General features: G+C 36.6%; 1 protein-coding gene across 3 annotated transcripts; it reads right to left on the bottom strand.

Annotated features, from left to right (window-relative positions):
• Positions 1-35,524: 35,524 nt before the first annotated feature.
• Positions 35,525-47,570, bottom strand: Znf25 (zinc finger protein 25). Of its 3 annotated transcripts, none has more exons than XM_047552262.1 (7): positions 47,433-47,570; positions 45,609-45,711; positions 45,385-45,501; positions 43,537-43,663; positions 42,681-42,776; positions 39,726-39,789; positions 35,525-39,275 (listed from the first exon to the last, which is right to left on the bottom strand). In XM_047552262.1, exons 3-7 carry the CDS (start codon positions 45,397-45,399, stop codon positions 38,207-38,209), a joined length of 1,371 nt encoding a protein of 456 aa, XP_047408218.1. In that variant the 5' UTR covers positions 45,400-45,501; positions 45,609-45,711; positions 47,433-47,570; the 3' UTR covers positions 35,525-38,206. The 3 variants fall into 3 exon arrangements, with proteins under 3 accessions (XP_047408218.1, XP_047408219.1, XP_047408220.1); XM_047552263.1 differs by lacking the exon at positions 47,433-47,570 and adding an exon at positions 46,980-47,408; XM_047552264.1 differs by lacking the exon at positions 47,433-47,570 and adding an exon at positions 46,840-46,860.
• Positions 47,571-72,089: the final 24,519 nt, after the last annotated feature.

The following is a 72,089-nucleotide window of genomic DNA, read 5'->3' as shown; positions in this document are numbered from 1 at the left end:
TATGAATGACAGTACTACCAACCACGATGACATTCAAAGTACTAAAGGAAAAACATTTTTAAAGGAATACCGTGAACAAATGTATACAAATTATATGAACTAGATGAAATGGAGAAATTTCTAGAAACATCAATCATTTAATCAGACTCAAGAAGAAACAGTCAATGTAAATAAAATTTACACTGTAATTAGGGAGAGATTGAATTAGTAATTTTTAAAGCTACTCACAAAAGCCCAGGACCAGATACCCTCGCCACCAAATTTTACCAAAATATCAGGCACTAAATTTTACCAAAAATTCTAGGAGAGTTAATAACATTTCATCAAAAAACTTCCACTAAACAAGAGAAGGAACACTTTCCAAGTTATTTTATGTGGCCAGTATTAATTACCTTGATGCCAAAACTAAAGACATCACAAGAACAAAAATTATAGACCAGGGTCTATTATGAATACCCATGCAAAATCCTAAGACTAGCAAACCAAATCCAGCCACATATGTAAAGAACATACCCTGGCCATTCAGGGCCACCCCACCACACAGCACAGCTCCCCATCTCCTAACATGGTCGTGCACCATCACTGGGTAGCTCACCACTGCTGCCTCATCTCCTAACGTGGCCACCTCCTTTGGGACACTGGCCATGACTTTGAAGTCCAATATCAAGGTACCTGCAAGTTCCCTGCCACCGCCACCATCTTGGCATGCAGTTCCTTCCATCTAGGCACACCAGTCAGGGCCTGGAAGTCCATCATCAAGGTGCCCGCAGGTTTCGTTACACCTGAGGTCTTCCTACTAGGTGTGCTAATAGCCACCATCTTGCTGCAGAGGGAGGAGCTTGCCAGACTCTCCCCAGCTCCACCAGTCCTGAAGTGTATGGGGAATACAGGACTGCCTTCAGTGGGTTGGCAGGTTGCAAGAGGTGTGAGCTCTTCTTGCTCTTGTTTCACCCAGCCAACTGGTCTGGCACCCACTGTGTTACTGGGGTCCACTTGGGTCGGCACTCACTGGGACCCATCACCGGCCTGGTCCCCGACTCCCTTCCCAGTTCAGCATCCACTGATTCCCCCTGGCAATGTCAGTTCAGGAATCAACAGAGCCCTCCAGCTCTCCAATCCCCAATCTCCCAACCCCTCCCTAGTCAACAGCATAGCCCAGCAACCACAGCTTTGTGATCTTCCTGCAGATTTCATCACCTGGTCCTGATCCACCCAATACAGAACAGCACTCCACAACAGGTGCACAGGTCCCAGTGGTCAGTCTTCAGGACCACCAGGGAGAGAGGTGCCTGGCTGGGAATGTGAAAGGGCGAGGGCGGGAAAGATTGAATTTGGAGACTGAATCAGAGACCAGGAATTGTGGGGTCCCCAAGCCACATAAGGGGCTAAGATTAGGCTCCTACATCACATGAGTGGAATGCAAAGGAGACTCTTGGCATGCAGTGCTCCAACGTGGACCAGCAATTGCTATACCCCACCTCCAGGAGTTCTGCCTCCAGGACTAACCCTCCCACCATAGTAAACCTCACTATCCTGAGGGTGGAGTTACCAGCAAGCTCCAGACAACCCCACCTATCAACTGAGAAGGGAAGTTGAGAAGCTTTTGAACTCTACTGGAAACAATTGTTCAATTTTCCCTTGAGATTCTTTTTTTCTTTTCTTCTTTTCCCACTCTCACATCCCCACTATTTTTGAAACCAGGAATTTTTCAAGCATTATGTCATGGAGGACAGGGATGTCTGAATAGTATATTTCAGTATCGTTGTGTATTCTTTTATTACTACTTTTTTCTTTTACTTATTTTTAATTTCATTAAAATATTATTTTAATGTATTATAATATTTATTGATTTAATTAAAATTCTAATTTTTAGTGAAAAGTATATACATACATTTTCCTGTCATGTATCTGTTTCCCTGGATTCTCTTTCTCCCCTTTCTCCTGCTAACACCCAACTTCTATTGATTTCTCTCTCACTCTTCTTATAATCTTATACTTCCATCTTTGCTCCTCCTTCCTCATAAACATTTCATCCTACACAACTCCTGTTCTCTCAATGTCCACCATTAGAAATTGTAAACCCGTTTGCAAACCTACTGTTTTTATTGAGGACAATATTTGAACACATCTTTTCTGTTTATCACAACAGAAAACTGTAAACAACTTAATAGGAGCTATTTGGTTTAAGGTGTATATTGTTTGCATTGGGTGCTATTAATATTAATCTCCCCCTTAAAGACAAGGTACTGGAAATCTGTAAGCACACTATGTGACACAGGGTAGAAACTTTAATACCTCAAATCCACAGTTGTAGATGGGAAGACACATGAACAACATGAAAAAACAAGGGAACAAAGTACCTCAAACAAACCAAGATGCTCCAATAGTAGAATCCATTGATATCACAGTAGAAGAAATGTCAGAGAAGGAGTTCAGAAGGTGCATAGTTAATCTCATCTGTGACACAAGGGATGATGTAAGGAGTCAAACCAGAGAAAAATTTTCAGGAGTTAAAAGATCACTTCAATAAAAAGATAGAGATTATGAAAAAAATCAAACAGAAATCCTCAAAATAAAGGAATCAAAAAACCAAATTAAAAATATAATGGAAATTATTCATCAACACACTAGACCACTTGAAAGACAGAACCCTAGGCAACAAGACAAAATATATAATCTTGAAAATAGAGTTGACCACAGGAGATGTTGAGAAACCATGAACAGTACTTCCAAGAATTGTGGAGTAACATGAAAAAATGAATTTAATATTTATCTGCATAGAGGAAAGTGCAAAGATATAAACCAAGGAACGCACAATCTTTTCAATGAACATTCCCCAAATCTAAAGAATAAAATGGAAAATCAACTACAAGAGGCTTATAGGACATAAAATCTGCAAAATTAAAAAGAGACCCATATCAAGGCACATTATAATGAAAATGCCTAGCCTACAGAATAAGTATAGAATATTAAAGACTGTGAGAGAAATGTATCAGATTACATATAGGGGGAATCCAACACGGATCTCAACTGATTTCCCAACCCAGACCCTCAAAGGTAGGAGGTCCTGAAATAACATATCTCCAGCTCAGAAAGAAAATGGATGCCAACCAAGAATTTTATATCCAGCAAAATTAAGGTTCAGATTTGAAGATGAAATAAAAACCTTCCATAATAAACAAAAGTTAAAAGAATGTGCAACTAGAAAGCCTGCACTACAGAATATCCTGAGCAAAATAGCCCATGAGAAGGAAATGAAAAAAATCATAGTAAACACCAGCAAAAGGAGGAAAGACACTAAAGGAAAAGTCAATCAAAGGAGAAACTAAGTCACATTAAAAACCAGAAATTAATCAAACTGACTGGGATTACAAATTATATCTCAATAATAACCCAAAATGTTAATGCCCTAACTTCATCAATTAAAATACATCAGTCAAAAGACAAGACCCAACAATATGCTATCTCCGAGACTTACCTCATAGACAGACATTCACAGACTGAAGGGGAAAGGATGAGAAAACAACATATCACTCACATGGACTGTGTAAGCAAGCAGGGATTATTATCTTTATGGCAGATAAAGTGGACTTCAAATCAAAGTTATTCCTAAGGGATAAAGAAGGACATTTCATACTATTTAAGGAAATCACACATCAAGCAGATATAAACTTCATAAGTATTTATACCTCAGTCAATGGAACATCTACATACATCAGACTAACCCTTCTCAACTTCAAGAATTAAATACACCACAACACGATAATACTAAGTGATTTTACACATCTCTCTCACTAATGGGTAGATCTTCCAATCAAAAACTTAAGCAAAGTACAGAACTCAATAATACAATCGATAATTTATACTTATCAGACATATATATTTCATCCATCAATGAGTGAATTCAGTTTCTTCTCAGCAGCATATGGATCCTTCTAATGTAGACCATATGTTATGTCACAAAGCAACTCTCAAAAATACAAAAAAATAGAGCTACCACTGTACATTCTATCATATCATAATGGAATGAAATTAGGAATCAACAACAAAATAAAAAGTAGAAGCATCTCCTATACTTGGAGACTAAATAAGACACTATTGACTGACAAATGGATAGCAGAAGAAACCAAGGATGAAATAAAAAAAAATATTTAGAGGTAAAAGAGAACACTAAAGCAGCATATCAAAATCTCTGGTGTTTCATGATATATAAAGAACTCAAAAGCTTAACACCAAAAAAGCAACCCAATCAATACAAGGTTTAAGGACCTGAACAGACACTTCACAGAAATACAAGCAATCAACAAATATATGAAAATATTCAACATCTCTAGCAATTAGAGAAATGAAAATCAAAACTAAGATTTCATCTTACTGCAGACAGAATGACAATAATCAAGAATATAAGCAACAATAAATGTTGGCAAGGATGTGGGGAGAAAGACACACTCACATATTGCTGGTGGGACTGCAAATTGGTGCAACCACTCTGGAAAACAGTACAGAGATTCCTAAGAACACTTGGAATGGAACCACCCTTTGACCCAGATATCCCAACCCTCAGTTTGTACCCCAAGGTCTTAAAATCAGCATACTCCAGTGAAACAGCCACATCAATGTTTATAGCAGGTACATTCACAATAGCTTAACTTGGAACCAATTTAGATGCCCTTCAACAAGTGAATGGGTAAATAAAAGATACATAAACACAATGGAATATTACTCAGCCTTAAAGAAAAATGAAATTATGGTATTTGCAGGTAAATGAATGGAGATAGAGAATATCATGCTAAGCAAAATAAGCTAATCCCAAAGAATCAAAGGCTGAATGTTTTCTGATATTTGCAAGGTAATTCACTATAAGTGGGGGGTGACTTGTAAAGAATAGATGTGCTTTGGATTAGGCAGAGGAGAGTGAAGAGCAGGGAGGGGGCTTAGGGGTAGGAAGGATAGTAGATCGAACTGGTCATTATTACCCTATGTACTTATATGATTACATGACTGATGTGATTCTACACCATGTATGACCAGAAGAATGAGAAGTTATGTATGATGTGTCAAAATGCATTCTACTGTCATGTGTAACTAATAAGAACAAATTTAAAAATTTAAAAAAAGAAACAAGAAACAAAAGAACATACCCTAACCAGGTGAGATCCAAGCATGCAACACATTTTTAACACTTGAAAATTAATTAATGTAATCTATCAATAAAATAAAAACAAAAGTGTAATCTCAGTAGGTACACAAAGACCATTTTACAAAATCCCACACCTTATCCTGATAAAAATAGGAATAAAATAAAATATCCTCAACTCAATAAAGAGCATTTATTAAAACCCTACAGTAACATCATACTTAATGGCAAAAGACTGAATGCCAGAATCCTAAAATATCAGGAACAAAACAAAAATATTCAGTTCTCTTCACTTCTATATTTTATTGGAGGTACTAGCTAAGCAAGAAGGCAAGAGAAAAAAAAAGTACCTAGGTATAAAAGAAAAAAAATTATTTTTATTTCCAGTTAACATGATAGTCATAGAAAATCCTAAGTAATACATTAAAAAAATTAGAAGTAATAAATTTGATAAGTTTGTGGGATGCAATATCTACATATAAAATCATTTTCATTTTTATACATTTGCAATAAGCAATTGAAAAATGAAATTTAAAAGCATTCCATTTTAGTAACATAAAAAGGAATAAAGTAGTTATTAAGAATTAGTAAATAACTGCAAAACTTATACTCTGAAAACTATAAAGCCTTGTTGAACAAAATACAAAAAAACCTAAGTAACTGAGGGGGAAAAAAAAAAAAAAACTACCTTTGGGGTTGGGGTTGTAGCTCAGTAGTGGAACACTTGCCTAGAACATATAAGGCACTGGGTTTGATCCTTAGCACCACATAAAAATAAGTAAATAAAATAAAGGTATTGTGTTCATCTACAAGTAAAAAAAAAAAAAAAAAAAAAAGCAATAAGTAAGGCTATGGTGGCAGTAATCTCCAAAACAATCATCAGAATCAAATCAACTCCTATTAGAATCCCAGTTGCTCTTTTTCTGGCAATTGATAGTTGATTATAAAATTCATAGACTCATAAGGGACAAAAACTATCTTTAAGAAAAACTAGTGGAAGGACACATTTCTTCATTATTTCAAAATATCCTATAAAATAATGATAATCAAGACCAAAACATAATAAAGTGAAATCAGTGGAAGAGAATTGAGAGTCCAGAAATAAAATCATGTATCTTTGGCCAACTGATTTTTGACAAGGGTGTCAAGATCTTCTAATGTGGAATAGTCTTTTCAACAAGTGTTGTTGAGACAACTGGAAAGTCATATACAAAATTATAAAGTTCGTTCTTATAGGTGTAAATCTTGACCTTGCATGTGGCAAAAGATACTCATGTTTGATAACAGAAGTATGAGCAACAAAAGAAATAGACAAATTTGACTTCATCGGAATTGATAACTTCTGCTTCAAATGTCATCAATTAAGAAGGTGAAAGACAACCCTCAGATTGGGAGAAAATATTTACACATCATGTATCTGAGAAGAGAATTGTATCTAGAATATACAAAGAATGTTTACAGCCCAATAATTTTTAAAAAACAATTTAAAAGTGGGCAGAGATTTTAGATGTTAAATTATAAACCCCAAGGTAACCACTAAGAATTTTTTAGAATTTATATTTTTTCTTTTTAGTTATAAATGACAGTAGAATGCATTTTGACATTGTGTATTGAGAACCTGCATATCAGAGAGATTGTTTTCTTTGTGTGGAGGGATTCATTTAGTCTCCAGATCCACCCATTTACCTGCAAAAGTTTTAAAGTCATTCATTTTATGGCTGAGAAATATTCTATTGTGTATATATACCACATCTTCTTTATCCATTCATCTATTGAAGGGCACCTAGGTTGGTTCTGTAGCTTAGCTATTGTGAATTAAGCTGCTGTAAACATTGATGTGGCTGTGTCACTATAGTAGGCCAATTTAAAATCCTTTGGGTATTTAGTGAGGAGTGGGATGACTGATGGTCATTCAGTCACCAGTAGTTTCATTCCAAGTTTTCTGAGTAATCTCCATACTGCTTTCCAGAGTAGTTGCACCAATTTGCAGTTCCACCAGCAATGTTGAATGCACCTTTTCTCTGACATCCTCACCAACATTTATTGTAACTTATATTCTTGATAATTGCCATTCTGACTGGAGTGAGATGGAATCTTAGTACAGTTTTAATTTTTATTCCTATAATTGTTAATGTTGAACATTTTTTCATATATTTGTTGACCATTCATATTTCTTCTTTTGAGAATTGTTTATTTCCTTTGCCCATTTATTGATTAGGTAATTATTACTGTTATTATTATTTTGGTGTTGTTTTTTGAGTTCTTTGTATACCTTGAATATTAATGTCCTGTGGTGCAGGTGGTAAAGATTTTCTCCAATTCTGTAGGCTTACTCTTCATGCTTTTGTTTTCTTTGCTGTGAATAACCCTTTTAACTTGATGCCATTCTATCATTTCTTGATTTTTGATGTTTCTTCTTCTACTTTAGGAGTTTTGTTGAGGAAGTCAGTTTGTGAGCCCACATGTTGTAGTGTTGGGACTACATTTTGTTCTAGCAGGTGCAGGTCTTCTGGTGTAATTCCTAGGTCTTTGATCCACTTTGAGTTTAGTGCAGGGTGAGAGAGAGAGGGGTTAGATTTCATTCTACTACATATGTATTTCCAGTTCTCCCAGCACTATTTTTTGAAGAAGCTATCTTTTCTCCAATGTATGCTTTTTGTGCCTTTGTCATGGATAATACAACTGTATTTGTGTAGGTTTGTCTCTCTGTCTTCTGTACTATTGGTCTATGGGTCTGTTTTGGTGTGAATACCCTGTTGTTTTTGTTACTATAGCTCTTAGTGTAATTTGAGATCCAGTATTGTGATGCCTCCTGCTTTTCTTTTCTAAGGTTTGCTTTGGCTATTCTGGGTCTTTTGTTTTTCCAAATGAATTTCATGATTGGATTTTGTATTTCTATGAAGAACATCATTGGAATTTTGATGGGCATTGCATTGAATCTATATAGTGCTTTTGTAGTATGACCATTTTGACAATATGAATTCTGCTTATCCAAGAACATGGGAGGTCTTTCCATCTTCTAAGGTCTTTTTCAATTTCTTTTTTTGTATGTGTGCTTTATATAACACTATAGAAGTCCTTCACCTCTTTTGTTAGATTTATTCCAAAGTATTTTATACTCTTTTTTGAGGCTATTATGAATGGATAGTATTCCTAATTTCTTTTTCAGCAGATTCATCATTGGAGTATAGGCATGTGATTGATTTGTGTCAATTTTGTATCCTGATACTTTGCTGAATTCATTTATGAGTTCTAGAAGTCTTCTTGGGGAGTTTTTCTGGTCTTTTAAATATAGGATTACATCATCAGCAAGCAGAATAGTTTAAGCATTTCTTTTTCTATTTACATTCCTTTAATTTCCTTCCCTTGCTAATTACTCTGGTTAGAGTTTCAAGGATTATGTTAATAGAAGTGGTGAAAGTGGGCATCCAAGTCTGATTCCTTTTTTAAAAGAAAATGCTTTCAGTTTTTCTACATTAGAGTGCTGTTGGCCTTGGGTCCGTAGTATATACATTTTAGCAATGTTGAGGTATGTTCCTTATATTCTAATTTTTCTAGTGTTTTAAACATGAATAGATGCTGTACTTTGTCAATGGCTTCTTCTGCATCTGTTGAGATTCTCATGTGATTCTTGTTTTTATGTTCATTTATGTGGTGAATTACATTTATTGATTTCCGTATGTTGAAGCAACCTTGCATCACTGGGATGAAGTCCACTGGATCATGGTGCACAATCTTTTTAATATGCTTTTGTATGTGGTTTGCCAATATTTTATTAAGAATTTTTCTAACTATGTTAATCAAGGACATTATTCCTTGGTTTGTCTTTGGTTTGGGAACCAGAGTGACATTGGCTTCAAAGAATGAGTTTGGAAGACTTCCTTCCTTTTCTGTTTCATGGAATAATTTGAGGATGATTGGTATTAGTTCTTTCTTAAGGGTCTGATTGAATTTCACTGAAAATCCATCAGGTTCTGGGTCTTTCTTTGTTGGATGACTTTTGATGGCTGCTTCAATTTCATTACCTGAAATTGATCTGTTTAAATATTCTACATTCTCCTGTTTCAACTTGGGTAAGTCATATGTCTCTAGGAATTTGTTGATGTCTTCAGTTTTCAGTGTATTGGAGTATAAATTTTCAAAATAGTTTCCGATAATCCTGTGTATTTCAGTAGTATCTGTGGCAATATTTCCTTTTTAATCTTGGATTTTAATTGAGTTTTTCTCTCTTCTGATTAGCTTGGCTTAGGATTTAACAGTTTAGTTCATTCTTTCAAAAATCAACTTTTTGTTTTGTTGACCTTTTGAATTGTTTTTTTTCTTATTTTATTTTTATTTGCCATTAATATATTTTCTTTTTTTAAATTTTGATTCATTGTAGACAAATGGAGTACAACTATTGTTTCTATGGTTATACACGAAGTAGAGTCATACCATTTGTGTAATTATGCATGTACCTATTAGGGTAATGATGCTTGTCACATTCTATTATCTTTCCTTCCCCTGCCCCCTTCCCACCCCTCATTTCCATCTACAAGGTCCATTCTTCTTCTATTCTTCCCTTACCTCTCCACCCCATGTTATGTATCATCAACCACTTATCAGAGAAATCATTCGACTTTTGGGTTTTTGGGATTGGTTAATCTTATTTAGCATGATATTCTCCAACTCCATCCATTTACCTGCAAATGCCACAATTTTATTTGTCTTTAAGGCTGAGTAATATTCAATTGTGTATATATACCACAGTTAATTTATCCATTCATCAACTGAAGGACATCTAGGTTGGTTCCACAATCTAGCCATTGTGAATTGAGCTGCTATAAACATTGATGTAGCTGCATCACTGTAGTATGTTGATTTTAAGTCCTTTGGGTATAGGCCAAGGAGTGTGATAGCTGGGTCAAATGGTGGTTCCATTCCAAGTTTTCTAAGGAATCTCCATACTGCTTTCCAGAGAGGCTACACCAATTTGCAACCCCCCAGAAATGTATGGGTGTGTCTTTTTTCCCCACATCCTTGCCAACACATATTGTTGCTTATATTCTTGATAATAGAGATTCTAATTGGGGTTAGATGAAATCTTAGGGTAGTTTTGATTTGTATTTCTCTTATTACTAGAGATGTTGAACATTTTTTCATGTATCTGTTGATTGCTTATAGATCCTCTTCTGTGAAGTGTCTGCTCATTTCCTTAGTTCATTTATTGATTGGGTTATTTGTATTCTTGGTGTAAAGATTTTCAAGTTCTTATAGATTCTGGAGTTTAGTGCTGTATCTGAAGTGTGTGTGGCAAAGATTTTCTCCCACTCTGTAGACTCTCTCTTCACGTTGTTGATTATTTCCTTTGCTGAGAAAAGCTTTTTAGTTTGAATCTATCCCTATTATTGATTCCTGCTTTTATTTCTTGTGCCTTGGAGTCATGTTAAGGAAGTCTGGTCCTAAGCCAACACGATGAAGATTTGTACCTACTTTTTCTTCTATTAGGTGCAGGGTTTCTAGTTGCTAGGTCCTTGATCCATTTTGAGTTGAGTTTTGTGCAGGGTGAGAGATAGGGTTTTAGTTTCACTTTGCTGCATATGAATTTCTAGATTTCCCAGCACCATTTGTTGAAGAGACTGTATTTTCTCCATTGCATTTTTTGGCACCTTTGTCTAGTATGAGATAACTGTATTTATGTGGATTTGTTTCTGTGTCCTCTATTATGTACCATTGATCTACCTGTCTATTTTGGTGCCAATACCATGCCGTTTTTGTTACTGTTGCCCTGTAGTACAGTTGAAGTTCTGATATTGTGGTACCACCTGCTTCACTCTTCCCACTAAGGATTGCTTTAGCTATTCTGGGTCTCTTATTCTTACAAATGAATTTCATGTTTGCTTTCTCTATTTCTATGTGGTATGTCATTGGGATTTTAATTGGAATTGCATTGAATTTGTATAGCACTTTTGGTAGTATGACCATTTTGACAATATTAAATCTGCCTATCCAAGAATATGGGAGATCTTTCCATCTTCTAATATTTTCTTTAATGTCTTTTCTTTAGTGTTCTTAGTTCTCATTGTAGAGGTCTATCACCTCTTTTTTAAGATTGATTCCCAAGTATTTTTTTTTTTTGAGGCTACTGTGAATGGGGTAGTTTTCCTAATTTCTCTTTTTGAGCATTCATCACTTATGAATAAAAATGCATTAGATTTATGAGTGCTGATCTGGTATCCTGCTACTTTATTGAATTAGTTATGAGTTCTAGAAGTTTTCTGGTGGAATTTTTTGGATCCTCTAAATATAGAATCATGTCATCAGCAAATAGTGATAGTTTGAGTTCTTTTTTTCCTATTCATATCCTTTTAATTTCTTTGGTCTGTCTAATTGCTCTGGCTAGAGTTTTAAGGATTGATGTTGAATATAAATGGTGATAGAGGGCATCCCTGCTTTATTTCAGTTTTTAGAGGGAATGCTTTCAGTTTTTCTCCATTTAGAATGATGTTGGCTGTGGGCTTAGCATGGATAGCCTTTAAAATGTTGAGGTATGTTCTTACTATCCCTAGTGTTTCTAGTGTTTTGAGCATGAAGTGGTGCTGTATTTTATCAACTGCTTTTTCTGCATGTATTGAAATAATCATGTGATTTTTAATTTTAAGCCTGTTGATTTGGTGGATTACATTTATTGATTTCTGAATGTTGAATCAACCTTGCATCCCTGGGATGAAACCCACTTGATCATGGTGCACTATCTTTTTAATATGTTTTTGTATGTGATTTGCTAAAACTTGTTAAGAATTTTGCCTCTATGTTCATTAGGGATATTGGTCTGAAGTTTTCTTTCCTTGACGTGTCTTTGTCTGGTTTGGTATCAGGGTGATATTAGCTTCATAGAATGAGTTTGGAAGGGTTCCCTTCTCTTCTATTTCACGGAATACCTTGAGGAGTATTGGAATAAGTTCTTCTTTGAAGGTCTTGTAGAACTCAGCAGAGAATCCATCTGGCCCCAGACTTTTCTTTGTTGGTAGGCTTTTGATGACTTGTTCTATTTCATTGCTTGAAATTGATCTATTTAAATTGTATATATCCTCCTGATTCAGTTTCAGTGGATAATATGTCTCTAGAAACATGTTGATGTCTGAGATTTTTTTATTTTGTTGGAGTATAGATTTTCAAAGTAACGTCTAATTATGTTTTGTATTTTAATAGTATCTGTCATGATACTTCCTTTTTTCATCACAAATTTTAGTAATTTGAGTTTTCTCTCTCCTCTTTGTTAGTGTGGCGAAGAGTTTATCAGTTCTGCTTATTTTTTCAAAGAACCAACTTTTTGTTTTGTCAATATTTTGTATTGTTTCTTTTGTTTTAATTTTATTGATTTCAGCTCTGATTTTAATTATTTCCTGTCTTCTACTGCTTTTGGTGTTGATCTGTTCTTTTTCTAGGTCTTTGAGCTGTAATGTTAGGTCATCTGTTTGTTGACTTTCTCTTCTTTTATTAAATGCACTCTATGCAATGAATTTTTCTCTCAGTACTGCTTTCATAGCATCCCAGAGATTTTGATATATTGTACTGTTGTTCTCACTTACCTCTAAGAATTTTTTTGTCTACCTCCTGATGTCTTCTGTTATCCATGCATTATTCAATAGTGTATTATTTAGTCTTCAGGTGTTGGAGTAGTTTCTATTTTTTATTTTATCATTGATTTCTAATTTCATTCCATTATGATCTGATAGAATGCAAATAGTGTCTCTATTTTTTATATTTGCTAAGAGTAGCTTTTTGGCACAACATGTGGACTCTTTTAGAAAAGGATCCATGTGCTGCTGAGAAGAAAGTGTATTCACTCATTGATGGATGGAGTATTTTATATATGTCTGTTAAGTCTAAATTATTGATTGTGTTATTGAGTTCTATGGTTTCTGTGTTCAATTTTTGTTTGAAAGATCTGACAATGGTGAGAAAGGTGTGTTAAAGTCACCTAGTGTTATTGTGGTTTGGTCTATTTGGTTCCTGGAATTGAGAAGGATTTGTTTAATGTACATGGATGCACTATTGTTTGGGGCATGAATATTTATGATTGTTACATCTTGCTAATTTATGCTTCCCTGAAGCAGTATGAAATGTCCTTCTTTATCCCTTCCGACCAACTTTGGCTTGAAGTCAGCTTTATCTGAAATGAGGATGGAAATCCCCACCTTTTTCTGAGTTCGTGTGTGTGGTATATTTTTTCCCATCCTTTCACCTTTACTCTATGGGTATCTTTTTCTATGAGGTGAATATCTTGAAGGCAGCATATTGTTGGGTCTTTCTTTTTAATCCAACCTGCTAGTCTGTGTCTTTTGTTTGAGGAATTTAGGCCATTAACATTCAGGGTTATTATTGAGATATGATTTGTATTCCCAGTTATTTTGGCTTATTTTTGGCCTTTAACTTGACTTCGTTTGTCTTTTAATTGGCTATTCCTTTAGGGTAGTGCCTCCGTTTGCTGATTTGCACTGTTGTTTTTCATTTCTTCCTCATGAAATATTTTGCTGGGAATGTTCTGCAGTGTAAGCTTTCTATTTGTAAATTCTTTTAGCTTTTGTTTATCATGGAAGAATTTTATTTCATCATCAAATCTGAAGGTAAGTTTTGCTGGGTGTAAGATTCTTGGTTGTCATCCATTTTCTTTCAGAGCTTGGAATATGTTGTTCCAGGTCCTTCTTGCTTTTAGGGTCTGTGATGAGAAATCTACTGATATACACATTGGTTTCCCCCTGTATGTAAACAGATGTTTTTCTCTCTCAGCTTTTAAAATTCTATCTTTATTTTCTATATTAGGTATTTTCACTATAATGTGCCTTGGTGTGGATCTATTGTAATTTTGTACATTTGGTGTCCTGTAAGCCTCTTGTATTTGATTTTTCATTTCATTCATGAGATTTGGAAAATTTCATGATATTTTCATTGAATAGGTTGTTCATTCCTTTGGTTTGTATCTCTGTGCCTTCCTCTATCCCAATAATTCTTAAATTTGATCTTTTCATGATATCCCATAATTCTTGGAGGTTTCATTCATGATTTCTTACCATCTTCTCTGTTTGTTTAACTTTGTTTTCAAGATTAAATATTTTGTCTTCATTTTCTGAGGTTCTGTTTTCCAAGTGATCTAGCCTGTCAGTTATGCTTTCTATTGAGTTTTTAATTTGGTTATTGTTTCCTTCATTTCAAGGATTTCTGTTTTTTTTTTCAGAATCTCTATCTCTTTATTGAAATGATCTTTTGCTTCCTGCATTTGCTCTTTTAACTGTTTGTTGCTGTAATTATTCATTGCCTACATTTGCTCTCATCTCATCATTTAATTCTCAGATCATTTTAATTATGTACATTCTGAACTCACTTTCTGACATTTCTTCTGCCATGTTGTCATTGGGTTGTATTGATATAGCATCTAGGTCTGTTTGGGACACTTTCTTTCCTGATTTTCTCATGTTCTCTGTGTATCTTCCCCTATATCAGTGCGAATCTGAGGTATTGCAGTTTCCTCCCTATAAATTATAATGACCCTGAAGATTTCCAATACCTCACCTTGAAGTGAGAGATCAATATTAGCAGCACACTATACAAACAATATGCATCCTTAAGCCAAATAGTCCCTATTAAGATACTACCAGTGTTGTCCTAATAAATAGATGATGAGTTCAATTATTATCTATAGCATATTCAATAGGTTTGCAATAAGGACCACAATTTTTAATGGTGGACAAAGAGGATGGGGAGGGGTGTAGGATATAACATTAATGAGATAAGAAGCGAGTCTATAGCGATACTATGTCATAGGAATAGTGAAAGTGGAATTAAAACAAAGAGGTTGTTAGCATGAGAAAAGGGAGAAAGAGTCTCTAAGGAAACAGATAGTTAAGAGGAAAATAGAGTGAGAAAAATATTACTAAAAGAGAAAAATAGGAGTAATCGTAGGTATAATGGGAATAACCATAACACTACTACTAATAAAAAATTCTACATTTTAATTAAAAAAATAGAAATAAAAATAAATTTATTTATTTATTTATTATTTTATTTTTTATTGTAAACAAATGGGATACATGTTGTTTCTCTGTTTGTACATGGAGTAAAGGCATACCATCTGTGTAATCATAAATTTACATAGGGTAATGTTGTTTGATTCATTCTGTTATTTTTTTCCTCCCCCCACCCCTCCCACCCCTCTTTTCCCTCTATACAGTCCTTCCTTCCTCCATTCTTGCCACCCTCCTTAACCCTAACCCTAAACCTAACCCTAACCCTAACGCTAACCCCTCCCACCCCCCATTATATGTCATCATCCGCTTGTCAGTGAGATCATTCGTCCTTTGGTTTTTTGAGATTGGCTTATCTCACTTAGCATTGGATAATATAGATTGGACAACATAGAATTGGATGAAATTCTCCAATTTCATCCATTTGCCTCCAAATGCCATAATTTTATCATTCTTTATGGTGGAGTAATATTCCATTGCATATATATATATACCAGAATTTCTTTATCCATTCATCAACTGAAGGACATCTAGGTTGGTTCCACAATCTGGCTATGGTGAATTGAGCAGCAATGAACATTGATGTGGCTGTATCTCTGTAGTATGCTGATTTTAAGTCCTTTGGGTATAGGCCAAGGAGTGGGATAGCTGGGTCAAATGGTGGTTCCATTCCAAGCTTTCTGAGGAATCTCCATACTGCTTTCCAGAGTGGCTGCACTAATTTGCAACCCCACCAGCAATGTATGAGTGTACCTTTTCCCCCACATCCTCGCCAACACCTATTGTTGCTTGTGTTCTTGATAATCACCATTCTAATTGGGGTTAGATGGAATCTTAGTGTAGTTTTGATTTGCATTTCTCTTATTACTAGAGATGTTGAACATTTTTTCATATTGTTGATTGCTTGTACATCTTCTTCTGTGAAGTGTCTGTTCATTTCCTTAGCCCATTTGTTGATTGGATTATTTGTATTCTTGGTGTAAATTCTACAAAAAAACTATACTGTTCTGTTCAAACCTCCTAGTCTTCAGTAGCTTGATACCCGAGAGGAACTAGATAATGCGGTGTCCCAAGAAAGATGCTGTCCCACTATGGATGGTGGCCTCCAGGTTGGCAATAATCTATGCTAGTGGGAAAAGGCAACCCCACGTGTTGATAGATGATCAGTTGCAGCCCCCTTGCTAGACTGAGGACCGGGGTGTGGGTGCTGGAGATGGTGGACGGCGGATCAGGTGGCTGGACCTCTGCTTTCCATAGGAGATTCACATGGGCGGCAGGAATTGTTTTTTAAATTTCAATTTCATTGATTTGGGCTCTGATTTTAATTATTTTCTATCTCGTCCTGATTTTAGTGTTGTTTTGTTCTTCTTTTTCTAGGGCCTTAAGGTGTAATGTTAGATTATTTGGTATCTTTCTATTCTTTTAATGTATGAACTCAATGTTATGAACTTTCCTCTTATAACTGCCTTCATAGTGTCCCACAGATTTTGATATGTTTTATCACTAGTCTCACTTACCTGTATTTTTAATTTTCTCCTGCTATCCATTCCTCATCCTAAAGTGTATTACTTAGACTCCAGGTATCTTTTCCTATTTTTATCTTATTATTGATATCTAATTTCATTACATTATAACCTGACAGAAGGCAGGTTATTATCTCTGGTTTTTGTATTTGCTTTGTGACCTAATATATGGTCTATTCTAGAAAATGTTCCTTGTGCAACTGAGAAGAAGGTGAATTCAGTCATTGATGGATGAAATATTTTATAGATGTCTTTTAAGTTTAAGTTATTAATTATACTTTTTAGTTCTATAGTAGCACCTTTATTTAGTTTAGTTTTTTGTTTTTTTTGTTTTTTGTGGATGATCTATCCAGTGATGAGAGAGGTTTGTTAAAGTCATCCAGTATTATTGTGTTGTGGTTTATTTGATTCTTAATAATTTTTTTTAATGTACCTAGATGCTCCATTATTTGGGGCATAAATCTTTATACTCATTATCTGTTGTTTTTGTATGATTCCCTTAAGCACTATGAAATGACATTCTTTGTGAACTCTTCTGATTAACTTTGACTTGAAGTCCCCTTTTTTGATATAGAATTGTAACCCCTGTTTGTTCAGGAGATCTATGTGAATAGTATGATTTTTCTCATCCTTTCACCTTTAGTTTGTGGATATCTTTGACTGTGAGATGGATCTCTTATAGACAGCTGTTGTAGGGTCTTTTTAAAATATCCAATCTGCAACTAGGTGTTTTGATTGAAGAATTTAGAACATTTACATTTAATGTTATTATTGAAAGATGATTTTTATTTCCTGTCATTTTATTTCTAATATTTAAGTTGGATTTGATTCTCCTTTGATTGACTATTTTCATAGTGTAACTTCCCCCTCTGCTTGTTTTATTTTTATTTTATTTATTCTTCATGAAATATTTTATTGTGTATGTTTTGTGGTGTGGGCATTCTAGTTATGAATTCTTTTAGCTTTTGTTGAAGGTTTCTTCTCCTTTTTTTATTAAAGCTTTATGGTTGTACATAGTAGTTGGGTTCATCCCAATGAACTTGTACATGCATAGAATTCCATTTTGGTTCATGATCTCCCCCCGACTTTTCCCTCCCATCTTCCCTCTCCTTCTTCTTCCTCTACTCTACTAGCCTTCCTTTCACTTTCCTATTAATTTGTATTGATTGGTTCTTTATGTAATCTTAAACTTCCCTTCCCATTTTTTTTATTTTACCTTAACTTCTGCATATGAAAGAAAACATTTGACCCTTGAGTTTCTGAGGCTCGCTAGGTTCACTTAGCATGAGAGTCCCCATTTCCATTTACCAACAAATGCCATAATTTTTCTTTTTAATGGTTGAGTAGATCTCCATTGTATGTATGTAAATTCTTAATCCATTCTTCTATTGACAAGCCTCTGGGTTGATTCCATAATTTAGCTAGTGTTAATTGTGCTTCTATAAACACTGATGTGACTGTGTGTGGTGCCAATTTTAGATATTTTTGGAAAAGACCCAGAAATAGGATAGCAGGATCATATGGTTCCATCCCTAGTTTTTTTTTAGGTATTTCCCTACTGCTTTCCAGAGTGGTTGCACTAGTCTGCAGTTCCACCAACAATGTATCAGTGTTCCTTTGTTCCCACAACATTTCCAGCATTTAATGTTGTTCATATTCTTTATCATTGCCAGTCTGACCAGAGTGAGGTGAAATTTTAGTTTTGATTTGCATTTTCCTGATTGCTAGAGATGTTGAACATTTTTTCATATATCTATTAGCCTTTTGTGTTTCTGTTATTGATAAGGTTCTGTTTAGTTCTTTTACCAATTTGTTGATTTTTTGGGGGGGGTATTAAGTTTTATGAGTTCCTATATATTCTGGATATTAATTCCCTATTAGAGGAATAACTGATCAAGATTTTCTCCCATGCTGTAGGCTCTCTCTTTGCACTCTTAATTATTTCCTTAACTGTGCAGAAGCTTTCTAGTTTTATGAAATTCCACTTATTTATTCTTGGTTTTATTTCTTGTGCTTTGGGTGTCCTTGTTAAGGAAGTTCCTACCTGTACCTGTGTGATGGAGTGTTGTCCCAGTGTTTTCTTATAGCTGTTGCAAGGTTTCTGGTCTAATTCCCAAGTCTTTGATACATTCCAATTTGAATTTTCTGCAGGGTGAGAGTTAGGGATCTAAGTTCATTTTTCTATATGTTGCTATCCAGTTTTCCCAGGACCATTTGTTTAAAAGGATGTCTTTTTTCCAAGATACGTTTTTGGTACCCTTGTCAAATATCAGATAGCTATAGAGTTGTAGAATGATCTCTGTGTCTTCTATTCTATTTCATCGGTGTTCATGTCTATTTTGATGCCAGTACCATATGATGAAGGTTTTTATTTCATCTTCAATTCTGAAGCTTAGTTTTGCTAAATGGATGGTTGACATTCATTTTCTTTCAGAGTTGGTATGCATTACTCCAAGCCATCCTAGCTTTTAGAGTCTGGATTGAGAAATCAGTTGAGATTCAGATTGCTTTACCTCTAAATGTGACCATTTTTTTCTCTAACAGTTGGTAGAATTATATCCTTATTCTGTATGTTAGACATTTTCATAATAATGTGTCTTGGAATGGATCTGTTATGATATTATGTATTTGAAGTCATATATACTTCCTGTATTTGAATTTCCATTTCATTGTTAAGGTTTGCGAAATTTTCTAATATCATTTCATTGAAAAGATTATGCATTCCTTTAGTTTATATTTCAGAGCCTTCATCTATTCCTGTGAATCTTAAATTTGGCTTTTTAATGTTATCCCATTTTTCTTGAATATTCTGTTTGTAGTCTCTTAACATCTTTTCTGTATGGTCAACTTTATTTTTTAAGATTATATACTTTGTTTTCAAGTTCAGAAAATCTGTCTTCAAAGTGGCCAATTCTATTGTTGATGCTTTCTGTTGAATTTTTAATTTGGGTTATTGATTCTTTCACTTTGAGGATTTGTTTGGTTCCTTTTCAGAATCTCTTTTTATGGAAGTGATCTTTTATTTCCTGTATTTTTTCTGATTTCTCTCCTTACATTGTCTTTTAGCTCATAGAACATTTAACTATACGGGAAGCAAGAGATCATTTCAATAAAGAGTTAGAGATACTGAAAATAAACCAAACTGAAATCCTTGAAATGAAGGAAACAATAAACCAAGTTAAAAACTCCATAGAAAGCATAACCAATAGGATAGAACACCTGGAAGACAGAACCTCAGACATTGAAGACAAATTATTTAATCTTGAAAGCAAAGTTGGCCAAACAGAAAAGATGGTAAGAAATCATGAACAGAATCTACAAGAATTATGGGATATCATGAAAAGGCCAAATTTAAGAATTATTGGGATTGAGGAAGGCTTAGAGAAACAAACCAAAGGAATGAACAATCTATTCAATGAAATAATAACAGAAAATTTCCCAAATCTGAAGAATGAAATGGAAAACCAAGTACAAGAGGCTTATAGAACTCCAAACATACAAAATTACAACAGACCCACACCAAGGCACATTATTATGAAAATACCTAACATACAAAATAAAGACAGAATTTTAAAGGCCAAGAGAGAAAAGAATCAAATTACATTCAGAGGGAAACCAATAAGAATATCAGCAGATTTTTCAATCCAGACCCTAAAAGCTAGAAGGGCCTGGAACAACATATACCAAGCCCTGAAAGAAAATGGATGCCAACCAAGAATCTTATACCCAGCAAAACTTACCTTCAAATTTGACGATGAAATAAGATCCTTCCATGATAAACAAAAGCTAAAGGAATTTACAAAAAGAAAGCCAGCATTACAGAACATTCTCAGCAAAATATTCCATGAGGAAGAGATGAAAAACAACGATGCAAATCAGCAACAGGAGGCGCTAGCCTAAAGGAATAGCCAAATAAAGGAGAAACCAAATCATGTCAAAAACAAATATGAGTCAATTGACTGGGAATACAAATCATATCACAATAATAACCCTGAATGTTAATGACCTGAATTCATCAATCAAAAGACACAGACTGGCAGATTGGATTAAAAAGAAAAATCCAACAATATGCTGCCTGCAAGAGACTCATCTCATAGAAAGAGACACCCATAGACTAAAGGTGAAAGGATGGGGAAAAACATACCATGCACACGGACACAGCAAAAAAGCTGGAGTATCCATCCTCATCTCAGATAATGTGGACTTCAAACCAAAACTAGTCAGAAGGGATAAAGAAGGACATTACATGCTGCTTAAGGGAAGCATAAATCAGCAAGACATAACAATCATAAATATCTATGCCCCGAACATTGGCTCATCCACGTACGTCAAACAAATCCTTCTCAATTTCAGAAATCAAATAGACCACAACACAATAATACTAGGCGATTTTAACACACCTCTCTCACCACTGGATAGATCGTCCAAACAAAAATTGAATAAAGAAACTATAGATCTCAACAACACAATCAGCAATTTAGACTTAATGGACATATATAGAATATACCATCCAACAAAGAACAAATACACTTTCTTCTCAGCAGCACATGGATCCTTCTCTAAAATAGACCATATTTTATGCCACAAAGCTACTGTTAGCAAATACAAGAAGATAGAGATACTACCTTGTACTCTATCAGATCATAATGGATTGAAATTAGAAATAAATGACAGAATAAAAAACAGAAACTTCTCCAATACCTGGAGATTAAATAATACACTATTATATGATGAATGGATAACAGAAGACATCAGGAGGGAAATAAAAAAATTCTTAGAAGTAAACGAGAACAAAGACACATCATATCAAAATCTCTGGGACACTATGAAAGCAGTACTTAGAGGAAGATTTATTTCATGGGGTGCATTCAAAAAAAGAAGTAGAAATCAACAAATAAACGACTTAACACTACAGCTCAAAGCACTAGAAAAAGAAGAGCAGACCAATACCAAAAGTAGTAGAAGACAGGAAATAGTTAAAATCAGAGCCGAAATCAACGAAATTGAAACAAAAGAAACAATCGGAAAAATTAACAAAATAAATAGTTGGTTCTTTGAAAAAATAAATAAAATTGATAAACCCTTAGCCACACTAACAAAGAGAAAGAGGGAGAAAACTCAAATTACTAAAATTCGGAATGAACAAGGAAACATCACAACAGACACGAGTGAAATACAAAACATAATTAGAAGCTATTTCGAAAATCTATACTCCAACAAAACAGAAAACCTCGAAGACATCAACAAATTTCTAGAGACATATGAACTACCTAAACTGAACGAGGAGGACATACACAACTTAAATAAACCAATTTCAAGCAATGAAATAGAAGAGATCATCAAAAGCCTACCAACAAAGAAAAGTCCAGGACCAGATGGGTTCTCAGCCGAGTTCTACAAAACCTTTAAAGAAGAGCTCATTCCAATACTCCTCAAACTATTCCATGAAATAGAAGAGGAGGGAACCCTACCAAACTCGTTCTATGAAGCCAATATCACCCTGATACCTAAACCAGACAGAGACACATCGAGGAAAGAAAATTTCAGACCAATATCCTTAATGAACATCGACGCAAAAGTTCTCAACAAAATTTTAGCAAATCGCATACAAATATATATTAAAAAGATAGTGCACCACGATCAAGTGGGTTTTATCCCAGGGATGCAAGGTTGGTTCAACATTCGGAAATCAATAAATGTCATTCACCATATCAACAGACTTAAAGTTAAGAATCACATGATTATTTCAATAGATGCAGAAAAAACATTTGATAAAACACAGCATCCCTTCATGCTCAAAACACTAGAAAAAATTGGGGTAGTGGGAACATTCCTAAACATTATAAAGGCCATCTACGCTAAGCCCATGGCTAATATCATTCTAAATGGTGAAAAACTGAAAGCGTTCCCCCTAAAAACTGGAACAAGGCAGGGATGCCCTCTTTCACCGCTTCTATTCAACATCGTCCTTGAGACTCTAGTCAGAGCAATCAGACAAACCAAAGAAATTAAAGGGATACGAATAGGAAAAGAAGAACTCAAACTATCCCTGTTCGCTGATGACATGATTATATATTTAGAGGAACCTGGAAATTCCACCAGAAAACTTTTAGAACTCATAAGTGAATTCAGTAAAGTAGCAGGTTACAAGATCAATGCTCATAAATCCAATGCATTTTTATACATAAGTGATGAATCTTCAGAAAGAGAAATTAGGAAAACTACCCCATTCACAATAGCATCGAAAAAAATAAAATACTTGGGAATCAATCTCACAAAAGAGGTGAAAGACCTCTCCAATGAGAACTACAGAACACTAAAGAAAGAAATTCAAGAAAACCTTAGAAGATGGAAAGATCTCCCATGTTCCTGGATAGGCAGAATTAATATCGTCAAAATGGCTATACTACCTAAAGTGCTATACAGATTCAATGCAATTCCAATTAAAATTCCAATGATGTACCTTGCAGAAATAGAGCAAGCAATTATGAAATTCATCTGGAAGAATAAAAAACCTAGAATAGCTAAAGCAATCCTCAGTAGCAAGAGCGAAGCAGGGGGTATCGCAATACCAGATCTTCAACTCTACTACAAAGCAATAGTATCAAAAACGGCATGGTATTGGTACCAAAATAGACAGGTAGATCAATGGTACAGAATAGAGGACATGGACACAAACCCAAATAAATACAATTTTCTCATACTAGACAAAGGTTCCAACAATATGCAATGGAGAAAAGATAGCCTCTTCAACAAATGGTGCTGGGAAAACTGGAAAACTATATGCAATAGAATGAAATTAAACCCCTATCTCTCACCCTACACAAAACTCAACTCAAAATGGATCAAGGACCTCAGAATCAGACCAGAGACCCTGCATCTTATAGAAGAAAAAGTAGGTCCAAATCTTCAACTTGTTGGCTTAGGATCAGACTTCCTTAACAGGACTCCCATAGCACAAGAAATAAAAGCAAGAATCAACAACTGGGATAGATTCAAACTAAAAAGCTTTCTCTCAGCAAAGGAAACTATCAGAAATGTGAAGAGAGAGCCTACAGAGTGGGAGAATATCTTTGACAACCATACCTCAGATAGAGCGCTAATTTCCAGAATCTATAAAGAACTCAAAAAACTCTACACCAAGAATACAAATAATCCAATAAACAAATGGGCTAAGGAAATGAACAGACACTTCACAGAAGAAGATGTACAAGCAATCAACAGATATATGAAAAAATGTTCAACATCCCTAGTAATAAGGGAAATGCAAATCAAAACTACCCTAAGATTTCATCTCACCCCAATTAGAATGGCAATTATCAAGAATACAAGCAACAATAGGTGTTGGCGAGGATGTGGTGAAAAAGGAACACTCATACATTGCTAGTGGGGTTGCAAATTAGTGCAGCCACTCTGGAAAGCAGTGTGGAGATTCCTCAGAAAGCTTGGAATGGAAACACCATTTGACCCAGCTATCCCACTCCTTGGCCTATACCCAAAGGACTTAAAATCAGCATACTACAGAGATACAGCCACATCAATATTCATTGCTGCTCAATTCACCATAGCCAGATTGTGGAATCAACCTAGATGCCCTTCAGTTGATGAATGGATAAAGAAACTGTGGCATATTTATACAATGGAATATTACTCCGCAATGAAGAATGATAAAATTATGGCATTTGTAGGCAAATGGTCGAAATTGGAGAATATCATGCTAAGTGAGATAAGCCAATCTCAAAAAACTAAAGGACGAATGATCTCGCTGATAAGCGGATGAGGACATATAATGGGGGGTGGGAGGGGCTAGCATTAGGTTTAGGGTTAGGTTTAGAGTTAGGCTAAGGAGAGCGGTAAGAATGAAGGAAAGAAGGACTGTGTAGAGGGAAAAGAGGGGTGGGAGGGGTGGGGGGGAGGGGAAAAATAAAATAAACATCATTACCCTATGTAAACGTAAAAAAAAATAAATAAATTAAAAAAAAAAAGAAAAAAAAAAAAAAAAGAACATTTTAACTATGAACTTTTTCTATTCCTTCTCTGACATTTCCTGTACTCTGGTGTTAAGAAAGTATGTTGTTAAAGCATTTTGGGTTGTTTGATATGGTTTGTTTCCTTTTTTTTTCATATTTCATTTCTTTTATGTCTACCAATTTATCAGGATAGTTCTGACTTCTTTTTTGTAAGTGAAGGACTACTCTGTGAGCTTTTTTTTTTTTTTTTTTTTTTTTTTTTTTTTTGGTGGTGCTGAGGAATCGAACCCAGGGCCTTCAAAGCAAGCACTCTACCAACTGAGCTATCTCCCCAGCCCTGTGAGCTTCATTAAAAAAAATTTTTTTTTAGTTGTAGATGGACACAATGCCTTAATTTTATTTATTTTTTTTAAAGTGGTGCTTAGGATCAAACCCAGTGCCTCATATGTTCTTGACAAGTGCTCTACCACTGAGTCACAACTCCAGCCCTGTGAGCTTCTTTTTCAAGAGCCCCCTCAATTTTGCTTTACTTCCACTGCTTCCATTATGTGTTATGAGGAGATTGGGAGTACTGCCTACCTCACTTCTGCCATCTTCCTCAGATCCCCATTTTTTTGCAGGGTAGTCAGGACCTATTGAGGAAGGATCCTGAAATATTATTATAAAACTAATTCTTCCACCAAAGGACTTACAGTCATTTATAAGAACAAATGAGCACTGGGGAAGGGCATTATTGACACTTATGGATTCAATCATGTCTGATGCAATGATAAAATAGAATCTTATGAAGAGCAATTGATACAAAGTCTTGTCACAGATCATTTTCACAGTTGGTGCAGTGGATCCATAGACTTTCCCTGTAGTTGCTTCCACAGTTCTTGTGTGTGTACTTGGAATGAATAGATACATCTAGAAAAACCCTAATATTGGTACTCTATCCTTAAGTATGAGTGTTAAGAAATGTCAAGTAGAAGCCTCTAGAACTTTTCTGTATCCAAGATAGTACTTCATTCTAGATGGTAATTTAGAGATTTATAGAACTCTTAAAAACTTAAAGGTGTTAGATCTGGTTGTCTACAGTGTATCCAAATTCATTTTACTTGTTTTGACTCCTTCAAAAACCAAATGGGATTGTGGCAGATGATTGTGGACTACTATAAACTTAACCAAAATTATCAAATTTTAGAAGTTCTGCTGGATGTGGTATCTTTACTATGGTAAACAGACCTCTAGTTCATACTTTGGAAAATGTTCTTTTAAATCCCTAATCTATGGGGAAAACTGTTCTGAGTTATGCATTGCTCACAGTTTTGAGCAGTCCAGAAGAGTGGGGTTTATAGTAGGTATACAGTCTTCAGTGCATACTCTCCTGACACTCAGGCCATGTATTCTGCCAGATTCAACAGAATTAAGTTTTATGCAGCAAATAAGCATACCAGAAGCCCAAACTGGATCTCAAATTTCTATGTCTTTGAAGAAAAGTCATAACTTCTAAGGTATCAGAAAACTACTTGATGTTTAAGAATTAACTCTTGGAGTGCTATAGGCCTTAGAAGTTACTCAGCATCTTACCATGATATATCAAGTGATCATTTTAGTAGAGCTGTCCATTTAGAAGCTATGTGTTGTCACATTCACTGGCATCCACAATATGAAATAATTATATGCAGAGGATCAGATCTCAGTATGATATCTTTCACAAACATGATCATACCTTCGTGTTGCCTACCACTGTGATTTTTCCCTCCATTTATACCTTTAGCATTTTGGTGGATTCCCTAAAACTAGGCCAGTCAACTTCCTGATATATATGGCTCCACTTAGGTGTGATGTTAAAAAAACAGTACTGCTGAAAAATCATTTCAGTGGGCAGTGTTTCTGTATTTCTACTTGGTTTTTAGCCTCATATGGAAATAACCTGAGGTATTCATAGACTTCTATTCCTTTATATTCATATCCTTATATCCTATATTCATGTACTCCAAGGCAAACTATTGCCTTGCTAGAAACCTGAAAGAGCAAGACTGAAAGATCAGAGAGAATGAATTTAGGTATGTGGCATTTTGAAGGACTTCCAAATATGACCATAAAGTGTGTGGAAATGTCTCACACTGATGCATTCAAGAATATCATCCACAATTAAGACACTCAATAACCAGATAGACAAGACAACCCATTTAATGGACATCAACCTGGCTCCATCCTTGACCACTCTAGTGCCTCTGAAATGGGTGCACAAATAGAGTTATCATTGTAAATGAAGATGGAGGTGGTATATAGGCCCAGAAGTATTAGGTACTTAGTATGCTACCATCCCCCAACCCCTTAGGAATGAAATTCTGGGTCCTAATCCTGAGCAAGCAACATAGACCAGTTGATATGCTGGCAAAGGGTGAGAAGAATCCAGAAAGTGTTGTTTGTATAAAAGGGAGAAAATAAATAATAAAATTGAATCTATGAGATCTATAACTGGTTCTATGAGTGATGTAGTTGGTCATCACTAGGAAGAGGTAATGACAGAGAGGACTTAATTTGGGGCATGAGCAGATTTTAGATATGCAAAGCTTAGATTGCAGGCTATATGTTTGTTGTCTCATGTCACAGTCTCTCAGCCTACCTCTATCTCAAGCATTTTCCCTGCATCCTGTGTCTATCTCTGAGTTTCTGCCTGGGGCTTTCCCCAAAGTCATGGAATCTCAATTGAAAAGTGTGTAGGTACAGACCAGAGATGTACGAGACCATCTCACAATGCAGTGTTCCACTACTGAGGGATAAGAGTCAATGATCTAGTTTCCTGTCCTATAGAAGCACAATTCTGAAGTGCATCCTATTGTTCTCAGAAGGGTTCCTGCAGAATTAAGCACCAGTTGTTCACGCTAGAGAACAATATGCCAGTCCCTTTAGATTTTGGTCTTTTATTTCTCCCTTTTCCTATTTATTCTTTATTTGAAATGGAAAGGGTTCCGTCCTACTTCCATCTCTTGGTTCCCAGATCTATGTGTTCTAGTTGCTGGAGGTAGAGCACAGTATCATAGTCATATTCTATATCCTGAAGGATATTCTATTATATCCTGAAGGACAGCACACAAACCCTACAGAGCATAATTTCCAACTGGTGAATGTCTAAGTCATCTCAGTCTAGTATAGCAAATTATCATGAAATCATTGACATAAACAGAAGCCATATATTTCTCATAGTTTTGGAGACTGGAAGACCTGCTATCTGTGGAGGGACCCACTTCTTTGTACATAAACAGCCTTCTTCTCACTATGATGCCACAAGACAGAAAAGTTGAGGGAGCTTCTCAGAGTCTCTTTTATAAGAAGACTAATCTCACTTATGAGGACTCCATCCTCACGATCTAGTTTCCTCCAAAAGATACTGTTAGCAGATACCATCACATTAGGGACCAGGGTTTCAACATATGAATTTGTGTGCATGTGTATATGTGGAGGTGGGGAGACATAAGCATTCACTAAATAGGATTAACTTAGTCAAGGTTCAAAGAAGTCATTTCACTCTTCTAATGTGAAAGCATCTTCCAGGAGATGGAGTCACATGCCTATTGATGTTCCTTCTTCACTCTGAAGTGGATCAATTAGGTTTAGAAAATATAAGTAGAATTCCATAAGAGTCTCTCAGATACTTTGTAATACCTTCAGCAGGGGTACTGGTAGAATAATTACAGGTAGAAAAGGAAGCTGACACTTCAAATGTGTATCAGTTCCAAGGACAGTGAATTACTCAAGGATGCGAGGAGTACAATGTGATCAACTTGCTATGAGTTAACTAGCTAATTTGGACTCCTTGATATGGCACTATATTGAGAGCTCAGCATTGGTTTCTGTTGCTAGCTGTGTGAGACATTTGGCAGCAATAGTAGCTAATTCAGCCTTGGTAAGAGGGAGTGCAAATTGTAGGGCCCATGCATAGCCTCTATTTCTAACACCATTAAAATACCTTAAGTAGGACCATTGTGTAAAGCCTGGGGTGACTGAGGACACAAGTTGGTATTCTGTTGACCTGGTTCTTTACTATCTCCTCTTATGAATGCTATCTGGTGGCAACAGATTCAATGTGCTGAGAATCATGTACCCATGCCCACTCCTATAGGTCACCCAAACTACCTTGTTTCCAATTATTTAAATTTACTTTTTCTATGCTCCTAATTAGCAAGGCATTTGTCAAGGATAAGCACACTGAGAGGATGTCTCCTCACCACTATCAGGCATGGTCCTCAGTGTGATTGGAATACAATAGTTCATTTCTTTTCTTCTTTTTTTAACTAGTTCATTATAGTTATGCATAATATTGGGGTTCATTTTGACATAATTATACAAGCATGGAATATTATTTGTTCCAATTTACTCTCCATTACTTCCTCTTTCCCTCCCCTTCTCCCTCTCCATGATAATTCATATTCTAATATTCCTTATCCTATCCTATCCTACTGAGCCATCCACTCATAAACTAGGCCTAGTGTTTTTCCCTTCTTGGTCAGCTGGTCACAAGAAATTCCCACAAGGCCATATGTATTAGGTAGGAAAGTGGCAACAGTGGTAGGTAATACTTGAGTCTGGGCCACCTCTGGGTATAATTCACTTGTGCCCTGTGGAAATGTATCATTTCCTCTTTTTGTCCTCCCTCTCTTCATCTTCTGTTGACACTTCATTTTCCTTTCTACCAGTCTTTTCCCATGCATACACATATTTCACAGACACCCACAAACACACAATTAGTTTAATTTTGTACTATTTTTCATGTTTAAATACAGTTTTAAACATATTATTAGTGGCTATGTAATATTCCATCATATATTTTCTAAAACATTATTTTTCCTATCTTCAATCATTGAAGATAATACCACACAAATAATATAATACCATATAAATCTTTGTCTTTTTCTACAATTATTTCTTTAGGAAAATACCTTACAAAGTGAGTCAAATGATCAAAACTGTTTTCATGATGTTACCATCAGGGAGATTGTGCCCATTTATATTCCTGTCAACAGTACAAACATGAATTTATCCAAGAGCTGCTAATATCAAGTATAAATTTTTTCCTCATTATTTGTTAAATTGGTAAGTGGTCAAGTTATGTTATGGTTGCTTGAGTTTACAATTCTTTGCACTGAACATTTTTCCTTAATTTACTTTCCTATAAATATCTTCTGTTGTGTTTCCTAGCATGTCCTTTGCCCATTTTCTTTTCTTTGTTTTCTTTTTTTGTATTAGAGATTTGACTTTTTTTGCCTATCTTTTTTTAGTGGTGGTGGGGAATACTGGGTACTTAAACCAGGGGTACTTTACCATTGAGTTGCATTTATAGTTCCTTTAATTTGTTGTTGTTGTTGTTGTTGTTGTTGTTACCAGGGATTGAACCCAGGGGCTCTTAACCACCTAGCCACATCCCCCTCATGACTCCCCCACTTTTTTTTTTTATTAGAGACAGGGTCTTGCTGAGTTGCTTAGGACCTTGCTGAGTGGCTGAGGCTGGGTTTGAAATCATGATCCTCTTGCCTCAAACTCTGGAGTCACTGGGATTACAGGCATGTGCCACCAAGCCCGGTTCCTTTTAAATTTTTGAAAAAGAGTCTTGCTCAGTTCAAGAGGCTAGTCTTGAACTTGTGATCCTTATCCTCAGCCCCCCACTATGCCCAGAGGCTAGCCTGTTTTAATGAAATCATTTTATGCTTAATATGTTAGCCCTGTTCTCACCAACACAAGTGGTAAATGATTTCTTAACTTTTTAAACATTTTTTTCTATTAATAAAATTTGTATATATTTTTATAACCTGCTTCAAGTGTATATATATACCTTATAGAATGGCTAAAATAGGCTAATTAATATGTGGTACCTCACATAGATATCATTTTGTGGTGAATACTAAAAATACACTTTCATCACTTTTCAAGAATACAATATTGTTATTAACTATAATCATTAAGTCAAATAGATCTCTTGAACTTCCTTCTAACTGAAATGTTGTATTCTTTGACCAACATCTCTGCAATCATCCCCCATGACTCTAGCCTCTAGTGACTATCATTCTACTCTCTACTTCTGTGAGTTCAACCATTTTAGATTCCACACATAAATGATATCCTGTGATTTTTATATTTGCTCCAGAATGTACCATTTTTATCTTACAACAAACTGCTGCTTGTGGTTAGTCAGCTTTCCATTACTGAAACAAAACACCTGAGATAATCAACTTAAAAATAGGAAAAGTTTATTTCGGCTCACTGTTTTGGAGATTTCAGTACATGGTTGGTTGACCCTCTTACTTCTGGGTCTGTAGCAAGGCAGGATATCACGGCAAGCAGCACATGGTGGAGCAAGCTGCTCACCCTCATGGTGGTCAGAGAGAAAGAAAAAAAGAGCGAGAGAGGGAAAAAGAGAGACTGTAGTCCCACAGATGTCTTTGTGGGGACACAGGCTAGGGACCAAGCTTTTAACACTTATCCAAACCACAGCATGGTTTTATCTATGAGACTTATTATAGGGCTGGATGTATGTAACAATACCCAGTGCATGAGGGCATCTTCATTTGCATACTTGTTTCTTGTCCTGGTCAGACACTGTAAGAGGGAGGGCTAGTAACATTCTAAGAGCTTTTTTCAAAATGGAGACAAGTTCTTTACTGAAGAACAAGATTTTTAGCCAGAGAAGCCTAGGAATGTGCACTGTGACTCTCCTGTTGTGATTTCCCCATATCATTCTTACCTAGCAAAACCCACTGGGTCTGTCATCTTAGAGGGCCCAAGTAGTGGGGCAGCTTATATCACAGCCTGATCCATTTTGAAAGAATTCTCTCTTGCCTTATTGTAATACAGTTGCTTGATTCTATCATGCCTGGTCCATCCAGTACCTCTACCTTACATTTTATGCAGGGTGTGCAGTTGTTTTGATTACACGTCCACTTCTTCCACTGAAGTATTGGGCAGTCACTTTTTTTTCAATGAGTAATAACTACACCTAAGATAAACCTCATTGGCTATGATACTGACACTGCACAAAGTTGGCCAGTCACTTTTCAGAGCACCAACCCTGTAACCCACAATTCCATACCTCTGTGTAACCATTGGAGTTTTGGCTTTACACCTTGGATATAACACCTGCTTATAGATTGTGACACTTATTCAGTGGATTTGGGGAAAATGTTTTTACATATGAGGCTGGAATGGAATATAACGTAAGAGTACATTACTAGGAGAAGGTATTTTTTCCAGAAAAAACCTGTGGGATAGTTACTATTTTTCAGTTGTTATAATATTATACTTTTTCTTCTGCTTTAATGATTTTACTCTGATACCAACATGGCTTTTCCCTTTACATCCTGTGTCCCTCAGGCTTTTTTCTCAAGTCACACACAAATGAGAATTTCCTTGACCACACACTATGTGATCTTCCTCATTAATTTCCTAGCTTTCATTCCTAGGTTTTCTTCCTAGAACCTATCACAATATACCATAACTAAAAAAGAACCAATAAAATAAAAAAATAGCAAACTAAAAATAAAATTATTATTATAATTGGTAAAAGAAAGTATTTTATTTTTTTCCTTCTGTCTTCAACAACTATAATGAAAACTACAAGGATAAGAACTTTTATTTTGCTCACTTGTCGCCGCCCGCGGCAACAATTGCGCAGGTATTTATCGGAGGGGCCTGGAAATAAAATATTTTTCCTATATTCACTAATTTATAGAGGAAGAGAAACTTTGAGAGAAAGATAGGTTTTGCTTAAAGGAAGAGAAACTTTGCTTATCAGGAAAAGAGACTTTGCTTAGAGAAAGAGAGACTTTGCTTAGAGGAAGAGAAACTGCTTATCAGGAAGAGAAACTTTGCTTAGAGAGAAAGTTTTAGAGAAAGAGAGGTTTCTACGCTTATCAGAGATCTATTTCTTCTTAAAGTTCTGCTGCTTCTTCTTAAAGGTGCATCCTGCATCCTGTGAACTAAGGGTGCCTCTATCTGAGGTGCTTCTTTTCAGAGGTGCTTTCTATCTGCTTGCCGCTTCTTCTTCTTCCTTTCTGCTAATGGCTTCTACTCTGCTTCTTTCTGCTAGCTGCTGCTCTGCTTGCTGCTGCTCCTTACTGTTGCACCCCCGCCCACTGCTCGCTTATATTCCCTCCAGGAGGCGGAGGGCGGGCCACGCCAGTTGCCTCATCACGGCAAGGGTTAAAAGGAGCAGGCCCAAGCAGGTATGCTCGCATTGTGCACGCATTGTGCGCGAGGACTTAACTGAATACGGCCAGTGATAAATCACCTGAGTGTGTTTATGTTAATTAACCTCCTCACTGCCTATGTGATCAGGCGCCGTTCTGGCTGGCACAGCCCCCAACACTCACTGCTATAAACCTTACACCAAGAATAGTGCCTGGTAAGTGCTAAAAAGTCATCAAATGTCTTTATGTTTTCATCATTGTACAAAGAATACCAAACTGGCATTACATAAGATGGACTGAGGTTTTAAAAAATAGGAAAAAAGGACTGGGGATATAGCCAGTTGGTAGAGTGCTTGCCTGTCAAGCATAATGCCCTAGGTTCAATCCCCAACACCGAAAAAAAAAAGTTGCCTAGAGAAACTCATTACCTGTCCAAGTCTTATCTGAGTATTGATATAACAAGAAAAATGGTAAAATATTATAGAAATCATTAAAATATAATTGAATATTGCAATCCTCATCAGAATACCAATGACATTTTTCAGAGAACTAGAAAAAACAGTTTTAAAATTCATTTGGACAAATAAAAGACCCAGATAGCCAACGTGATCCTGAACAAGAACAATGATACTGGATGCACCACAATACCAGACCTCAAATTATACTACAGAGCTATAGTAACAAAAACAGCATAGTACTGGCATAAAAACAGATATGAAGACCAATGGAATAGGATAAAATACACAGAGACAAACCCACATACAGTCTCTGAAGTACCAAAAATACATGCTAGAGAAAAGATAACTTTTTCAACAAGTTGTGGTGGGAAAATTGGATACCTATATAAATATAAATACATATAATTACATATAAATATTATCTACATATAAACCACATATTCACATATATTTTAATACATATACACAAAGTTTGCCTCTTCATTCTTGTTATTTACTGAAATATAATTATTTTACTGAGATTTTCTTTTGCCACCCTTTAAAATAAAATCCCTTCTCTATATACATCTTTCTCTTTTTTAAAAAATAGCCCTGGACAACTCACCTACTATATGTTTTTATTTTTTTAATATCGATTAGATTCTGCGCCTCTCCCATCCCAACCTCCATTACGGTACTAGGATCATTAGGATAAAGATTTTTTAATTCACTGTGATTTTCTTAGTGCCTAAGAACTGTAGGCACTCAATACAATTTTCAAATTATTTTAAATTTGTGTAGGTGTGTTGAATCTTGATGTAATGAGTTAGTTCTTAAACTATGATAAGAGTATATAAATGTTTAAAATGCTCTGTAAAGAAATTCTTAACTGCAGAAAATATGAGAAAAAATTATACTTCACTAAATAGGGAAATTATTTTACTATATTTTACTACTTATAATAAAAAATTGGAAAACTTTAAATGTTCAACAACTGAAAAGACTATTTTAGTTGTGTAAAGTACAATATTATACAACAGTTAAAACTTGAGCAACACTGATCAGTATGGATAAATTCCCAAAGAAGAATTGAATAAAAAAGCAAGTTTCAAAGAAGTATACAAGTTACCATTGATGTGAAGACTGGCTTTGAGAAAAGTGGAGCTGTTGCAGATTGGCTTGACCTTCATGAACACATGCACTGGTGAGAGATTGTATTGGATTAACTGCTATCAATGTCTCATTAGTTGTCTCTTATAAATTTTGATGGTTAATAATTTGTGTTTTGAGATTATGTCCAAGAAACAGTCTCAGGATTGAAGTCTTAGCTACAGTATTATTTTTTTAAAGTATTCTTGTTGGTACAGACTTTATTTTATTTTTTTTTTTTGGAGTGGGTACAACTTTTCATTTCTCTGGCTGTACACGAAGTAGAGTCACACTGTTTGTGTAATCATACATGTACATAGGGTAATGATGTCTGTCTCATTCCACCATCCACCATCTTTCCTTTTCCCCATACCCTGTCCCTCATTTCCTTCTATACAACCAGACTTTATTCTTAATAACAGATTTGCTGTAGTTATTTGGAATGTCCCCAGAAAGTGATAATTAACTTTTCTTTTTTAATGGAGAAGCTCAAGAGATTTAGAAAATGTCTTTTCTTTTGTAATAGGTTGAAATAAAAAACAATTCTAAATGCATGCCTGTGTCTAAACCTCTCATAAGATGGTTGGAGTAGAATGAGATGTTGGTAATAATATTTTACCATAGCATACAGAAGTTATGGCATATAAGTATAAAGTATGCCCTTCTTAAAATAAAAACAATCACAAAATATCATAGTAAGTGTTCATCAGACATATTAGAGTGATGTATGCTTAAGAAGCTCAACATCAATAAAAAGTCATTTGTATTAGGAAGGGGAAGTATGGTGCTGACAGCATTTAGATTAGAGCATCAAATGGCAGTTACCAATGCTGCTTACGTACATTGGGGTTACATTGCAATAATTTTAAAATTGAAAATATCATGTCAAAAATGAATTTAATATACCTAACTTACTGAACACCAGAGCTTATCAACATATATTTCTTTAACCTGTGACTACCTGGCTGACTGGTTGCTGAGGCTTGCTGTTGCTTAGTAATATGAGGGAGTATTATGCAACATATTACTAGCCTGGGACAAGATCAAAATTCAAAACTTGGAAGTATGATTTCTACTGAATGTGTGTTGCATGCATACCACCATAAAGTAAAAAAAAAAAAAATTCTAAGCCAAACTATCTTTGAAAACCATCTATCTACAAATTTCTGTCATTAGGTTATGTCAAATATGAGATAGAGATGGTACCTTGTGATGGTACAGTGGGAAAACTAAAACAACATGGGGAGAACTGCTCATTGACTTGGAAGAAAATAAATAAATATTGTAGGGAAGGATCAATTAATAATTCAATTCAATTTACACAGTTTATTTCATGTATTTGTTTGTTACACTCTATCAGGAATTTTTTTATTTTATGTCAATACAGTGAGTAAAAAACACATTTCTTTGAAAAAAAATACCTCTAAGCTTAGGCTTTAAACATAAATATAATGCATAAAATAAATATACTGCACAAAAACATCCACCCACAAATTGCTGTATTCATTTCTGAATCACATTCCATGTATAAAAGTATACCTCTACATTGGCTGCAATGTTTTCAGCTCTATGTAACAGAAAACTTATTTTGTAAAGTGCCAAGTAGTAAATGTCTTAGGCTGTGTGGGCCATATGATCTGTCACAACTACTGAACTCTACTGGTGAAGACAACCACAGGCAAAACATAAAGAAATGGTTTTTATTTGTATTAGTTGTCCTCAAAGTGCTCTATGGACACTGAAATTTGAATATCATATAATTTTCAAATGTCACAAAATATTCTGTAAGTTTTTTCAGTCACTTAGTAATAAAAAACTTTTCTCACCTTGCACAAAAATGGGTAGTGGATGAGATCTGGCAGATGAGCTGTGGTTTGCCAACCACTGGCCTAGCTTAATCTCAATTCTCTTCCAGAATCACTGGGAAAACAAACAACCAAACAAAACCAAGGCACTGGCAGCAATAAGGTGGGAGATGAGTGCTGGGTTTTTTTTTTTTTTTTTTTACAGGATAATTCATGAGATACAAATTATAATTACTATGATAGATAATATATAGTTCTTGTGTCTCAGACACTATACTAAGTGCTTTAAAATATTAACTCACTTCAACCTTGAGCAATGTTAAGATGATACTATCACTACTCTTACAGAAAAGAAACTGAGGCATGGGGAGGTTCAGTGACATGCCCCCTTTGCTGGAATCTGAGCTTAGGCTAGTAGCCCAGAGTCCTCACTCTTAACCATTATGCCATGTTGCTTCTACTAGGAAGAAAAATGTATGGAAGAACATTTAGGACTCACACAAAATACAAGCATGGATAACTACATACACCCTGCTAAAACACCATCAGTAAGATAATTATATTTCTAACATAGCACTGTTTGTTTCTATAGTGTAGAGTATAATAAATGTTACTGTTTTTGGCTGCTTTAAAAACAGCTCAGACTTTTGCTAAAAATAAATGTGTCCCTGCTCCAAAATTTGGCTGACCATAAGACAGCTGAACATTTAACAAGAACATTTTAGCTTCATTTTAAAGGGTTAATTCAGTAACAAAGTCTATATCTATTTACAAGTGCCAGGAAATGGGAGGAAAAGACGCACTAAAAGAAAAAAAGGGAGTATTACACTACAATACATATCACAGCAACAACAGAAACCACTGTTCAGGTAATGTGACAGTTCTCCTACACATAATAATTATTGAACTAAGGTTAACTAACATGTTTTCCTATGTACAATTAGAGATGGGTTCTACTTGCATGTCAGACATCTGTAAGTTATATTTTGTAGTACACTTACAGGCACACAAAAGTCCTACATACCAAAAGACTCTTCATGTGTGTTTAATGATGTTGTCTGATTACTCAATTTATTTTTGCTTTCTTAAAAGCTTCATGTATGTGGATACTTGCAGGTTTCTTTGAAAAGGAAAAAAGAACCCTTGGAATACACATCATGCTTTATAGCGTAACTGCTTCCATCAGTAGAAATTATTTGAAATTTTGTTGAAAATCTTTCAAATATTTATAGAGGTATTATCCAAATTATCAATGATATGACATTCACTGAAACATTAGTTCTTTAATAACTGCTTCTATGCCTGTTACAATCTTTGCAATTATCCCCCTTGAGTTCTCTAATTTCTTGTAAGTGCAACTTGTATAAAAAGACTTCTGAATATTCAGAATGTGCACAGGAGTTTCTTATATTTGTTAGCTTTTAGATGTGAAGTGCTGACTGTCCTGTCAGAAAACTTCTTGACATTTATTTACTCATAGGATTTCTCTCTTGTGTGATTTATATTTTTTATTTTTTGGTACCAGGGATTGAACTCAGGGGAACTTGATCACTGAGCATATCCCAAGCCCTATTTTGTATTTTATTTACAGACAGGGTCTAATTGAGTTGCTTAGCACCTCGCCATTGCTGAGGCTGGCTTTGAACTCATGATCCTCCTGCCTCATCCTCCAGAGCACTGAGATTATAGGTGTGTGCCACCATACCCACCTTCTCTTGTGTGATTTTGATGTTGGAAAATAAAGTATGACTTCTGAAAGAAATATTTCTTCATATTTTATAGTTTGTAGAGTTTCTGCCATCTATAAAGTCTGATATTTATACTCGACTGTGTGGTAAAAATTTCTCCCTAATAAATTTACAGAATTTCTCTTTATGCATTTGCTGATATTCTATGAGGAGAGTGTGGTTGAAATTTTTCCCTTATTGATAATACTCATGAGGTTTCTCTCTTGTGTAAATCATCTGATAACACCAAATGATAAACTCAGACAGAAATTCTCAACTCACACTATTTCTCAGCTTTTCCCTTCCGTGTGTGTGTCTTCTGATGTGCAGTGAGTTGTGACTTCTGGATAAAGGTGTCCCCACACTCCTGACACTCATAGGGTTTCTCCCCTGTGTGTTTTCTCTGGTGTATGGTAAAATGTGACTTCTGAGAAAAAGATTTCCCACATTCCTTGCATTCATAGGGTTTCTCTCCTGTATGAGTCCTTTGATGTAATCTGAGGACTGAATTCACAGAGAATGATTTACCACACTCTGTACATTCATAGGGCTTCTCTCCTGTGTGTTTTCTTTGATGTTTAGTGAGGTCTGATTTATAGTAAAAGTTTTTACCACATTTATTACATTCAAAGGGTTTCTCCCCTGTATGAGTTCGCTGATGTACTGTGAGGGCTGACTTCTGGTAGAAGCATTTACCACATTCCTTACATTCATAAGGTTTTTCTCCTGTGTGAGTCCTCTGATGAGTTTTGAGGTGTGAATTTCTAGAAAAGAATTTTCCACATTCCTTACATTTATAGGGTTTCTCCCCTGTGTGTGTTCTTTGATGTACTGTGAGGTGTGACTTCTGAGAAAAGTTTTTCCCACATTCCTTACACTTGAAGGGTTTTTCCCCTGTATGTGTTTTCTGATGTACCATGAGGTATGCCTTCACATAGAAGAACTTCCCACATTCAGTACACTCATAGGGTTTCTCCCCAGTGTGTGTTTTCTGATGTTCTGTGAGATGTGGTTTCTGATAGAAAGATTTTTCACACTGATTACATTCATAGGGTTTCTCTCCTGCATGGGTTCTCAGATGTCTACTAAGAGATGACAGGTGGTAGAAAATTTTCTTACATTCTTTACATTCATAGGTTTTATCTCTGGTGTGAATTTTCTGATGTTTTATGAGGTCTTCATTTATAGAGAAAGATTTCCCACATTTTTCACATTCATAGGATTTGTTCTTGTAATGTGTATGCCGATGCACTATAAGGGCGGACTTTTGGCCGAAGGATTTTCCACATTGGTTACATTCATAACTTTCCTCCTGGTTAGGAGTTTTCTGATGTTTTGTGAGTTCTCCATTCCTAAATAGAAAGTTCCAAATGCATTAGTTTACAGGACTTTTAAGGCTTTTTTTGTGCTATGTATTTTCAAAGTTGCTCTGGGGACTGACTTCTAGAGATGTTCCCATATTCTTTAGCCTCATATAAACAGTCTCTGATATACACTGTGGTTTAACATTTCATAGAGTGAACCTGCATAATGTACATAAGATTTCTTAACTGACTGCACTCTACTTTGTGTAATAAAGCCTCCCTTATTGTATAATTCAGACAAAAAAAAAAGATGACTTTTTTTGAATCTCCTGATCTTGAGTAAGGTCTCTTATGAAAAAGGACATTCCCATTTAAATTACATTCTTTGGGATTCACTCCAGTATTTTCTCACTTTTAGTATTAACTAGTACTATCCATTTCCAGCACCCCCATCAAGACTTTCTTACAAAGCTTTCTATTAAATATTCTTGGACTTGCCTTGAATTTCCAGCTTGACTTTTCTGGTATTTTGCCCCAATGTCATGAATATTCCATAGGTCTTCTACAAAGGAATCAAGATTTTAATACATTCTTATGATTAAAGTGTTGATTCTTAGGCTTCAGGTCAATCTATCAAAATGAAAGAACTCTCTTCTATTCCTTTGTTTTGGGAAAAAACATAATAGACATTGAAAATTTCTGTAGAAGGCAGTGGGAGGAACCTGACTATAAACCAAAGTACCTTTGGCACATTTAAAACAAATATGACCTTATAAACTTGGACGTAAATGTGAAGACAAAAACCAAAAAACATGAAACAGAAAACCAAAGATATTTAAAATCATCCTGAACAAGAACGTGGGAATCACAGAGAATGTTGTGAATCCATTAAGGACAATACACCAATGCACAATAATCTGTGTAAGAAAAATAGGTGTATAATTCTGTTTACTAGAATTATCAGGAAAAAGATAAAACTGGATGGAGGAGCTAAAGTATAGGTCTTATCCAGGTGCAATACCTCATGCTTGTAATCCCAGAAACTCAGGAGGCTGAGGCAGGAGGATTACAAGTTTGAGGCCAACCTTAGAACCTTAGCAAGAATCTGTCTCAAAAAAAAAAAAGTGTGGGGCACTGGGGATATAGGATAGTGGCAAAGCACCCCTGGGTTCAATCCCCAGTGCAAAAAAAAAAAATTCCCAGAAGTATAAGTCTTTATCCCCTCAAACTTAAATTTATATTACTGTGTTAGGGTTCCTAGTATATAACAGTCCTTCCTTATCCAGAGGGGATATGTTCCAACACCCCAGTAATTCTGAAACCATAGGTAGTACTGAAAACTCTCTCTAAATATACTTAGTTTTTCTATTCATACATACCTATGATAAACTTACACCTTTCTACTTAAGGGAAGCATTTAAAGGCTTTACTTTGGCATATTTAATTGCCAGCATCACTACTCTTGAACTTTGGGACCATTATAAAGTAAAATGAGGTTTACTTGAACATAAGTGCTATGATCCTTCAACAGTCTATCTGATAACTGAGATGGCTATTGAGTGAATAATAAAGGTAACATGTTACGGTGCAGACATGTGGACAAAGCTGATTCATATCCAAGCTAGACAGAATGGGACTACACAAGATTTCATCACACTACTCAGAATGACATATATTTTAAAACTATGAATTGTTTATCTCTGGAATTTTCCATTTAATATTTTCAGATTGCAAATGATGATGGGTAACTGAAAGGAAAGTGTAACTGCAGATCAGGGGAAATATTGTAGTTAGCAGACTATGAACTTATACTTTATTTCTTCTTTATCTATCCACAACAATTTAGCTGTCAATGCTAAAGTGAATTTCTCAGAACATCGATGTCCTCATGGCTAGAAGAATAGTCCTATAACTCAGGCTTTCACTCTCCATATAACTGGCTTAATTTTCCCCAGGACAGGAAGATCCAGGAACATATACATCCAAAAGGAAGGATTTTTTAAAAATCAGAAGGCATGCCATCTATTTAACAGGATGAATTTCCAGTTGTAGCATCAAGATTTCAGTTCTGAACTTTTCCTGACCATCAAGTCCTGCATTTCCATAGATTCAACTTGAGTTTTGAATTCACTTCTGCTTCTAATTTGCTACATGTTCCCTAAATATTAGATTATTCAACATCATCCTAGAACCATTCAGAGCTTCATATTTATTCATATTAAAAAGTAAAAGATTATGAGCAGAGGCTTGGACTTGTAATTTCATGGCATTTGTGAGGAAAGTTATTTGATAACAACTTGTGCAAAGTTAACTTGAGTACATGTGAAATAAGATCCTATGTATATAAAACATGTAAGAGAATAATAGAGTGAGAATTAATGTGTTTGGGGGCTGCAAGGAGAAATAAGTCACAGTAGGCAAGAGAGGGCCAGACTTGTTCTTGACAGAAAATTAACTTAAATGTATACTGTAATACTGAGTTGATATTAGTTTACCAGGATAAGCTAGTGGCAATAGAAGTTTGCTGCATTATACAATGACTTTGAGAATTTAAACTAAGAATTTTATTTTGACCCTAAGAAAGGGAGTGGGATCAATGGAACTATCTTGTAAGAAGGTAAAATATGAAATCAGAATACAAATAGAACAGAGGTCCTAGAGAAGTCGGTTTTAGAGTTCTTAGCATGAAAATTCATGATTTGTTCTTAAGAGTGGATAAGCCCCTGCAAGAGTTAGTAAAAAGAGCACAGAGCAGAGAGTAGAGAATGTCTGTTTCTTGTAAATCAAATTTCATTCTGTCAACAAATACCTCATGAGTAACTAATATGTTCCAAGCATTGTTCATGTTGCAAGCAACACGTATTAGTCAGAAGATACATGAAAAAGACTTAAGAAGCAGGGTGGGATCCCAAATAAGATGCAGAAGATTTTAGGAAGGATAATCAATGCTGTGTGTGAAGACGACCCCGTGTGGAAGGTATTATAAATGATGAGCAACATAATGGTTTAATTTGAGTTCAGAGTTTAAAGAGAGATAAGGAAGTTAAACTAATGCAACTGGTGCACAAAATATCTTTTTTTTCAGTTTTTTGTTTTCTCATTTGAAAAAAAAATATATAACTCATATTTATGAACACTTTAAGATTATAACTGCACAATCCAGTGGGAGGGAATAGCAGAATTCTAGAGAAAAGACAAAAATCTCAGTCAAGGTTAGATAGGGATTGATTCTGTATATAGAAAAGAGAAGTAAATCTATTTTAAGATGTCTAGAAAATGAGAAATTTAGAGAACAGAAATTTGAGGGGTGATTTAGGTTTATTACATGTACAGATCAAGTGTTTGCAATCATTTCCAGAACTCTAGGAAATTTACAAAAATTCCTGAAAAATATTTCAAAAATAAAGAAGCATCAACCACCTCACTAATAATGGAATATAATTTCTAACTCACCAGGATAGCGCCGACGTGGAAATTCTACTTCCAATATCCATGGCTCTTTTCCTTGCTTCAATTTGAAGACCAGATTTGGCTTATTCACACGATAACCTATTAATGGAAATATAAAGGAAATGATACAAATTGTTTAGAGTTTGTATAGATAAGAAAAACACGATTTCGGGGAAAAAAATGAAGGTCCCACTTAGGTTTGGAATATTTTAGATTATTTCACTGGAGATGTAAGAACACATATTTTTTCTGGTGCCCAAAATGGATTAAGTTTGACCTCTGAAACAAATCATTCAACCCCATAAGGATCTTATATGCCTCAAAAACTGAGAAAAGAAATGCAAACTACTGGGAATTAAATATTGTTACAGTTTGGATGTGAGGTGTCCCCCCAAAAGCTCACATGTGAGACAATGCAAGAAGGTTTGGAGCAGGAATGTTTGAGTTATAGCATTAACTTAATCAGTGAATTAATCCCTGATGAGATTAACTGAGAGGTAACTGGAGGCAGATGGGGTGTGGCTGGAGGAGGTGGTTCATTCGAGGTGTAGTTATGGGATATATATTTATATCTGGCAAGTGGAAGCCTCTCTCTCTACTTCCTGATCACCACACTCTTCTTTCTGCCACACTCTTCCATCATGTGAGCTGTGAGCTGCTACCTTCTGCCACACTCTTCCACCATGATGTTCAGCCTCACCTCAAGCTGCAAGGAATAGAACTGGCCTTCTGTGGACTAAGACCTCTGAAGCCATGAGCCCTAAATAAACCTTTCCTCTTCTACAGTTGTTCTGTTGGGTTCTTTTAGTCACATCAGTGAAAGAGTTGACTAAAATATAGATGGGGAAGTTCTTCTCACCCACTGAGACCAGGTGATTGTAGTTCTCCAGCATGACATCCTTGTACAGGGTCCTCTGAGCAGGAGTTAGTAATTTCCATTCCTCTTTGGTGAACTCCACAGTAACATCCTTAAATGTCACTGGTCCCTAGAACAACATTTTAATTAAATCTGAAGTGACCTGAAAAGAGTACCACTGAAAAGATACGTTAAGAACTGGGGACATGACTCAGTGGTAAAGCATTTGCCTCACTTGCATAAAGTCCTAGGTTTAATCCTCAGCACAGAGAGAAAAAAACAAAAACCAAAAAAACATTAAACTAGCTTTGTGTTGACTGTAGAATTTACTCTGGACAGTTATGCTGCTAACCATGTCACTGTTTTACACAGATACCTGTTCAATACACATTTACTGAGCTCCTACTCTGCCTGCAACTCTGCTGGAGGTAAGATGAATAAAAGTACTTCTGTTATCAAGGAACTGATATTTTGACATGAGACAAAGATGAAAATGCTTAAAGGCAATATGTGTAGTGGGTATAATGCCAAATATGAATAATATACAAGATGGTTACAAATGGGGATAGTTATTTGCATTTTGTATTGTCATGCTAGATTTTATCAGATGGTCAACCTGACTGATGCACACTTTAGGAATGAACAATACATAACTGGAAAAAGCACAGGGCATGAGAAATGATGAAAGTTAAAGAAACTACAAATAACACAGTATAATAGGACAGTAGGGTGCAAGACTAAGATTAATTAAATTATAAAGTCAGGTGATAGAACATAAAGCAACTATATCCTTTGACCCATAAAATATATTTTTCATATACACTTAATAGATTTCTTATTAATATATTACATCTATTAAAATAGGTTAGAGTCTTAAATTTAAAGTTTTTTGTTTACATAAGACAAAAATATCTATACCACACCATGTGGACTGTCCTATACATCTCGAGGATGCTCATCCCTTCACTTTGTAGGTATAAATACAGACAATAGGAGCCACTGAAGAGACTGATGTAAGCACTGAAGTTACAGTAGATAAGTAGTTTAGAAGAAAACTCTAAAGTAGAAATAGCAAATGGCACATCACCAAAAGACAGAAACGAGCAATAGAAAGTAGAAGAAGCAATAATAGTAGTATGGCAAAGTAGTATAATTTAACTGTAATTAGATGGTAATTAATTAATAACCACTGGGAGGAAGGGAGAAGATAGCTCCCATATTATTGTTTGTTATGGCCAAAGTTAGGATGATAATTTCTTTCATTTGTATTAAAAGAAACAATTTAAGGTTATTAAATGTCTTCTGATAATTGCTTTATTTATATTCTATAGGATCTGAAATGTATTTTACTTGAAAAACAACTTGGGTGGGTATAAATTCCTGATTCATAACTTTTTTCTTGATTTCTTGAAAACACTTTCTACTATTCTTATGTTTATATAAGTTGCTACTAAGAATTATGCCAATTTATTTTCTTTTCTTGCCAAATGACTTGGACGTTTCCCCCCGGAGAACCGAAGACTTTTAAATTGACTTTTAAATGAGTATGGCGGTTACAATTCTAAGTCAATGCTCTGTGGCATACAGAGGGTCTTTACAGTACTTTAAATACAGTACTTTACAGTACTTTACTTTAAATCCCAGGGGTTTGAAGACCGTATTTTGGGAGCTGCTGCTTTATTAAAACAGTATTTTCCTTGAAGGTGATACTTAACTATATCTCCTTTTCTAGTTTAGTACCTGGGCTTTCGAAGAAAAGAAAAACAAAACAAAACAACAACAACAAAAAACCCACCATACACACACACATTTACATAGTGAAACAAAGTAAAGGCTAAATAAACAACTCACCTTGAACTTGTTCATTTTCTGCTGCTCTTGGGAAAGGGTAGAAACTATAAAGCCCAAGCAGGGAAAGTTGTAAGAGAAAAGTCATAAGAGACCATATGTTACAGCTCCAGGAATCTCCTGTGGGAAATTTCCACACAACATTTCAGTAAAATATAAACGCCTGGGAAAATGTCCCTTTGACCCAGGAGAAGGAATAGGAAGGACCATGATGAAGTAGTACCCACCTGTCCATCGATGACTCTGATATAATCTTGAACCTGGGACATTTTTGAGTGAATATAAACATTTCTTTCTTATTGGTTGCTTTGAAAATTATGTGTATGTTCACTGAATAACACAAAAGAATTGAAAACATAAATAGTAAATAAAAGCAGATTAAATAAGATATATAATATATGCAAACATGGAACCCTATGTCTGGCATTACAGATGTTGAATTGATACATATATTGATACATAAAAGGTGTTTAGGTTACATGTCATAACAATTTTTCCTGTTAATATTAAATCCCAGAGTTATGAAGTTATTTCAGAGTTTTCAAAAATGAGACATTTATTCTCCCTAAATTAGTGTCTTAAAAAACACTTATCCAAGAACCTTGTTTTGATTTAAATATGATATAGTGAACCTAGAGACTTGAGTTCTACCTTAGTTTCTGCTGTTAACACAGTGGCTTAGTTTCAATGCTGTTACCTTTAATATAAGGAGGAATCAGGTAACCTTGAACAATGTCTCAAGTGATTCTTTAAGTCTTTACCAGGACCACAAATCTAGATAGTATCCTGGAAGTCAATGACCTCTCAAAATTTAGGCTGGGTCTAGGGTAAATTGATAAATTGACATGGCCCCTAATATGCTGACACATAAATCTAGCTTATAAAATAGCACTCTGGCACCATAATTCCCAGACACTTCATAAATCTAGCAAAGACAACAAATGCCACAATCCTGTGGTCCTTTTCATAAGCAGCAGAAACCACATCCAGCCAGCCTGTTGCTTATTCTAAGACCAGATAACACCAGCCATCAGAAGCATTATCACATCACCTACATAATAAAGAACATGAAAGAATCACAGTTTTCTTTTTTTAAAGTCTGTCTCTACCATTTCCCCTCTGTAGACACTAGCCTTTGGCCTGGATAGAATTTCCAGCTTCTTAGTAAAATTTAAAATTGAAAGTTCAAATCGTGGTTTCAATTTATGCGTGCAACAGTTCGCTGAGGTTGGAGGATGCAGGAAGGGCCTTAATTGACTTTTTGAGCCAGGGGATCTAAAGGAATCCCAAGAATTTTTGGAAATAGAACACACATGGTAAGATTAGGTTCGGTACCCTCCACAACTATGTTCTGGCGGTGCTTAGGTAGAACTGCTGTGTTAAATACGAACTAAGACTGGATTTTACTGTAGGAAAGAGCATTAACTACGGAATAAAATCAGTAAATTTAAATCTCACCTGCTAATACCAAGTAAACCAATTTCCCTCTCGGAACTTGTAATACTATAATTTATTAAAATGGAGATGGTTACTGCCAATGATGTTTAAATGAGCCAATAACGAAAACAACAACATGCCTTGTAATAAAAGCAGCTCACCTTTATTGATTCCTTATCATTTACCTCGACTGACTATTCAGGACAGCAAACGTCCCTCAAAGGTATTTTCATCCTCATTCTTTAGATGACCGAGTCACCTGAGATTAGCTGGCCCATCCAGTCGTGAGCATTGGCTCTCAACCAGAACTGGCTGCAGCCAGCGAAGCAGACGCGCGCTCGGACTCGGCGGGTCAGGCTCCACGTCACACAGGGCCGCTCCCTCCGGGCAGCCTGGCCCGCTTTCCCCGCCGCGTCGGGCCTCCTGGGTTGCCCCTCACAGGTCACGACAACTTCTTGAGAAGGTCAGCTGTGCAAATAGCCGGCTTCCCCGCCAGGTCCCTCCCGCAGGCCCTCCAGGCTCTCGGCGCAAGCCGCGGCCTCCAGATTTTGACCCGGTCGTCGCCAAGTCCCGCTTCCCCGCTCCCGACCCGCCCGCAGAGGCCTCCGACACACCTGTAGGGAATCTGCCTCGGCTCCCAGGCGACTGCCAGCCCAGGCTCCGCCCTCAGCGGCGCCGCGGGGACCTTGAAGCTCCGGAATCCTCAACCCCCTGCGGCGTAGGACAAAGCTGCCACGACTCAAAGGACAGAGTATTGCACATGCGCAGAACGCTCCCGGCCCGCTCGGGGGAGGCCTCGGTGATGACTCGGGTTTGGATGAGGTTAATGGATTTGGCGCCCTCTAGTGATCTGATGATTCCTGCTGGGCTTTTCTGGAATCTTGATCCTTTGGTTATTCCAAGAGCTGAGTGGTTAAAATTGGCTTCAAGACAGAAAACCACCCGAAGTGGTATTGATGGATAATTTACATAACGTAATTGGGATTCACTACAGTAGTGATGTAGGATAGAAGAAATAAAGACAGGTAGAAAGGAGACGAACGGGGAAGGAAAGGGATTATAACTTTAAATCTAAAAACTCCATGAACACCCTCACCTTCATTTCCCAGGCCTATTTCCTCCAGGCCCGAATTCTTCTTAAAAGGTCCAATAAATCTTAATCCAGTTAATTAATGCCTTTATACTTTTTTTTTAGTTAACAGAACGTATTTTTAGACCGATTAAAGAAGCCTAGAGAAATTGTTAGATACCCATGATACTGATACAATCCAAGTTCTATTAACTAGATAATGACAACCTGAAATTCTGGAAAGAACCAGATCACTGTGACCCACCCTGTGTTCTACAGTCAAAAGAATTGAGCTCATCAAGCTGACACAGAAGAGAGACCCAGAAATTCTGGTGTTTTGAATAGAGAACTAGAAAGAGTATATTGATGCCAAGCTGGTGGTTGCATCAGGACCTGATCTCTGCAGAGGGAAGGTTAACACAGAGAAACACATTGGACAAATTTGGTATGGAACTTAGCTGATAGAAAGCTGCACAGTGAACTAGTATTTGAAAACTGTTCCATGTTTCTCAATTTGTAAACTTGAGAGCTGATAAGTGGAACCATCTTGTGGAGAGCACACTGCTGCAGGAACCTGGGAGATCAGAGTAAACATTGTCACACTGTCCCATTCAGTGTCTACCATGTGACCTAGGTTGCACCTGTTAGAACATAGTTGAAACATACTCAGAGAAGATTGTATTCAGGGGGATTCAAGGGAGAGATATTGAGGGGAGTGAAATGCACTTTTCCTTTGAGTATGGTGGCTTACATGAACAGCTGAGAGGGTTGGGAGACTGAACAAGCAGGCATGATTGCATTCAGGGGCTCAGTTCTAATGGTTATTTTCATGGGAAGTAGTACATGTGAGACCTGCCATGCCCTCTCCACCCAGGGCGGTTGGTTACCCTACCCTACAAGTAAAATTCTTGGGAGGTGCCTGAGATTCAGATGCCCAGCAGAGATTGGCATCTGTCCAGCCCTAGAGATGTGCTAATTTAATCTCTCTGGAATAGATACACCTGACATATTTCCAAAGTTCTGATTAGAGATGGATCCCAGTCTTTGAACCTCCTACTTAGAACTCTGCATCAACCCCACCCTGCAAAGTATTCAAGACAAAACTCCAATAGACAATTCATTTTCCATCCTACCTTGTTCTGGTCATTAGGGAAGCTGGGAGTCATTGCATTTAGCTTTGGTCCCAGGACATTCCAGTCAGAAGCTAGATGAGCAACAGAAAAAGGAAGAAGGGTTTAATAACCCCCCAGCCCTTCCTTTCTCTAAGTAGCACTTGGCTCAAGAATGGATGGAAAGAAGGAAGTCTGGCACAGGTAGTAAATATCCAGTTGTGCCCATAATTTTGATGACCTCAACATAGGCAGTCCTTTCATTTTCACTAAGAATGTCTTCTTGTTCTTATTGTATTTTCTATTGGTTCTTTTATTTTGTTGTTGTTGTTATTGTTTGTTTTGAGGGGTGGTCACTATTTTTTGGTTTGGGGTTTTTTGTTTTATTTGTTTTGTCTTTTAGTGTTTTTTTTTAAATTTTGTTTTGCTAGTTTGTTTTGCTAATTTGTTTTGTTACTCTTTCCTTTTCTCTCCACTAATATATAGTCAAAATTGTTTGTTCTCTCTTTTTCTCTTTATTTTGGTGACTTTTTCCCCTCTCTTCCTTCTCCTTTTTGGCTGTTGCATGCTACCTTTCTTGTTTCCTCACTTTTCACTTTTTGAATATTCTATGCTTTCATTTGCCTTCTTGCCCCAACTTATTTTCTCTTAATGAAATATATTTTGTCATCTTTAAAAACTATTTAGTTTAACACTTCGAGGAATGGAAATGAGATAGGTGATCTCTCATTAAGAGAGAAAAAGGAGATCCTTATTGTATGTACACTTGAATCTACAAGCATGACCAGTCACATTTGTCTCTTCAATTAGATGAAGAAAACCTTCAGTGTATGCTCATGCCAGATCAATTAGAACAAAAGCATTATTAACTTACCAAATTCAAAGACTTATACAACAAGCCCACAACTGATATATGATTAAACTACTTAACCAAAAAATTGGCATGGGATTTGATTTTCCAAGAAGTTTGCCTGAGAATCTATATATTTATTCCTAGGAAAATTATATATATTCAAAGAGGTCAACCCTGGGTACATCACAGCTCTTCTCTGAGTTGTGAGGAGCACCCACACCCTGTCTTTGGGGTGTGTATACTTTTGCTGTCCTTTAATAAATCTTCACTTGTTCTTTGCTTTTGACATATCCTGAAGCTGTTTTCAGTGGTATAAGTCAAGAACTCCACCCAGGCTGAATGGAAATCCCAGTGCCTCCTTGAAGGGGCTTCCTTGGACCCCTTTCCAGTGACAGAAGAGGGTAATTCAGAGGAACTCACCATTTTGTAGCAGTTCCATGAGAGTGAATTGAAATAGCAGTTCTGCACCATCAGGCTGAGACTACAGAACTCAGAAAAGGAAAAGACAATTTCTTTTGAAACTGGGGATCTGAACTCTGGGATAATGAGCTAGATGACATGAGTAGGGAACTAGAACAGATTAGAATCAGCTGGAAAGCACTAATCCCTGAATTACCTTTCCCTGGCCTAGAAAGGTAATGGGTTAGAGGATAGGCTTACATGTCCCAAATGCTTCCCCTGAGCACACATATAGAGGTTTTAAAAAGAAGGTGTACAACACAACTTGCCAAGCAAGGACAGAGTGAAACTCTGCATACAGACTCCCCTAACAATTTTTACAGTTTGGGTTAGGGAGAACAAACTACACAGTATCTGAAAACCCTGAAATAAAGAACTCTTTCAAAAGTCTCAGCAAGAAAAATAAGAAAAAAATGAGAAAAAAACGAAGTGCATCTAACTGCTTGATTTGAACTGATTACTATTGTCTCTTCACATTTTGTCTTATTAGCATTACATACAATTTTATGTATTTTATCAATTAATTGGATTCTCTCTCAGTACCTCTCTTCTCTATTATCCATTTTTTCCTCTCTCCTTTATTTATTTATTTTTTTTGTGGTACTGGGGATCGAACTCAGGGCCTTGTGCTTGCAAGGCAAGCACTCTACCAGATGAGCTATCTCCCCAGCCCTCCTTTATCCCTTACACTCACCTTATTTTAATTTATATCTCCCTTTCCTCCCCTGCCTTTTTTCTTTTTTTCCTGTTTTCCATTGTATTTTTTTTTTATATTTTATCCCTTCTTCTAATCCAAGTAAGTATAATACTGTTAATGCTTAATCTTTGCAGAGTATTCTAAATCAGTTCTCCTTGAATAATAGAGTTGCAAGAAGCAGTAATAATAACTTGTATAGAACATGCTGATATATAGTTTGCTCTTAAATTACTCTTGATTCTGGTGTTTACTCTTTCTTTTCAAAGTGGTACTGGTGATAGAAATTAACACTTTGATTACGCTGATCAGTTGTGTTGAAGCCAAGATAGATCTTCAGCCCTGGGCATATTAAGAGATAACTAGTCACTAAAGGGCCCCCACATAAAACAAGAAGAAGAATACATCTCAACAGATTTGCAAAAACAGGACATCAAAGAAGTGAATTAAGAGAGAAAATACAGGGAGTAAAAGAAGTCAATAAAGAGAGATTCTGAAAAAGAACAAAACATATGTCCTAATGAAAGACAAATAAATCATACAAAAATTTCACTTAAAAGAATGTCATGTTCTACAGGTTAGACCATGTAGAAGACAGATTCTTCAGGTTTTGAAGACTAGGTGTATCATCTTGAAAACTCAACTAGTAATAAAGAAAAGACAGCAAGAAAACTTGATCAGAATATTCAGGAAATCTAAGACAACATTAAGAAATCAAACATAAGAATCATTGAAATTCAAGAGTGTTCTGAGATACAAGCTATGGACATGGAGATAATCTTTTCATGAAAAGGATAAAGAAAAATTCTAAACCTTAGAAATGAGATACACATCCAGATACAAGATGCATTCAGAATCCTAAACAGGATTAAAAAAGAAGCTCTCTATGGCACATTATACTTAAAATGCCTAACACAGCGAAAAAGGACAGAACTTTAAAGGTAATGAGAAAAATTTCAGATCACATTTAGAGTTATGCGGACAATACTAACCTGATTTCTCAGCACTTGCTCTAAAAACCAGGAGGCATGAAAGTGATGTATTCCAAGCTCTGAAGAAAAAATAACCAACAAAGATCACTATGTCCAGAAAATTATTCTTTAGAACAGAAGAGGAAATAAATATCTTCCAAGAAAAGCATAAACTAAAAGAATTCATAACCATTAGTCCAGCACTACAAAAAATACTTAAGGAAGCACTATATGCAAACAAATTAAAAACCAACTTCAGGACTTGAAAATGGATGAATATGGTAAGAAGGGTAGCTAAGCAATTGAGAATTAAACATCAGAAATAAATTGGCAAGTAATCATAAACACATCTCTATAATAACACTGAACATAAATATGATCTCAATTCTCCAATTAATACATAAAATGGAAAAGTGAATCCAAAACCAAGAGAGAAGCATGTGTTGCTTGCAAAGAACAGGCAAAGACATTCACAGGGGAAAAGTGAGATGATGGAAAAAAAGATATTGTATGCAACTTGAGACTGAAAGCAAGGAGGATTTGCTATTTTTATATCTGTCAAAGAATACACCAAGGCAAAATTAATCAGAAGAGACAAAGACAGTCATTTCATACTGGTAAAGGAGAGAATCCAACAAAGAGCTATAACAATAGTAAATATTTATGCCCCAAATGTTAGTGCACTTATTTAAACAAAATGATTACAACCTAAATACTCAGATATCCCAATACAATAATAAAAATATTATTTGATTTCAACACAGTTCTCTCACCAATAGATAAGTCATGCAGACACAAAATCAGCACACTCTTCAAACTTAAAAAGTATTAAAAATTAAATGGATGTAACAGACATTACTAAAATGTTTCACCTAACAAATTTACTTTCTTCTCAGCTGCTCATTGAATCTTCTCCAAAATAGACTATAATTTAGTATACAAAGTAAATCATAGCAAATACAATATAATGGATATAATCCCTTCTATTAGATTATAATAGAATGAAAGTAGAAATCAATAGCAAGAAATGCTTCAGCAGTTACTTAAATACTTGGAGATTGAACAATCTACTTTTGCTTTTTTTTTTTTTTAATTTCTCTTAACCATTTCTTTTCTGTGAATTGTCTGACCAGAGAACTTTTTTTTTTTTTTTTTTTTAGGGTAAATCTTTTTTTTTAATTTTAATTTATTTTTATTGTAAACAAATAGGATACATGTTGTTCATTTGTACATGGAGTAACAGCATACCATTTGCGTAATCATACATTTACATAGGGTAATGATGTTTGATTCATTCTGTTACTTTTTCCTTCCCCCCCACCCCTCCCACCCCTCTTTTCCCTCTATACAGTCCCTCCTTCCTCCATTCTTGTCCCCTCCCAACTCCCATTATGTGTCATCATCTGCTTATCAGTGAGACCATTCGTCCTTTGAATTTTTGAGATTGGCTTATCTCACTTAGCATGATATTCTCCAATTTCATTCATTTGCCTGCAAATGCCATAATTTTATCATTCTTTATGGCTGAGTAATATTCCATTATATATATATACCACAGTTTCTTTATCCATTCATCAATTGAAGGGCATCTAGGTTGGTTCCACAATCTGGCTATGGTGAATTGAGCAGCAATGAACATTGATGTGGCTGTATCTCTGTAGTATGCTGATTTTACGTCCTTTGGGTATAGGCGGAGGAGTGGGATAGCTGGGTCAAATGGTGGGTCCATTCCAACTTTTCTAAGGAATCTCCACACTGCTTTTCAGAGTGGCTACACTAATTTGCAGCCCCACCAGCAATGTATGAGTGTACCTTTTTCCCCACATCCTCTCCAACACCTATTGTTGCTTGTATTCTTGATAATCACCATTCTAATTGGGGTGAGATGGAATCTTAGTGTAGTTTTGATTTGCATTTCTCTTATTACTAAAGATGTTGAACATTTTTTCATATATTTGTTGACTGCTTGTAGATCTTCTTCTGTGAAGTGTCTGTTCATATCCTTAGTCCATTTGTTGATTGGGTTATTTGTATTCTTGGTGTAGAGTTTTTTGAGTTCTTTATATATTCTGGAAATTAGTGCTCTATCTGAAGTATGAGTGGCAAAGATTTTCTCCCATCCTGTAGCCTCTCTCTTTGCATTGCTGATAGTTTCCTTTGCTGAGAGAAAGCTTTTTAGTTTGAATCTATCCCAGTTATTGATTCTTGCTTTTATTTCTTGTGCTATGGGAGTCCTGTTAAGGAAGTCTGATCCTAAGCCAACAAGTTGAAGATTTGGACCTACTTCTTCTTTTATAAGATGCAGGGTCTCTGGTCTGATTTCAAGGTCCTTGATCCATTTTGAGTTGATTTTTGTGCAGGATGAGAGATTGGGGTTTAGTTTCATTCTGTTGCATATGGATTTCCAGTTTTCCCAGCACCGTTTGTTGAAGAGGTTATCTTTTCTCCATTGCATATTTTTGGCGCCTTTGTCTAGTATGAAAAAATTGTAATTATTTGGGTTTGTGTCCGTGTCCTCTATTCTGTAGAATTGATCTTGCTGTCTATTTTGTTGCCAATACCATGCCATTTTTGTTACTATTGCTTTGTAGTATGTTTGAAGTTTTGGTATTGTGATACCCTCTGTTTCATTCTTCCTGCTAAGGATTGCTTTAGCTATTCTGGGTTTCTTATTCTTCCAGATGAATTTCATGATTGCTTGCTCTATTTCTGTAAGGTACATCATTGGGATTTTAATTGGAATTGCATTGAATCTGTATAGCACTTTTGGTAATATGGTCATTTTGACAATATTAATTCTTCCTATCCAAGAACATGGGAGATCTTTCCATCTTCTAAGGTATTCCTCAATTTTTTTCTTCATTGTTTTGTAGTTTTCATTGTAGAGATCTTTTACTTCTTTGGTTAGATTGATTCCCAAGTATTTTATTTTTTTTTTTTTTTGAGCCTATTGCAAATGGAGTTTCATCGCTTGTGTATAAAAATGCTTTAGATTTATGCGTGTTGATTTTATAGCCTGATATTTTTCTGAATTCATTGATGAGGTCTAGAAGTTTTCTGGAGGAGGTTTTTGGATCCTCTAAATATAGAATCATGTTATCAGCAAATAGTGATAGTTTAAGTTCCTCTTTTCCTATTCATATCCCTTTAATTTCTTTAGTCTGCCTAATTGCTCTGACTAGAGGTTCGAGGACTATGTTGAATAGAAGTGGTGAAAGAGGACATCCCTGTCTTGTTCCCATTTTTAAAGGGAATGGTTTCAGTTTTTCTCCATTAAGAATGATGTTGGCCATGGGCTTAGCATAAATAGCCTTTACAATGTTCAGGTATGTTCCTACTATCCCTATTTTTCTAGTGTTTTGAGCATGAAGGGGTGTTGTATTTTGTCAAACACTTTATCTGCGTCAATTGAAATAACCATATAATTCTTATCCGTAAGTCTGTTGACATGATGAATTATGTTTATTGATTTACGGATGTTAAACCATCCTTGCATTCCAGGGATGAACCCCATTTGATTGTGGTGCACGATTTTCTTAATATGTTTTTGCATACAGTTTGCCAATATTTTGTTAAGGATCTTTGCATCTATATTCATCAAGGATATTGGTCTAAAATTTTCTTTCCTTGATGTGTCTTTTCCTGGTTTCTGTATGAGGGTGATATTAGCTTCATAGAATGAGTTTGGTAGGGTACCCTCCTTTTCTATTTCCTGGAATACTTTGAGAAGTATTGAAATGAGTTCTTCTTTGAATGTCTTTTAGAACTTGGCTGAGAATCCGTCTGGTCCTGGACTTTTCTTGGATGGTAGGTTTTTAATGACTTCATCTATTTCATTGCATGGTACTGATCTGTTCAAATTGTGTATGTCCTCCTGGTTCAGTTTGGGAGGAGCATATGTCTCTAGAAATTTGTCAATGTCTTCAGTAGTATGTATTTTGTTGGAATACAGATTTTCAAAGGAGCTTCTCATTATGTTATGTATCTCAGTGGTGTCTATCATGATATTTCCTTTTTCATCACGAATTTTAGTAATTTGAGTTTTCTCCCACCTTCCCTTTGTTAGTGTGGCTAAGGGTTTGTCTATTTTGTTTACTTTTCAAAGAACCAACTTTTTGTTTTGTCAATTTTTTGAATTGTTTCTTTTGTTTCAATTTCATTGATTTCAGCTCTGATTTTAATTATTTCCTGTCTTCTACTACTTTTGGTGTTATTCTGTTCGTCTTTTTCTAGGGCTTTGAGCTGTAATGTTAGGTCATTTAGTTGTTGACTTTTCATTCTTTTCTGGAATGCGCTCCATGCAATGAATTTTCCTCTTAGTACTGCTTTCATAGTGTCCCAGAGATTTTGATACGTTGTACCGTCATTCTCATTGACCTCTAAGAATTTTTTTATCTCCTCCCTGATGTTTTTTGTTATCCATGTTTCTTTCAGTAGCATATTATTTAGTCTCCAGGTGTTGGAGTGATTTCCGTTTGTTATTTTGTCATTGATTTCTACTCTCAGTCCATTATGATCTAATAGAACACAAGGCAGTATCTCTATTTTTTTGCATTTCCTAAGGGCTGCTTTGTGGCATAACATATGGTCTATTGGAACCATATGTTATATGGTTCCATGTGCTGCTGAGAAGAAAGTGAATCCAGTCATTGATGGATGGAATATTCTATGTATGTCTATTAAGTCTAGGTTATTGATTGTGTTATTGAGTTCTATGGTTTCTTTGGTTGGTTTTTGTTTGGAAGATCTATCTAGTGGTGATAGCAATGCGTTAAAGTCACCCAGAATTATTGTGTTGTGGTCTATGTGATTCCTGAAATTGAGAAGGATTTGTTTGATGTCCAGGGTGCACCATTGTTTGGGGCATAAATATTTACTATCGTTATGTCTTCCTGATTTATGGTTCCCTTAAGCAGTATGAAATGTTCTTCTTTATGCCTTCTGACTAACTTTGGCTTGAAGTCCACTTTATCTGATATAAGGATGGAAACCCCTACTTTTTTATCGAGTCCGTGTGTGTGGTAGGTTTTTTCCCATCCTTTCACCTTTAGTCTGTGGATGTCTTTTTCTATGAGATGAGTCTCTTGCAGGCAGCATATTGTTCAGCCTTTCTTTTTAATCCATTCTGCCAGTCTATGTCTTTTTATTGATGAGTTTAGGCCATTAACGTTCAGGGTCATTATTGAGATATGATTCATATTCCCAGTCATTTGTATTATTTTTGGTTTTTAAGTTGGCTTGGTTTCTCCTTTGAGTGGTTTTTCTCTAAGGTAGTTGCTCCCTTTGCTGACCTCCATTGTTGTTTTTCATTTCCTCCTCATGGAATATTTTGTTGAGAACATTCTGTAGTGCAGGCTTTCTGTTTGTAAATTCTTTTAGCTTTTGTTTATCATGGAAGGATTTTATTTCATCTTCAAATCTGAAGGTTAGTTTTGCTGGGTATAGGATTCTTGGTTGGCAACTATGTTCTTTCATTGCTTGAAATATGTTGTTCCAAGCCCTTCTAGCTTTTAGAGTCTGGGTTGAGACATCTGCTGCTATCCGTATTGGTTTCCCCCTATATGTAATCTGATGCTTTTCTCTCGTAGCCTTCAAAATCCTATCTTTATTTTGAATGTTATGCATTTTCATTATAATATGCCTTGGTGTGGATCTGTTGTGATTTTGTGCATTTGGTGTTCTGTAGGCCTCTTGTATTTGATTTTCCATTTCATTCTTCATGTTTGGGAAATTTTCTGATATTATTTCATTGAATAGGTTGTTCATTCCTTTGGTTTGTATCTCTGTGCCTTCCTCAATGCCAATAATTCTTAAATTTGGTCTTTTAATGATGCCCCATAGTTCTTGGAGATTGTGTTCACGATTTCTTACCATCTTCTCTATTTGGGCAACTTTATTTTGAAGATTAAATATTTTGTTTTCATTGTCTGAGGTTCTATCTTCCTAGTGGTCTAGTCTTTTGGTGATGCTTTCCATTGAGTTTTTTATTTGGTTTATTGTTTCCTTATTTCAAGGACTTCTGTATGATTTTTTTTGAGAATCTCTATCTCTTTGTTGAAATGATCTTTTTCTTCCTGCAGTTGCTCTTTCAGTTTATTGGTATTATCATTCATTGCCTTCATTTGCTCTCATATCTCATCATTGCTTCGCGAATCATCTTAATCATGTATAATCTGAAGTCCTTTTCTGCCATTTCCTCTACCAAACTGTTATTGGATTCTATTAATATAGAATCTAGATTTGTTTGGATCATTTTCTTCCCTTGTTTTTCATGTTGTTCATGTATCTTCCCCTCTTGCAGTGCAGATCTGGGGTATTGCAGATTTCCCCCTATAGGCTTATAGTGGCCCTATAGGTTTCCAAAACCTTTTCTTTAAGGGGAGATCAATATTAGCAGTGCCCAATTCAGACACTATGCAATCCTAGACCAAATAGCCCCATGAGGACAATAACAATTTTGTCATAATAAACAGAATGAGTTCAAATACTATCTTCAGTTAAACAGATTCGAAATAAGGTCTGCAGTTTCTTTTTTTTTTTTGTATACAAATGGGATACATGTTGTTTCTCTGTTTGTACATAGAGTCAAGGCATACCATTTGTGTAATCATACATTTACATAGGGCAATGATGTTTATTTTTTCCCTTCCCCCCACCCCTCCCACCCCTCTTTTCCCTCTATACAGTCCTTCTTTCCTTCATTCTTACCGCTCTCCTTATCCCTAACCCTAAACCTAACCCTAAACCTAATGCTAACCCCTCCCACCCCCCATTATATGTCCTCATCCGCTTATCAGCGAGATCATTCGTCCTTTAGTTTTTTGAGATTGGCTTATCTCACTTAGCATGATATTCTCCAATTTCGTCCATTTGCCTACAAATGCCATAATTTTATCATTCTTCATTGCGGAGTAATATTCCATTGTATATATATATGCCACAGTTTCTTTATCCATTCATCAACTGAAGGGCATCTAGGTTGGTTCCACAATCTGGCTATGGTGAATTGAGCAGCAATGAACTTTGATGTGGCTGTATCTCTGTAGTATGCTGATTTTACGTCCTTTGGGTATAGGCCAAGGAGCGGGATAGCTGGGTCAAATGGTGGGTCCATTCCAAGCTTTCTGAGGAATCTCCACACTGCTTTTCAGAGTGGCTGCACTAATTTGCAACCCCACCAGCAATGTATGAGTGTTCCTTTTTCACCACATCCTCACCAACACCTATTGTTGCTTGTATTCTTGATAATCGCCATTCTAATTGGGGTGAGATGAAATCTTAGGGTAGTTTTGGTTTGCATTTCCCTTATTACTAGGGATGATGAACATTTGTTCATCTATCTGTTGATTACTTGTACATCTTCTTCTGTGAAGTGTCTGTTCATTTCCTTAGCCCATTTGTTTATTGGATTATTTGTATTCTTGGTGTAGAGTTTTTTGAGTTCTTTATAGATTCTGGAAATTAGCGCTCTATCTGAGGTATGGTTGGCAAAGATATTCTCCCACTCTGTAGGCTCTCTCTTCGCATTTCTGATAGTTTCCTTTGCTGAGAGAAAGCTTTTTAGTTTGAATCTATCCCAGTTATTGATTCTTGCTTTTATTTCTTGTGCTATGGGAGTCCTGTTAAGGAAGTCTGATCCTAAGCCAACAAGTTGAAGATTTGGACCTACTTTTTCTTCTATAAGATGCAGGGTCTCTGGTCTGATTCCGAGGTCCTTGATCCATTTTGAGTTGAGTTTTGTGTAGGGTGAGAGGTAGGGGTTTAATTTCATTCTATTGCATAAGGTTTTCCAGTTTTCCCAGCACCATTTGTTGAAGAGGCTATCTTTTCTCCATTGCATATTTTTGGAACCTTTGTCTAGTATGAGAAAATTGTAATTATTTGGGTTTGTGTCCATGTCCTCTATTCTGTACCATTGATCTACCTGTCTATTTTGGTACCAATACCATGCCATTTTTGTTACTATTGCTTTGTAGTAGAGTTGAAGATCTGGTATTGCAATACCCCCTGCTTCGCTCTTGCTACTGAGGATTGCTTTAGCTATTCTAGGTTTTTAATTCTTCCAGATGAATTTCATAATTGCTTGCTCTATTTCTGCAAGGTACATCATTGGGATTTTAATTGGAATTGCATTGAATCTGTATAGCACTTTAGGTAGTATAGCCATTTTGACAATATTAATTCTGCCTATCCAGGAACATGGGAGATCTTTCCATCTTCTAAGGCTTTCTTTAATTTCTTTCTTTAGTGTTCTGTAGTTCTCATTGGAGAGGTCTTTCACCTCTTTTGTGAGATTGATTCCCAAGTATTTTATTTTTTTCGATGCTATTGTGAATGGGGTAGTTTTCCTAATTTCTCTTTCTGAAGATTCATCACTTATGTATAAAAATGCATTGGATTTATGAGCATTGATCTTGTAACCTGCTACTTTACTGAATTCACTTATGAGTTCTAAAAGTTTTCTGGTGGAATTTCCTGGTTCCTGTAAATATATAATCATGTCATCAGCGAACAGGGATAGTTTGAGTTCTTCTTTTCCTACTCGTATCCCTTTAATTTCTTTGGTTTGTCTGATTGCTCTGGCTAGAGTCTCAAGGACGATGTTGATAGAAGCGGTGAAAGAGGGCATCCCTGCCTTGTTCCAGTTTTTAGGGGGAACGCTTTCAGTTTTTCACCATTTAGAATGATATTAGCCATGGGCTTAGCGTAGATGGCCTTTATAATGTTAAGGAATGTTCCCACTACCCCAATTTTTTCTAGTGTTTTGAGCACGAAGGGATGCTGTATTTTATCGAATGCTTTTTCTGCATCTATTGAAATAATCATGTGATTCTTAACTTTAAGTCTGTTGATATGGTGAATGACATTTATTGATTTCCGAATGTTGAACCAACCTTGCATCCCTGGGATAAAACCCACTTGATCGTGGTGCACTATCTTTTTAATACAGTTTTGTATGCGATTTGCTAAAATTTTGTTGAGAATTTTTGCGTCGATGTTCATTAAGGACATTGGTCTGAAATTTTCTTTCCTCGATGTGTCTCTGTCTGGTTTAGGTATCAGGGTGATATTGGTTTCATAGAACGAGTTTGGTAGGGTTCCCTCCTCTTCTATTTCATGGAATAGTTTGAGGAGTATTGGAATGAGCTCTTCTTTAAAGGTTTTGTAGAACTCGGCTGAGAACCCATCTGGTCCTGGACTTTTCTTTGTTGGTAGGCTTTTGATGACCTCTTCTATTTCATTGCTTGAAATTGGTTTATTTAAGTTGTGTATGTCCTCCTCGTTCAGTTTAGGTAATTCATATGTCTCTAGAAATTTGTTGATGTTTTCGAGGTTTTCTGTTTTGTTGGAGTATAGATTTTCAAAATAGCCTCTAATTATGTTTTGTATTTCACTCGTGTCTGTTGTGATGTTTCCTTGTTCATTCCGAATTTTAGTAATTTGAGTTTTCTCCCTCTTTCTCTTTGTTAGTGTGGCTAAGGATTTATCAATTTTATTTATTTTTTCAAAGAACCAACTATTTATTTTGTTTATTTTTCCAATTATTTCTTTTGTTTCGATTTCGTTGATTTCGGCTCTGATTTTAACTATTTAACTGTCTTCTACTACTTTTGGTATTGGTCTGCTCTTCTTTTTCTAGTGCTTTGAGCTGTAGTGTTAAGTCGTTTATTTGTTGATTTCTACTTCTTTTTTTGAATGCACCCCATGAAATAAATCTTCCTCTAAGTACTGCTTTCATAGTGTCCCAGAGATTTTGATATGATGTGTCTTTGTTCTCGTTTACTTCTAAGAATTTTTTTATTTCCATCCTGATGTCTTCTGTTATCCATTCATCATATAATAGTGTATTATTTAATCTCCAGGTATTGGAGAAGTTTCTGTTTTTCATTCTGTCATTTATTTCTAATTTCAATCCATTATGATCTGATAGTGTACAAGGTAGTATCTCTATCTTCTTGTATTTGCTAACAGTAGCTTTGTGGCATAAAATATGGTCTATTTTAGAGAAGGATCCATGTGCTGCTGAGAAGAAAGTGTATTCGTTCTTTTTGGATGGTATATTTTATATATGTCCGTTAAGTCTAAATTGTTAATTGTGTTGTTGAGATCTATAGTTTCTTTATTCAATTTTTGTTTGGACGATCTATCCAGTGGTGAGAGAGGTGTGTTAAAATCGCCTAGTATGATTGTGTTGTGGTCTATTTGATTTCTGGAATTGAGAAGGATTTGTTTGATGTATGTGGATGAGCCAATGTTCGAGGCATAGATATTTATGATTGTTATGTCTTGCTGATTTATGCTTCCCTTAAGCAGCATGTAATGTCCTTCTTTATCCCTTCTGACTACTTTTGGTTTGAAGTCCACATTATCTGAAATGAGGATGGATACTCCAGCTTTTTTGCTGTGTCCGTGTGCATGGTATGTTTTTCCCCATCCTTTCACCTTTAGTCTATGTGTGTCTCTTTCTATGAGATGAGTCTCTTGCAGGCAGCATATTGTTGGATTTTTCTTTTTAATTAATCTTCCAGTCTATGTCTTTTGATTGATGAGTTCAGGCCATTAACATTCAGGGTTATTATTGTGATATAATTTGTATTCCCAGTCAATTGACTCATATTTGTTTTTGACATGATTTGGTTTCTCCTTTATTTGGCTATTCCTTTAGGCTAGCGCCTCCTGTTGCTGATTTGCATCGTTGTTTTTCATCTCTTCCTCATGGAATATTTTGCTGAGAATGTTCTGTAATGCTGGCTTTCTTTTTATAAATTCCTTTAGCTTTTGTTTATCATGGAAGGATCTTATTTAATCATCAAATTTGAAGGTAAGTTTTGCTGGGTATAAGATTCTTGGTTGGCATCCATTTTCTTTCAGGGCTTGGTGTATGTTGTTCCAGGCCCTTCTAGCTTTTAGGGTCTGGATTGAAAAATCTGCTGATATTCTTATTGGTTTCCCTCTGAATGTAATTTGATTCTTTTCTCTCTTGGCCTTTAAAATTCTGTCTTTATTTTGTATGTTAGGTATTTTCATAATAATGTGCCTTGGTGTGGGTCTGTTGTAATTTTGCATGTTTGGAGTTCTATAAGCCTCTTGTACTTGGTTTTCCATTTCATTCTTCAGATTTGGGAAATTTTCTGATATTATTTCATTGAATAGATTGTTCATTCCTTTGGTTTGTTTCTCTAAGCCTTCCTCAATCCCAATAATTCTTAAATTTGGCCTTTTCATGATATCCCATAATTCTTGTAGATTCTGTTCATGATTTCTTACCATCTTTTCTGTTTGGCCAACTTTGCTTTCAAAATTAAATAATTTGTCTTCAATGTCTGAGGTTCTGTCTTCCAGGTGTTCTATCCTATTGGTTATGCTTTCTATGGAGTTTTTAACTTGGCTTATTGTTTCCTTCATTTCAAGTATTTCTGTTTGCTTTTTTTTCAGTATCTCTAACTCTTTATTGAAATGATCTCTTGCTTCCTGTATTTGGTCTTTTAACTCTTGATTGGTGCGATCATTTAATGCCTGCATTTGCTCTTTCATCTCCTCCTTCAATGCCTGCATTTGCTCTTTCATCTCCTCATTAACTTCCCTGATCGTTTTAATTACATACATTCTGAACTCCCTTTCTGACATTTCTTCTGCTGTGCTGTCATTGGGTTTTATTGATGTAGTATCTAGGTTTGTTTGGGACATTTTCTTCCCTTGTTTTCTCATATTGGTCAGCTGTCAGTGGGACCCTGAGATATTGCAGTTTTCCGCTATTGGCTTATAGTGTCCCGGTAGATTTCCAGTCTATCACCTCCCAGCCTTAGGTAGCCTGATGTCTTGGAGGAATCTGATAAAGCAGCACATCCAAAGAAAACTGCCCCTAGCCCCCTACTGGTTCCACGGTTTGGAACTGGCTCTGTGCGGAAAGGCTCTCACTGTGGGCCTGCACCGTGCAGCTGGCTGTGTGGGAGGAGCCCACTGCTGGAGTGTGGAAGGCTACCTTGGGAAGATTCTAGCTGCCCTGCCCGGCTCTGATAAGCCACCTCTATCTGGGCCTGCCACCCGGGCCGAGCTTTACCCAGTGGGCAGACTCACCCGTGGCTCTATTTCAGTCCGAGTCTCTCAATGCCTCCCCTTCTTAACTCCTGGGTTCTGGAGCGACTGGGGGTGCAGTCTCCCTCTAGGCCGCCATCTTGGATTGCCCCATGAAGAGAGCCTGCAGCCGGAGTGGGCAGAGCTGCCTGAAGGGGTCTCTGGTTGCCCTGCCCTGATCCCAGAGGCTTCTTCGGATCGAAGCTCTCCGTTGGTTCTGGGGCTTGTGGCTGGTTCTATGTAGAAAACCTCTCACTGGACGGTCTGGTCTGAGAAGCTAGCCTTGAAAGGCACCTCCCACCGCATGGGTCCAGGCTACTTGGGGAAATCTCTGGCTGCCCTATCCTGGTCCCTGAAGCTGCTTGTGTGCCAGAGTACGCTGCGCTGCACTGGCTCCAGGACTTGGAGCTTGTTCTGGTCAGAAAGGCTCTCACTAGCGGGCCCGCTCCGGGAACCTGGAGAAGCTGGCTGTGTGGGCGGGGCCCACCTCGGGAGTGCGCAGGACTGCCTGTGGAAGACTCTAGCTGCCCTGCCCAGCTCTGATAAGCCACCTCTATCTGGGCCTGCCACCCGGGCCGTGCTTTACCCAGTGGGCAGACTCACCCGTGGCTCTATTTCAGTCCGAGTCTCTCAATGCCTCCCCTTCTTAACTCCTGGGTTCTGGAGCGACTGGGGATGCAGTCTCCCTCTAGGCTGCCATCTTGGATCACCACTTGAAGAGAGCCTGTGGCCGGAGTGGTCAGAGCCGCCTGAAGAGGTCTCTGGCTGCCCTGCCCTGATCCCAGAGGCTTCTTGCGGATCGAAGCTCTCCGTTGGTTCTGGGGCTTGTGGCTGGTTCTATGTAGAAAGCCTCTCACTGGGCGGTCTGCTCCGAGAAGCTAGCCTTGAAAGGCACCTCCCACCGCAGGGGTCCAGGCTACTTGGGGAAGTTTCTGGCTGCCTTATCCTGGTCCCTGAAGCTGCTTGCGTGCCGGAGTACGCTGCGCTGCACTGGCTCCGGGACTCGGAGCTTGTTCTGGTCAGAAAGGCTCTCACTAGCGGGCCAGTTCCGTTCCGAGAACCTGGAGAAGCTGGTTGTGTGGGCGGGGCCCACCGCCGGAGTGCGCAGGGCTGCCTGTGGATGACTCTAGCTGCCCTGCCCGGCTCCGATATGCCACCTCTATCTGGGCCTGCCACCCGGGCCGAGCTTTACCCAGTGGGCAGACTCACCTGTGGCTCTATTTCAGTCCAAGTCTCTCAATGCCTCCCCTTCTTAACTCCTGGGTTCTGGAGTGACTGGGGGTGCAGTCACCCTCTAGGCCGCCATCTTGGATCACCAGTCTGCAGTTTCTAATGGAGGACAAAGAGGAGGTAGAGGGATGTAGAATGTAACTGTGAATGGGATAAGAAAAGAATATACAGAAGTTCTATAATAGAAAGGGAGAGAATGTAATCAAAAGAAATTGGATGTTAGCATGCAAAAGAGGGAGAAAGAGACTCTGAGGGAACAGGTAAACAAAAAGAAAAGAGAACAAGAAAAGTAAAGAAATAAAAACTTAAAATTTTTCAATAAGGAGAAAAAAGAAAATCTACAGTTTAACAGTCATATAGTAATGAAACCTCCCAGTCTTCAGTAGCTTGATGCATGAGAGGTACCTGACAATGAGCTTCAAGTCTCCAGCAGGCATCTCAGGATGGGATTTTCTCCACCTAAAGATCAGAGCTATGGCTCCAGGATTATCCAAGATGGCCACTCTGGCTTCCAAATGTGTTGGCAAATGGGCAGCTGCAGCTCAGGGTGTAGACATGGTCAGCTGGAGGTCCTGGAGGCAAGGTGTGGTTGGTCCGGCAGGGGTCCTGGAGGTTGGGTCTGTTTGGTGTGGTTGCAGGATCCTGAAGCCCGGGTGCAGTCAGTCGGTCTGGGGTCCCGGTGATAGGGCGCAGTCAGTTGGTCTGGGGGTCCTGGCGGCAGGTAGCGGTCAGTCAATGTGAGGGCCCCAGAGGCAGGGAGTGATCGGTAGGGCTGAGGGATCCTGGAGACGGGACTCAGTCAGTCTGGCCAGGGGTCCTATGGGGCCTGGCTATTGTCTCAAAATGGTGGCAGGCACGTGTAATCAAACCTACAGGTACTGTAACAGTGAACTTCCAGGCAACAGCAGGCATCTGGTGCTCCACTGGTGGTCGGTGATCAGTTTGCTGACTGTTGTCGGAGGATTCAAGAGGTGAACCTCCTGCGTTGGGTGATGGATAGGTGTAAGGGAGGTGATGGACAGGCAAGAGGTAGGCAAATGGTGGATGATAGGTGCCTGACAGTGAGCAATCTGCCCTCAAAAAAGGCGTCAATGTGCTGGCAGACTGCAGGTGATCACAGCAGACAAATGGGGTAAACAGCAGGGCATCAATAAGCAGCAAAAACTGCCTCACCAAAAACAGATATCCTCTGCTTGAAACCGGAGTTATGGAGCGACAAGGAATGGAGCCTCCCTCTAGTCCGCCATCTTGGATCTCAACAATCTACTTTTGAATGGTGAATGTATAATAGAGTAAATTAAGGGAGAAATTTTAAAGTGTGTAGGATTAAATGAGAATAGAGATACTATACCAGAACCTCTGGGACACAATAAAGGCAGTTTTAGGAGGTAAGTTTATAACTCTATATAAGTGCCTACATAAAAAATGAGAAAGATTCCAAATAAGCAACCTAATGATGCATTTCAAGTATCTAGAAAAACAAGAACAAGTAGAAGGCAGGAAATAACTAATATAAGAACCAAAATGAATAAAATAGAGAATTAAAAATAATACAAATGATCAGTAAAACAAAGAGTTGGTCCTTTGAAAAGATAAATAACTTTGAAAAGTTTTTAATCAAACTCACCAGAAGAAAGAACATTTAAAATTAATAAATTAGAGATGAAAAAGGAGCTATCATCACACAGGCATCTATGAAATTCAGAGATCTTTAGGGACTACTTTGAAAACTTATATGCCAAAAAAGGAAAGTCTTGAAGAAATGGAAAGATTTCTAGACACATACCACCTACCAAAATTGAACCAAGAAGATATATAAAACCTAATATACCAATAGCAAGTAATGAGATTGAACCAGTAATAAAAACTGATTTTTTCATTTTTTAATAAGGAAATTAAAATTTTTTTCATACCTGTATATAGAATAATAATGTCCGTCTCATTCTACCTCTCTTCCAATTCCCACCACCTTACCCCTCTTCTCACTCCCCTCTTCATAATCCAAAAGTCCTTCATTCTTCCCTACCCACCCCCCCACTATGGATCAGCATTCAATTATCAGAGAAAACATTCAGCCTTTGGTTTTGGGGATTGGCTTAATTCACTTAGCATGATGTTCTCCATTTCTATCCATTCACCTGCAAATGTCATAATTTCATTCTCCTTTAAGGTTGAATAATATTCCATCGTGTATATGTATCATATTTTATTTATCTATTCAACTGTTGAAGAGTATCTAGTTGGTTCCATAGTTTAGTTATTGTGAGTTGAGTTTTTATAAACATTGATGTGGCTGCATCACTGTAGTATGCTGATTTTAAGTCCTTTGGGTATAAACCAAGGAGTGGGAAATCTGGATCAAATGGTGGTTCCATTCCAAGTTTTCTTAGGAATCTCCATACTGCTTTCCAAAGTGGTTTCACCAATCTCCAGTCCTACCAACAATGTATGCGTGTATCTTTTCCCCCACATCCTTGCCAACATTTATTGTTGCTCATATTCTTGATAATTGCTATTCTGACTGGAGTGAGATGAAATCTTGGAGTAGTTCTAATTTACATTTCTCTATTTGCAGGAGATGAACATTTTTTCATGATCATTCAATTGTATTTCTTCTTTTTTGTTTTTAAATTTTTTAAATTGTTTGTTCTATTTAGTTATACATGACAGCAGAATGGATTTTGATTCATTGTACAAAAATGGAGTGCAACTTTTTATTTCTCTGGTTGTATACAATGTAGAGTCACACCATTCGTGTAATCATACATGTACATAGGGTAATGAGGTTTGTCTCATTCCAGCATCTTTCCTTCCTTCCTTTCCCCACCCTCTCCCTTTCCCCCATTTCCCTCTATACAATTCAAATTTCCTCCATTCTTCCCTTACCTCTGCCCCCCCCCCTCCGTTATGCATCAAATCAGCATCCACTTATTAGAGAAAAATTTGGCCTTTGGTTTTTTGGAATTGGCTTTATCTCACTTAGCATGATATTCTCCAACTCCATCCATTTACCTGCAAATGCCATAATTTTATTCATCTTTATGGCTGAGTAATATTCCATTGTGTGTGTGTGTGTATATATATATATATACATATATAAAGAAACCACAGTTTCTTTATCCATTCATCGATCAAAAGGCATCTAGTTTGGTTCCACAATCTAGCTATTGTGAGCTGAGCTGCTATAAACATTGATGTAGATGTGTCACTGTAGTATGCTGATTTTAAGTCCTTCAGGTATAAACTGAGCAATGGGGATAGTTGGGTCAAATAGTGGTTCCATTCCAAGTTTTCTGAGGAATATCCATACTGCTTTCCATAATGGTTGCCCCATTTGCAGTCCCACCAACAATATGTGAGAGTACTTTTTCCCCCACATCCTCACTAAAACCTATTGTTACTTGTATTCTTGATAATAGTCATTCTAATTGGAGTGAGATGAAATCTTAGGGTACTTTTCATTTGCATTTCTCTAATTACTAGAAACATTGAACATTTTTTCATATATTTGTTGAATGATTATATATTTCTGTGAAGTGTCTGCTCAGTTCCTTAGCCCATTTACTGATTGAGTTATTTGTATTTTTGGTGTTAAGTTTTTGAGTTCTTTATAAATTCTGAAGATTAGTGCTTTGTCTGAAGTACATGTGGTAAAGATTTTCTCCCACTCTGTAGACTCTTTCTTCACATTGGTGATTGTTTCCTTCACTGAGAAAAAATCTTTTAATTTGAATCCATCCCTGCTTTTATTTCTTGTACTTTGGGAGTCTTGTTGAGGAAGTCTGGTCCTAAGCCAACAAGATGAAGATTTGGGCCTACATTTTCTTCTGTTTGGTGCAGGATCTCTGGTCTAATTCCTAGGTCCTTGATCCACTTTGAGTTTTGTGCAGGGTGAGAGACAGGGGTTTAATTTCATTTTGCTGCATATGGATTTCTAGTTTTCCCAGCACCATTTGTTGAAGAAGCTATCTTTTCTCCATTGTTTGTTCTCCATTGTATGAGATGACTATATTTATGTGAGTTTGTCTCTGTATCTTCTATTTTTTTTTTTTTTTTTTTTTTTTTGGTGCTGGGGATTGAACCCAGGGCCATGTGCATGTGAGGCAAGCACTCTACCAACTGAGCTATATCCCCAGCCCCTGTATCTTCTATTCTTAAAAACTGATGTTTGAACAAAGAAAAACTCAGGAACAGATAGATTCCCAGCTGGAATCTGAATTCTGACTTTTAAAGAACAAATAATTCCAATGCTCCTCATGAAATAGAAAGGTGGGGTGACACTCTCAAATTCATTCCATGAAGCCAGTATCAACCTGATATCAAAGCCAGATGAGAACATACCAAGGAAAGTAAATTATAGATCAATATCCTTGATGAACATAGATGCAAAATGCTTAATAAAATATTAATTATTCACATTTTTAAAACATACTAAGAAGATTATAAATTATTGTCTAGTTGGTTTTATTCCAGGGATTCAAGAATGGTTTAATTTACACAAAACAATAAAAGTAATTCATCACATAAGTAGAAATAAAGACTTTTTTTTGTTTCTGGAGATGGAAACTTGGGCCTCACACATGATAGACAAGCACTCTACAACTGAGCCAAACCCATGACTCAAGATCTTGTCTGTTAAAGAAAGAAAGGAAAGCAGAAGAGAAGAAAGGAAAACAGTTGACTTATAGAATGGCAAAATGAGGATTTTCTTAGAACTTCTCTAGAGTAAAACAACCTTTATTGGGGAAAATTATTTTTCAAACAATTGCTTGTGATTTCTGGGAGTTGTCCTAAGGGAATACAAAAAATAAAGTAATGGTCAGGAAAATGTACTTTCTCAGGGAGAATAACACTGTAGAATCTTTGGCATTTGAACCATTAAGTGTTCTCTCCTCTCTCACCACTCAGCTCATCAAAATGGAAGCTCCAATTCTGGTAATGTGAAGCAAATAACACAGGGCTCATTTCCCCTTTTCTCCCTATGTGCCTCTGGAAAGAACAAGCCACAAGATTTTTGCTGCATGAATCTATTGCCCTCTTGTGTTACAGAAGATGTATTCCAGGCAAGTGCAGGTGAGAGGTCAGAGGTTCCCTTTTACTACAAAGCCCCTACTCATCAGGCAGAGGTTCCATTCCAGAAATAGCAGGTCAAAATTCCTGGGACCCTGATAGTCCTTGCCACACTATACTTGTAGGATGGAAGTTTAAATGCCATGTGTGGCAAACAAAGAATACCAAAGAGTTCTGTCCTCAACCAGCAGCCTATTTGCAAATAGTAGGGTCACTGACAAAATTAAGCTACTGTTCCTGCCTCTAACTCCAGAGCTGTGGCATAGAGTTTTTTTTTTTTTTTTTTTCCCCAGAAGGAGAGGCAGGTCACCAGAGAGAGCTATGAAGCTGTCTCCATCAGAATTGACTTTATTTGAAAGATAATGTGGGAAGTGAAAACAATAGAGATATTGGGTATTGACAATGAAGAAGGTTGGTAGTTCCATAAGGTAAACAAGTTATACCAAAAGTTTACCAAAATAAACTAGGCAAAGACATTCTATAAATAATAGTCCTGGCATTAGGGGACATATAGAGGAGAATGGTAAGAACACAAAGTTAAGAGAAAAGTTCTATAAGATGGGCTCACTGTGCTGACCCCCACATGCTTTCTTCGCCAAAAAGCAATTTGCCTGCAGCCCTGCCAGGCTTAAATGGGTAGAATATGTCACATTCCTCAGCCAACTGAGGCAAGAGCAAAGGTCATGCAATCAGTGTAGGTAATGAAGGATGGGGTTCAAGAGAGGATGAAGACTGGTTATCAAAGAGAGAACAATGTGTTGCTAACAACCTCCACATTATGCTCCCAGGCACTCTCCATTGCTAACCACCTCCAAACTCCTGCTCTTTCCTGCTCTCACTCACATACATGGAGGAATAAAAGAAAACAATAAAGAGGAGGGTTCTGGGGTTCTGTAAAAAAGCAAGTTGCAGAGTGGGGATGTAGCTCAGTTGGTAGCTACAAGGCCCTGGGTTCAACGCCCAGCAACATTAAAAAAAAATAAAAAAGGCAAGTTGCACCCCCTCCATGGGCTCTGAGTCCTCACATCTCTTCAGAAATTCTGGCTCTATCACTTTCTTATATAAAATTTGCTTGCTAATGCTTGTCTCAGCATCTCTTTCAGCACTGGGAACTAAGAACCTGTTCCCTCTCTGCAATGGACTGATATCACTGGAATCAGAATCAGAATCTTAAAGCCTGGCCTCAAAGACTACCTCTGCAAAGTGGACTGAATTAAATTGGATCACTGTAGGGTAATTTATGTTCCAGATCATTGCATTAAACAATAACCCTGTCAGCTGGAAATTAGTAGTGACAACCAAAAGAGACAGAGTTTTATACAGAGATTAGGGGAAAAGATAGTTTTGCTGGGAATATTGTTATTGTTGGCTCATGTTATGTTTTCGTGTGTGTGTGGGCACGCATGCATACATGTGTGTGGGGGGAGGTCAATAGACACATTTCCTATAATAATCTACAATATCCAGGTTTTAACAACAACAGCAAACTATGAAATACAAAGAAGCAGGAATGTGCGAACATAAAAGAAAATTAAGGAAATGGTGCCTAATAGAAGAAAATGTAGGCCTAATCTCCATCATGTTGGCTTAGGAACCAACTTCCTCAGCAAGACTCCTAAAGTCTAAAAAATAAAATCAAGAATCAATAAATGGGATGGCATCAAATTAAAAAGCTTCTTCACAACAAAGGAAACAATCAAGAACATGAACAGAGAGCCTACAGAATGGTAGAAAAACTTTG

This window comes from Sciurus carolinensis, chromosome 5, assembly GCF_902686445.1.
Source record: "Sciurus carolinensis chromosome 5, mSciCar1.2, whole genome shotgun sequence".
NCBI lineage: Eukaryota > Metazoa > Chordata > Mammalia > Rodentia > Sciuridae > Sciurus > Sciurus carolinensis.
This window is presented reverse-complemented; position numbering and strand designations above follow the sequence as displayed.

Excerpts from the sequence above, each read along its gene's own strand:
- Znf25 (XM_047552262.1), bottom strand. Across the intron at positions 42,777-43,536 it reads CAATCACCTGGTCTCAGTGG|GTTATCGTGTGAATAAGCCA; the intron begins GTGAGAAGAACT and ends TTCCATTAATAG. Across the intron at positions 39,790-42,680 it reads TCCACGTCGGCGCTATCCTG|AAGACCTATGGAATATTCAT; the intron begins GTGAGTTAGAAA and ends ATTCCTTTGTAG.